Source organism: Heloderma suspectum, chromosome 11 (assembly GCF_057233095.1).
Source record: "Heloderma suspectum isolate Gila_16-S chromosome 11, 16-S_ref, whole genome shotgun sequence".
Lineage (NCBI taxonomy): Eukaryota > Metazoa > Chordata > Lepidosauria > Squamata > Helodermatidae > Heloderma > Heloderma suspectum.
The window spans coordinates 26,851,544-26,923,632 of NC_139468.1; the positions used below are offsets into that span (position 1 = coordinate 26,851,544).

At 44.7% G+C, this 72,089-nt stretch overlaps 1 protein-coding gene across 1 annotated transcript; it reads right to left on the minus strand.

The window, feature by feature from the left end:
* Positions 1–10,463: 10,463 nt before the first annotated feature.
* On the minus strand, positions 10,464–37,246 carry MINAR1 (membrane integral NOTCH2 associated receptor 1). Its single transcript, XM_084816440.1, has 4 exons — positions 36,935–37,246; positions 25,635–27,983; positions 19,533–19,787; positions 10,464–12,149 (listed from the first exon to the last, which is right to left on the minus strand). The coding sequence occupies exons 2-4, from the start codon at positions 27,930–27,932 to the stop codon at positions 11,952–11,954; spliced, it is 2,751 nt and encodes a 916-aa protein (XP_084672566.1). The 5' UTR covers positions 27,933–27,983; positions 36,935–37,246; the 3' UTR covers positions 10,464–11,951.
* Positions 37,247–72,089: the final 34,843 nt, after the last annotated feature.

Sequence of the window (72,089 nt, forward strand, 5' to 3'; positions counted from 1 at the left end):
CCTGAACATAGGAAATAGAGAGAAAGATTACAGAGTCACAAGTGAGGGGTTAAATGCACAGAGTATCAGTAAAGAAACTGATTTGATAGCAGATATGTGGGCATCTTCTTCATGCTTATCTGACACATAGGCTGGAAAACCAAAAAGGGGTGGGGGGAAGGGAAAGAAATTTGACAACTCATAGTCAAGAATGCCCACCCGCACATATATCAAATGCACACCAGTGAAAACAATGTAAACTGTCAGTACTGAAGACTAGTGATGGGTGAATCTGTCTGTTTTGTTTTCTATATCATTAATATTTTTTCAAGGATGAGTTCATTCCATCCCATTTCTGCATCAGTTTGCAAATGCTTTTATTTTTAAAAGTCTGCACCAAAATTTGTATGCGTAGATATTTTTGTATGCAATTTTCCCTAATGTATGTCTTTTAGTATGCAATTTTCCCTAATGCACATATTTCTGCATGCGAAATGTATACATTTTTTTGATTGGAGAACTGCATTGCAAGTGCAAAGGAAGTGCAAAATCCTAGGTGTAATTGTCGTTCAGGTTTGCATCTTCATTGAGGAAGCCCAAATTAGGTCGGCTTATATTAAAATGTGAACCAAACAAATTTCATCCCCCTTCCCTATTGAAGATGGTCTCAAAAAGCAATAGAGAATGCATGAGAACCTCTACATCATCAAGCACATTGGATATGTCCAAACAATATTAATAACATCCAGAATGAATTGATGTTTCTGTAGACAGATGAAATGCAGATTCCATACCCAATGAACTGGGCCTCAGCAGGATCATAGGCAATACTGCTCAAACAAGGAGGCTTCACAACTGTTGATAATCCTTATCTGGCATGGAATCAATATGAATATTTTATGTTAGATCTTACTGTTGTGATATATTTTGGGATGGACTTTCTTGCCTATTTATCTGATACATAGAGAAGAAGATGTCTGAAGGACCATACACTAGGACTGTGAATACTGCCCATATCATGACATAACCCAATGACAAAGTCACCCATCAACTGAAATATTCTGATAAGAATCCAAGAGGCAATCTCTCCCGGAGGCCTGCAAATCCCTTGGCAAGCTCCTATTATTCTAAATTCATTTTTCATCAGCTTCAGCTATGTCATTACTTCCCTGACGCCAGTCCCATTAAAAGCCTTGCCAAGGCAAGATGGGTCATTATCCAACCTTCCACCATTCATGCTACAGCACCACCTTGATGTCCCTGGGAACAGGAAATGTGACAGAGTGATAAATTAATATTTCTGTTTCATTAGGCGGACTTTAAAGGATGTGTACAATTTTACAAATTTATTTGATGTCATATTTTAATGAACTAAAAGGCCACGTTGTACAATAACTTTATAAAAGAAAGGCATCATTACATCTGATGGTGACCAAATGCCCCAGTTAAATATTTAAAAAGCAAAAGAAAAAAATAAATAAAAATAAAATAAAACAAACTAAAGACCTAGGAAGGATCAACCCATCCTTCTTTCCTTAGCCTTGTAAGCAAACTAGCAAAATGAAATTTGAGGGCATTGAGCCAACTGAGTTTTATGTGACTCATGTCCCATGAAAAGCAATGGGGCTGAATTGGTAATGGCTCATTTCTCACATTAGTTTCAATGTGACCAACTAAATCAGGTGCAACCCCTTGAACTCAGTAAGAGAAGTACAATTGGTTCTACATGGTCATTTGACTATTAATTTTTCGTGGTACCCTTTTATTGTGTACACAGCCATTATATTTATAAGGCATAAATACAAAAGGAAATATCAATATGCTCATCATTATTATTCTGAGTCACACTGTCTAGTACATTTTTCTCAGTCACACTAAGGATTATAATGTACCTATAGCTGCATCATCATTATTATTATAATTATTATTATTATCCCCATACAAAAGTCTATAATGTAGAATTATATATATATATATATATATATATATATATATATATCAGTTTTAATAACTGGTACACAAGATTGAACACAATATAGTTGCAGGCTACTGCTGCCAGATATTTCTGCTATACAAAATAATAATAAGGATCCACCTTCCCTGAATTTCAACACTCACAGTGAGGTTGAATCCTGCTACAACCCACTGCACTGGGTGGACTCTTTATATATCATCACCCTGATCCAGCGAGGGAGATCTGCACATGTATGCAGACATCCACACACACAGGCAATATGAACGCGCACCCCCCTACCTCCATCACGATGTTCATATGGGCCCTATTGAAGTAGCTGAATGCATCTGAGTGAAGATGCACATCACCAATTGGAGCCACCAGTTGTTATGCTCCTTGCCTGTACTTGATCCAGGCACCACTAGATTAGAGCCTGTAACTTTTGGGGAGATAGGGGAGAGATCAAAATATTGCTTAATAGTACCAGAGAAGTACTCTGGAATTCTCTGCATATATGAACTGGAAGCCTGTTAACAGGGTTTAGAGATAAGATGGAATGTTAGAGACAAGGTGGAAGCAACCAGATGAAGGTCGTTGCAAGATTATGGTGTCCAAAATATTAGGTCTATTTTCCCCTCCTTCTTCCAAGGCATTAATCATATTTGAGCTAACCCACAAACAAGGACAGCTCTGGCATCTTGGGAGCCTTGAACAACTTGCCATAGGAAGACCTCTCTATTTCTGGGGGATGTAAAGGCATGGCCAATGAGGTGGAGCACTGAAAAAACCATCCCAGAGACCCCTGCACTGTTGCACTGGAATTCTGGGGCATATACTTACACCACAAACGTGTACATCAGAGGTGGGCAGAAGGTAGATCTCCAGATGTTTCAGACTTCAACTCCTGTAAGCCCCAGCCAGCATGGCCAATGGTCAGGAATGGTGGGAGCTGAAATCTAAAACATCTGGAGATCTATCTTGTGCCCAGCCCTGCGATACATCCCTACTCATGAGTTCAATGGGGCTTACTCCCAGGAAAGTGGATACAGGGATAAATTGGCTAATTCACTTGAGAATTATGTGAACTGCCCCAAATTTGGCTAGACACTGAAGCAGGTGGGAGCCAAGAAGACCAGGAGTTGCCCAGTTGACTCCTTAATGGATTTCAGGCCTAGCAATTGCCCAACCCCACATCATCTAAGCCATGACAATCAGGGAACGTTCAAGCTAAAGTGATGATAGCTAAGCCCCCACCCCACCCCTCACCTAAACAAAGCTATTGTTTCAAATCTGATGAGGGTGAGGAAGACCTGACCTGACATTCTGAGGGCTTCTTCTTTATCTCAGCTAAACTACCATGTTCTCTCTTTCTTCACCTTGCAATTTGCATTCATTTCACTAGTGGTCAGCAACTGGTGCCACAGGGCTAAATCCAACCCCAAGGGAGTTTAACCTGTCTCCTCAGTTGCCTCAAGCCAAAAGAAGGATGTCAGATGTGGCTATGAGACTCTTTTTTGAGTGGCAAATGTGGAGGGCAGAACCTTGGCTTTTACTCATCACTCTTTTCAAACAAAAGTAGTTTCCAACCAAGGATCTGTGCCCATCATGGAGCCTTCATACAACCCTTTCACCACAAGCCTTTGCAACCCTTTTGAAACATGAAACATAAACCATCTTCCCAGACATGCTGCACCATAATCCAAGTACTTAGAACTGGGGTGTTGAACCTCTTTCAGCCCAAGGGCCAAATTCTATTTCAGAGAGGCTCTCAGGGGCTTCGTTCCAGTGGTGGGTGGAGCTGAAGGCAAAAGGGGCAAGGTAAATATACCAAAAATGCCAACATATTTTAGCTTGAAGCACTGACTTAGGAGAGGCATTTCAACCTTTTAGAATGGAGAAAAGCCTGTGCAAAAGTGAGGAAACCACAAATCGGTGAGGAAACCACAAATCATCAGGGGGTGTGGCCAGTGGAAGGGGGCATGGCCAGTGGAAGGGGTGTGGCCAGTGGAAGGGCGTAGCCCTTTGGGGAACCTCAGATGTGGCCCATGGGGTTGAGGTTCATCATCCCTTTAGAATGTACCAGGACAGCATCACAAAATGTGAGAATTTTCCCCAGTATGGCTGCATTGTAACAGTGATGCACATGGTCACAATAGTGGCACCATGGTTCTCAGCACCATGGGCTGACCAAACAATCCCTTGCTGTGTCCATCACTTACCATGCTCCAGTTCACACAACTTGACAGGCCATCCCATGGTAGATGACCAGAACATCTTCTTCCTGCCCACTGGGCAAATTGACATAATGTATGAGCCAGGCACTCTGTGATGGTGTTCGATCCTCTCCCCTATTTTCTGGGGTGAGGGGAGAGAAACTGCAATCAGGACCGTCCACATGACTGGACATCACCACAGAATGACCAGTTTCTATATCATCTGTGTAGCAGAGCAGGAAAGAGGAGTGTCATGCATCCACTATAGAAAGGCTTGCTAAGTTGTATGAACCTAGGCAACATATATTACTTATATTAGGTCACAGTTCCTTACGAAGTGTGTATTGCATGAGTATCAATGTTTACCATTTGTTCTTGAAAAATGGGACCTTAATATAAGCACCCAGTAACTGACTCATCATTCTTGCTATCTGGAAAACATTATTTAAAAAAAAAACTTGGCAAAATGTGCAGGTTTTAGGATACTTACTCTGGAGGAATGCAAGAATAATGCAAGGAGTTTTCATGGAAAGCAAATGTCCAGCTCCCTGCTTGTCTCTCCAGCCAATCTGCCTGACCCAGCCTTTCCCCAACCTGGTACCCTCTGGATGTGTTGGACTACAACTCCCAGCATCTGTTAGCTGGGGGATGGTGGCAGTTGTAGTCCAACTCATCCAGAGGGCCATAGTTGGGGAAGCTGGACCCCAGTTAGGGAAGCTCTCTGCCCATGAACAAGACTGTCAGGAATGACGGTGGGGCAGAACTCAGGTGAAACTGTTGAAGTCAAGTGGCAGTCTGCTCTACTGACAATCAACACTGTCTTAATCAATCTTTCTCCTTTGTCCTGAGCAAGGGCAGGTTCCAGCACAGACACCGTCTGCCAAGCGGGTTGCTGAGGTTTTATTTTGTTTTTTTTGCAATGGCATTCCACATATGGAATGTCACCTTTGAAACCCAAATGCATGTGGCATTTTCAGATAAGGATGTATAGATTTTGCAAAATCTGTTCCATCTGTATTTTATGTATTGTCAGGTGCCTTTCACTCCATCACCCACTCGTTGGTGGAAATGGATTTTTTCGCACTTGCGAAAATGCACAAATCCCCCTAAAATGTGCGAATCCCCCCCCCCCATGTGCATTTTCATGCTTTAGCCTATGGGGAAAATGCACATTTTTGACTGGTGTTTTTTTTTTACAACTTTTTCTACAACTAACTTTGCATAAAATTTTGGAAAGTAAAAAAAATAATAATCTGCAAGTCCACAGAATCCATGCAACCTGGGAAAAGCCAGTTCACTGCAGAATCTGAACTCATTTGATTCTGTTGCAGAGTTCTCCTACATCCCTACCCAGAGGCCACTAGGGTGTGCTGACCCAGACAGGGGCTGAGCGGACCCATCTGAGAAGAGATTTTATGATGTGACAGGTGCTGCATGCACATCCCAATGGAGAATAATAATAATAATAATAATAATAATAATAATAATAATAGCCATCTGCACATGAGGTCTATCACCTATCAATTGGACTTTTCAAAAGAAGAAGTGGAATCACCAACATGGGAATGCAGTCATTCCAAACTGAGAAATGAAGTGATGCCATGCCATGTGCAGGTGCTAATGCCGCCTCTGAATGGCCCCTGGGAGCATGCTGGGGATTGCAGAGTTCTACAGCGAGGCCTCGGCACTTAGTTTCATGTCAGCATTATGAAGTGAAAGGAACAGTAAAAAAAAAAAAATTGCCCACAGATCTGATCTCATCTAGGCACAACTTCAGAGCTCGTTGTATGTGGATACTGTCAGACAAGCCAGTTTGGCATTTGGTGAGTTTGCTTTTCGTTCATTATTGTCCTGTCCTTCTCAAGCATCTGCATTCTGCATGTCAGAGAGAGGCTCCAACCCTTCTGGCAAGAGGTGTGCAAGCTGTGGAAGAGGCAGGGTATGTTACAGCCAGGTCTGGGGCTGTGAGTGGCTGCACCCAAATCCAGTCCCTAACACCCTATAAATAACGGGCCCATAAAGGGGGGTGTCACAGAGCCACACAGAGGGGGCCACAGAGCTGCAGAACCTAGTCCTGCCCAAGACTAGAAATGTGCATTGCCTCCCTTCTCCATTACATGTTTGTCAAGGTGGGGGGGGGATGGTACACAGTTCTGGCAGCAGGCAGGTTAGCTTTTATTGTCCCCACTGCATGACCCCCTCTTCACAGGCCCACATTCCACACTCCCACTCCCTTCTGCACCTGAAGAGGAGTCCTAAATTCAAAAGTAGCTATTTTGTTTCCGGTCTAACTTGAGGCTGATTCACACATTACACCACAGAGGAACACCGTACACATGGAGGAGGGGGCAGGACTGTACCTGCTGCCCCACCCCATCATCCACATGCTTTCTGGCTCTGACATCCATATATTCAAAATAGGCAGGGTTCTTACCATAGACAAGGCATCTACTCAGCTAGAAGGAATATCTAAGTGTGCTGAGGCCTGAGTTCACAGTTCACCAGTTCATCATTCACCAGTTCACAGTAGCTACCAGGCTAGGCCCCAGGCCCTGATCCTGCAGTTCACCAGCATGAGCCTGTAACATGGTGGTAGAATGCATGCTTTGCACGCAGAAGGTCTCAGGTTTGACCCCTGGCATCTCCAGGTAAGGCAGGAAAAGCTCTTGCTAGAAACCCTGGAGAACAGCTGCCCATCAGTGTTGACAATACTGGGCAAGATGGCCCAAGGGCCTGACTCTGGAAAAGGCAGCTTCCTATATTTATATGTCTCCATGCTCCAGTTGCAGCATCCCACAAGAAATTCTCAAAGTCTGAACATATAAATGCATAGGAAGCTTCCTTATAGTCAGGCTGTTGGTCCATTGAGACCTGTATTGTTGACACTGACTGGCAGCAGCTCCCTGCGGCTTCAGGAAGGTGTTTTTCTCGCCCCACCTGGAGATGCTGGGGATCAAACTTGGGGCCTTCCGCATGCAAAGAATGCACCCTACCACTGAGCCATGGCCTCTCCGTATAAGCTCACTCCTTCTCTCTCACTTTTCAGCCATTATGGAAGAGGCCCTGCAGGAGAGCTTGGTGCAGCTTTTCCTCCCAGCGCACAGCCTCTTGTCACAACATCTGAAATCATGTTTAGTTAACTAATGTCATGTCATGAAAAGAGAAAGCAGCAAATGGATGAAATGCCAGGTAAGATACTGGCCAGTACCAAAGCAAGTAAGCAGAGCAAACTTCATACACGTTTCAAGCCAGATATTGGTTGAGTCACAGTAGCCTGACAGGAGTCATAAACTCAAAAGTAGCTATTTTATTCCCTGTCTAACTTGAGGCTGATTCACACATTATACCACAGAGGAACACCGTACACATGGAGAGTGCATCTGCTGCCCCGCCCTGTCATCCACATGCCCTCTGGTCCTGACATCCACAAATTCAAAATAGGGGGAGTACTTACCATAGGCAAGAAATCTACTCAGCTAGAAGGAATAAAGTAAAAGGTAAAGGTGTCCCCAACCAGTCGTGTCCGACTCTAGGGTGCTGTGCTCATCCCCGTTTCTAAGCCGAAGAGCCAGCGCTGTCCGAAGACGCTTCCGTGGTCATGTGGCCGGCATGACTGAACACCGAGGTGCATGGAACGCTGTTACCTTTCCCGCCGAAGCGGTTCCTATTTATCTACTTGCAATTTCTTGCTTTCGAACTGCTAGGTTGGCAGAAGCTGGGACTGAAGACGGGAGCTCACTCCGTCACGCAGCACTTGGGTCTCGAACTGCTGTCCTGCCGACCTTCCAGTCTGCAGTTCAGCGTCTTAACCACTAAGCCACCGCGGCTTAGAAGGTATACCTAACCCTAAACATGACTTTCTGTTGGAAGAAGTCGTTCCCTTTCTAACCAAAGTAGACTCTATGGAGTGAAAATACATCTGTCCAGATACATTTTGGTTGATCATCCCCTAGTATTGAGACTCATTTTCCCTATATTAAAAGCATTGCTTCTGTACCTAATATTTGGATATGCGTCTAGCTCTTTATCACCTAAGCCAGCCCTCTTTTGTTCTGTTTTGCTTGTTTTTAGTTGTTTAGTTCTATATTCCATGTAAATGCTTGTGTTAATTATGGAATATTGTATTGTTTTGTATCACTTATTATTTCATTATTTTATACTACTTGTGTCCCGCTTGGTATCCTAAAATATCTATGCTATTCACAATACATCTATAATACCATATACAACCAATATCAAACCAGTGTATGAAAAAAATAATAAATATTTAAAACCACTACAGCAAAGACAACAGTGAAACAATCCTAAAATGGAGCAGTGTCATAATCATTACAAGTCAGGGGAAGCCTGTGTAATATCCTTGGCTCATTATGGATTATGACACTACATTTTATTATTGCTTCATTATTGCCTTTACTGTAATGTTTTTAATTATGTATTATTTTATTTTACATTGTTTTGATGCTGTATTATATAGGTATTTAAACTACTTAGAGATTTATCTATTTCTATACATTAGTCTTAAAATAAAGAATGTTGTTGTTGTTCAGTCGTTAAGTCGTTTCCGACTCTTCGTGACCCCATGGACCAGAGCACGCCAGGCCTTCCTGTCCTCCGCTCTCTCCCGGAGCGTGCTCAAGTTCATATTCATTGCATCGGTGATGCTATCTAGCCATCTCATCCTTTGCTGTCCCCTTCTCCTTTTGCCTTCAATCTTTCCCAGCATCAGGGTCTTTTCCAGTGGCTTTTCTCTTCGCATTAGGTGGCCAAAATATTTGAGCTTCAGCTTCAGTATCTGTCCTTCCAATGAGCAGTCAGGGTTGATTTCCTTTAGGATGGACTGATTTGACCTCCTTGCAGTCCAGGGGACTCGTAAGAGTCTTCTCCAGCACCACTGTTTGAAAGCATCAATTCTTCGGTGCTCAGCCTTCCTTATAGTCCAGCTCTCACAGCCATACGTTGTTACTGGAAAAACCATAGCTTTGATTATATGAATTTTTGTCGGCAAGGTGATGTCTCTGCTTCTTACTATGTTGTCTAGGTTTGTCATAGCTTTCCTCCCAGTGAGCAAGCGTCCTTTAATTTCATGGCTACAGTCACCATCTGCGGTGATCTTGGAGCCCAAGAAAATAAAATCTGTCACTGCTTCCATTTCTTCCCCTTCTATATGCCAGGAAGTGATGGGGCCAGATGCCATGATCTTATATATACATATATATATATATGGAGTTCATGCATGTGTGGCCATGGCTCTCCTTTCAATAGTCCACTGGGGATATGGATGTCAAAGGCAGGGTATGTGTAGATGTCAGGGGTGGGGCCAGTGGGGCCTCCCTCCCGCTCCATGAGTACACGGTACAGGTGTAATGTGTGAACACTCTTCAGGAATTCAGTCCCACTGAGAGACACTCTGCAACATTTTCCCTATCCAGGTGTCATGGGTGAATGGGGAAAATATTATGAATAGATCTGCCTCATCATGTGTGCTGTACCCATTTGACATGCAGCAAAACAGACACTACTGTGATTTTTTCACACATGGTGCTGTACGTGTTTTTGATCCTACACCCAGGTATAAACAACGTCATATGTGAAATGGCTCTGGGCAGTATCCAATGTGACATTACTGCTAGTGTCCATTACATTGTGCCAGCACAAATAAGCACCAGTAGCAATTTTGGTGCAACAGCTTTCCCCAAACAACCTGTTGCACCAGCAAACGCTATTGGCGTTGCAATAGAAGTTGTTTATGCTCACGCAACATAATTTACGTTAATGGTAGTGTTGCATTGGATACTGCTGCCTGATTGCAGTGGTGGTACTCTGGAATAAAGGGGTACCAGGATTCCAACTCTAGGCTGTAATCTGTGAACCATGAAGCTGCTGTTACATGCAAGCTAAGCCCATTGCTTCCCATTGACAACAGTCCAGACAATTTACACAACCAGCTCTGTAAACCCTGCAGGGTGTTTGATGTGTGTCACTCATCCTACTGTATGGCAAAGCATTTGTGAAACCCAAGTGCCCTAATCCAGCTAATGGTTGTCTTGACTAAACCCAACTGGAGCCAAAGGAACATGTTATTCATGACTAACCTTAGCTGGATTGGAGAAAGTAAATTTTCACAAACAGCTTTGTTCGACAGCATGAAAGTCTGCTGTAGTTCTGATTGAAGACACTGGGTTGTATTCCATAAGTCTTCATCGAACTGGAAATAAACTGGCTTACCTGAGGACCAGCTCACACCATACTCAAGAGCAAACCCAGGTTTGCAACCAAATTCATACTCAACAAAGAACCAGCAGCCAGACCTGTCTGCCCGACAAGGACACTTCTACAATACTCTTTCCAAAACTCTTGGATATACATTGCATATTTAGGTGTGCATTTCAACCAAAAATCTTAACTGAAAAGCATAACATGTGAGCTGACCTCACATGTGGGTTACACTGTTGGTCTGATGCAGTGTTTTGTTATGAATTGAAAATCAGGGGGTGGAGTGGAACAATAGTCTTATTTGTTTGTATCCTAAAAGGCACAAAATGCTTGTTGCAAAAGAGGGGTTGATGAACTTCCCTCACATGTTTGAAGAACACATGTTTGAGACCCTGCTGATGCATGAACAAGCCATCCCCTCCACACATTTGCCACACCTGAGGCAGCTCTATATGCATACTACTCACAGGATTCGTCCAAGATTGGCCCTTGGGTAGAGGAAACTCAGTGCACATATGTCAGTATATGTGCCAGGCCCCCTCTCACATCCACCAAATGTGCAGATGGCAGATGTATAATGGCCAGCATGCACATCAGTGTGTGTGTGTGTGTGTGGGGGGGTGGCCTCTAGACATGACCCTGATCTCCACTATCCCAATACATAAAGGGTGTTGGTGTGAACGTCCATCAATTTGTAATTATTCTGGTTATATTTCCAAGGATCAGATCAACTGGTACCTTAAACAACTGAATTTGTTCAATTTCCTCCAGCCAAAAGAGAGGGAAACTGTGATGTGTTTCATACCATTTGGGGAGGTCAAAATAATTTTTGGATTGGAGCACATCAGCTTTTTTGGAAATATGGTATTAATGCAAGCAACCAACAAACTCTTTTGGGGACTGCTTTTTCAACAGAATCTTTTTGGTCTATAGCAGATGGCACTTCACCTATTTACTCCAGGATAACAAAGAAGGTCTTAGGGCAAGACCAGGTTACAAAGAGCCCTTATCAATTCCAAATGCAGGAACACACCCATCCCATGGCGACACAATCTGCTTTCAAAAATCAGACAAACAAGGTATATGTAACACAACAAAAAAAACACAATACATTCAAATGTTTCACATTTTGGAGAGTGATATCGCTGCTCTGATGAAATGCGTTTTCTACAGGAGTTACCAGTCATCTATATAACATCAGTATAAAATTTCTCTTAGTACAGGGGCAGGCAGGGAGACACCTCTCTCTTCATCCATTTCCAATCTTGTAAAATATTGTGTCTTTTCTTCAAAGGGTGAAAAAAAATCCTCTTGTAGTAACATGTAAAAATGCAAACCAAGTTACCATTAGGTCTGTCAGGTGCTCTTGCTATTCTAAAAGGAGACTCGAAGGAGCAGGAAGAGGAGGAGGAGGAGGGAGGAAATGAACCCAAATTTTCTTTACTTGTTCATTTGCTGGGAACTCTCAGTACACCCTTCCAAGAGACTGGTTACCATTTTTACCATAAGGTAGGTACTTAAAATATTGAATGGGATATCTGGAGCAATGGTATATACAAGGCTGGGATTTATTCCTCCATAACTGGAATTCATGATTTCATAGTACATATGGGAACTACGATGACCAAGATAACCGTACAGGCAGCTGCTGCAATCAATGCAGCTATTTTGCAAACTTTTGCTCTTCTGAATTCAGCTTCTTTGCGCTTCAGTAATGAATCGTAGCCCGGCGTATAGATGTCCTCCATCCAGTATTCTAAATTGTTGGGATTTAAAGATTCTTGGGTCTGGAAATATATATATAAAGAAAGAAAACCATTAAGTTTCTCTCTCTCTCTCTCTCTCTCTCTCTCTCTCAGGTTTCCAGTTCTAAATAAGAACACTTACAATATTAATATTAAGGACAGGACCTAGCCAAAGCGAAGCACTTCCTTTGCTTTGTCCCATTGTCTTAGATGGTAATATGTGTTACTTCGCTGACTCCAAAATGTGTTAAGCCAGAATGAACTGGAGGGCCCGTAAACGCAGCAGGACAGGCTAAACACATTCTGAAGTGAGTGAAGTAATATCCCGTCCCATCTAAAGAATGGGGAATTCCCCACAAGACCATTACATTCAGTGCCTCTAATCATCTAACAACAATCATCTAACTGCACCACAGCATTGAATCCCTAGCCCAACCACTGTACATCTTACTTAACATCCCCCCTCCCCTCCCCACCCCACCCCACACAAACTGCAACAGCTTCTAGGGTGGCCACTTACACATCATCCAAAAAGAGAAAATGCATCACCAAAAAAGAGGATATCAATTTGCGTAACGTTTCCCTGTGCAAATGTATATGTATAGGTGGACATTTAGAAATGATAACTATTCTTTAAAGAGAAATACAAGACATCTCACTGCAGCAGTGAAAAGACTGACTAGGTGACTTGTGCCTCGATTCAGTCGGCTGTCCAGGTGGTAAGCGTTGATGGGCAACTTCAAGGCCCGCTGACCTTCCTTCTGATGGTCCTTTATCTTTAAACAGGACTTGGACTGGACAGCCCTTCGAAGAGGGGACACCCTCAAATGCAGGACTGCCCTCTGCCAGCTCTACAAAATAGAGGACTGTCCTCTGTAAAGCAGGATAGCTGGCCACCCTACTAACATAGGAGATTAAAGCAGCCATTGCCCACATACTTATAAGCATATCTCTGCAACTGGAAGGATTAGAAACTTTGTCTTTAAAAAGAAAAAGGGAAAGAAAAGGGAGAAGGGAGAAGAAGAAGAAGAAGAAGAAGAAGAAGAAGAAGAAGAAGAAGAAGAAGAAGAAGAAGAAGGGGAAGAAGGGGAAAAAAGAGAAAAAGAAAAAGAAAAGAAAAAGGAAGCTGAGTTCCTTGGAAAGCTAACAGTACAATCCTATACTCACCTGGGAGTACATCCCATTGAACTTATTGGGCTTACTTCTGAGTAGACATGTATAGGTTAACACTGTAAATTTTAGTACCACATTCTCTCTGCTCCCCTCGCCTCCCCTGGATAGAATAGTCCAGTCTAGGCAAGCAGAACAGGACCTGCCATGAGTAGGGTGGCCACTTGCAGACTGCCTCCCCCACAAAAGGAAATGCATCACCAAATAAACAGGACAAAAGAGGATACCAATTTGCATAACATTTCCATATGCTAATTTCTATGTATAGATGCAAATGTATAGATAATAACTGTAACTTAAATAGAAATACAATGCATCTCACCATAGTGGGGAAGACTGACCAGGTGGCCTGTGTTCAGGTGCTAGTTGCTGATGGGCAACATGCTTTCCCTTGTTGTGGTCCTTTTTCTTTTAACTGGACATAGAATGGATAGCCCTTCAAACAGAGGACACCTTCAAATTGAGGACTGCCCTCTGATGGTTCTTCAAATAGAGGACAGTCCTCTGTAAAGTGGGACACCTGGCCACCCTAGTCCATGAGGGTGAGTGAATTGGCTGCCTCTGGCAGCTGATTTTGGGTGTCATAAAAGGACAAAAGAACTGTGGTGCTGGAGAAGACTCTTACGAGTCCCCTGGACTGCAAGGAGGTCAAATCAGTCCATCCTAAAGGAAATCAACCCTGACTGCTCATTGGAAGGACAGATAATGAAGCTGAAGCTCCAATATTTTGGCCACCTAATGTGAAGAGAAAACTCCCTGGAAAAGACCCTGATGCTGGGAAAGACTGAAGGCCAAAGGAGAAGGGGACGGCAGAGGATGAGATGGCTAGATAGCATCACCGATGCAATGAATATGAACTTGAGCACGCTCCGGGAGAGAGCGCAGGACAGGAAGGCCTGGCGTGCTATGGTCCATGGGGTCACGAAGAGTCGGACACGACTGAACAACTGAACAACAAAAGGACAACAAGTTATTACTTATTTAATTTATTATTATTGTATTTTCATGCCCAGGAAGAGGTGCTTGTGGGATTTCCTGCCCCAGGTGCCAAAGTAATTTGTCAAGGCTTGAGTACTATGCACCTTGACTATGGATGGGGGTGGGTGGGGTTTGCTCTGCCTCGGGCAGCAAAATGTCTTGGGCCAGCCATGGGAAAAGGTGACAATCAAGGGACAGAGGTGAAAGCCATTATACTTGGAAACATTCAAATGTATTGATTGGTTTTAAAAAGAGAGAGCAGATTGGGCGTGCTGAAAAATTCAGGCATGCAGGCAGTGTACCAAAGATGGCTCCTTCTATCTTTGTCCTCAGATTCTCAACAACAACAAAACAGCTTATTATAAAGCTATTGCCTCACACATTCCCCTGTTGCGACGCTTCCCGTTTTTACTTAGGCAGCCTCACTAAAAACAGACTCCAAGATGTCCTCGAGTCAAGTCATAGCAACACCTTATGACTGAAAACTTCTGCCGCTAAAGTCTCTTGGGCTTCAGGATGGCTGATTAATCCTCAGCCTTGCCACCTGTGTGACAGAAGCTGCAAAAAGCATCTTGTCTATGGGGAATGGGGCGATTACAATTTCAAATACAACTCTTGTGCGAGTTTGGATGACGGCACGACTGAGCAAAGGGCTGGATGCGCCCAATCTCATCTGATCTCGGATGCTAAGTAGGGTCAGCCCTGGTTAGTACTTGGATGGGAGACCACCTGGGAATCAGGCTTCCTGCACTCAGCAGGGGGTTGGACTCAATGGTCTTGTAGCCCCTTTCCAACCCTATGATTCTATGTCTATGAATACAGCAAGGGTGGCCACTTTTGAATTGCCCCCAAAGAGGACAGATCGCCAAAGACAAAAACAGGAAATGTGTCATCAAAAAAGAGGACACTGATTTGCATACAATTTCCATATCCCAATTTACATGTAGAAATATTTCTTATACTTTTAATAGAAATGCAGAACAAACAAGACAATCTGATAAGACTAAAATAAAAATAACTTGCCCAAGAACCTAATAAAGGCAGAGGTGGGGTCTGAGTTCCAAAACATAAAACCACTCTTTTGAACCCAAATACAGATGGTGCTGGAGGGCCTCACTGCTTTGCAGCCTCCCCATTTTAAAAAAAGGGTTTTAATTTAAAACATTCTTAAGAAATAAAATAAGAACCAGGAGAGACAGGGAGCCTGGTGGGCTCCAAGAGAGATGTTTGCCCACAGACACCATGTTGGAGACTCCAGCACCAGAGCAAAGCTACATTGAGGCTGGGCATTGTGGGAAATTAAAATGGTGGCCAGTGCAGATTCTGAAAGAGGCTGCTGCAGTTTCCCCCCATTCTAAAACACTGAAATGCTTCTTCCAAGGATCGGTTACTGGCAGTTAGAGCTTTGAGCTACAATATGCTGGTATTTTGGATTGCCCCCCTTTTTCCTTCGGCCCTGCCCCCATAGGAATGTGGCCCCCAAAAGCTTCTCTGAAATTGACTTCAGCCTTCAGGCTGAAAGAGGTTCCCCACCTCTACACATGAATAGTGGACTTATTCTCCAAGTGTCTTACGTAGCCAAAACAGCACCACCCCTGCACAAAAGGGAGATTTAAGCAGGCAAACTCCCTAAGTTTGCAGAAGTGCAAACAACAACAACAACTAAGGGGGAAAAATACAACCCAGTGAGGACTGAGCACGCTCAGTGGACATAGAAAACTGCCTAGCTGTTGGAGAGAGAAAAATAATGGAAAACAGGAGGTGGGGGAGTGGAATGGAGTGGAACATCCTGAAATAGGGCACTGGCTAGATGGAGCCCTGAACAGGAGCATTTCACACTGCAACACTTTGTTGCCGGTCTCCACTTGTTATAAATAATTAACATAACCCCCCCCTGCTACCTGATTTTTTGACAGCATGTTTTTAATTGCACTTTAAAAAAAAGGATTAATCTAATTAATTGACAAAATATTGCAGCCCTAGGTATACTGGGTTGGGATGGCTAACTTCATGACTAGTCCCTTTGGTATCAGTGCGTTTACTCTAAGTGGGACATACATTTGCATACAACCCAGTGTAGTGCTTTGAATATCTTAAATATTCTAAGTATTATTTCTATTCCGCTTCTTTCTGAGCAACCACAGTTGAAAGGGGGAAAATAAATTAAAACAATACATCCAATTGAATGCATATATACTAAATACAGAAATCAAAATGACCCCACACCTATTTAATCCTCATGTTTAAAAATCAAAGTCAGTTTAGATAAAAACAGTCTCACATTTCTCTTGCACCTGTCAGATTTTCTGTTTCTCCTCACAGCAGGTAGGGGAGCTGGGGGCCACGGACCACACAGAGGGAGGCTGAGGGCTGCATGCAGCCCACAGATGGCAGGTTGCCCACCTCTGCTCTAGGGGAAAGGAGTTCTGCTACTGAGGAGCAACCACCAAGAACACCTCTCTAAGTGCCCACTTTTTAATATCTTTTTTTTTTTTCATATACACACATTTGTGTATATATAAAATAGGGCCATTAATGTCCCATATACACAAGATTACAGGCAAGCAAATGCCTGTAATCTTGCTTATATGGGCTGTTATATGGCCCCATTTTGCGTATACATGAATATGCACTTTTTCATGACCACCATTTCCCTCCCACCAAAAAAATGGTGATTGCAGAGCTCACCACCGCCGCCTGGGTGAGCGTGGACAGCTCAGTGAGTGCAGGCAGGGGGCAAGTGGGGGCAGGAGCTCAGTGAGCACAGCTCGGGGGTGTAGGGGGGGTCCGCCAGATTCCCAGACAGAATCAGGCACCCGCACCATCCCTACCATTCAGCTTCTGATGAAATACCTCCTGTGAAGGAGAACCCACCACCTCCAGAGACAGACTGTTCTGTTGTTGAAGAGCTCTTACTTTTAGGAAGTGGCTCCAAATGTTTAGCTGAAATCTGCTTGCTTACCCTATGGTCTGATCTAGCATGGCTCTTGTTACGTTCTTTACAATCCTGCCTTATGAAGGAACAGAGAACTGCCCTGCTCCATCTTATGCATGACAGCCTTTCAGATATTTGAAGGTAGTACAGAGCAGGGATTCTAACAACCTAATGAAGCGGAAAAGGCTGTTTAGTTGTTGCTATTGTCAAATATTGGGAAACAGAAACTCTTGCAGATCTTTTGTGAATCATCCAATGAGCGAGTAGTAGCTCCAGATCTATTATCTCCCCATCCCTGCTTTAGATCAAGTGGGAAACAGGGAAATAAAATATACCCTGTCCATAAAAGCATCCTAGAATCCTATTGCACCTTTCAATGTGATGCACGGGGCAGTGGGATACCACACACATCAACTGAGAGGCAGTGTGGTATAGGACAGCCAGTGTAGTGTAGTGGTTAGAGTCTTAGATGGATGAGTCCTGGGTTCGAATCTTTGCTCAGCCAGAAAGATCACTGGATGACATTGGGCAGTCACCATCATTCACTCTATCTGACCTCACAGGTTTGTTGTGAGGACAAAATCAGGAAAACCTACGGTGGCCAAGTGTCCTATTTTACAGTGTTCTATTTGAAGGGCTGCCAGAGGACTGCCCTCTGTTTTGAAAACATCCCATATTTGAAGGGGTGTCCAGTCCAAGTCTGATTTAAAGATAAAGAACCATCAGAAGGGAGACCTGGGCCTTGAAGCTGCCCATCAACAGCACCTGGACAGCAGACTGAACAAGGTACACAGGCCACCTGGTCATAGTCTGCCACACTATGTACTGTACTAGTGAATGTACTGTATTTCTATTCAAATTATAATAATCATTTTCTAAATTTGCCTATTTACACAATGTGGGCACAATTTCCCATTTGATCTTATTCAATTTGGGCACTTTTCATGTTCATGCAAATCAAACAGTGATTGCACGTGCTCATGAAAAGCAAAAAAGAAATGAGCAGCAGGTTAATGCTTGGAGAATCTGGGCAAACATAAACATCACCCTAAGCTCAGCAATCCAACCGAGCCTGGTTAGTGCCTCAGTGTAAGACCACCTGAAACTGCATGTATGCCAGCTTGAGTTCCATGATGGAAGATAAGCAGGAGGATATAAATTAGAGCTGTGCGCAAATGGCCTCTTGAAATTCTCCACCTTACTTAAGGGCAGAAAAATTTGGGAGACAATTTCACTGAATTTCTCCAGGGGGAGGAGAAATTCTCAGCAGTTTCTCCCAGGTACGACTCCCCATTGGCAAGGCTTGTAGCACAGCTGCTTTCTTTTGGGGTAAGGGTTTTGAGGGGTTTGGTGCTGCGACAGCATCAACTGTCTTGGTAGGCCAGGCCCCAGTTTGCATCAACCTCAATGCAGGTGGGGACAGTGTTGTGTCCAGCTCCAGGGATGAGGTTCTCTGCCAAAATCTGTCCTCCAATTTCTTGAAAGTTTTCTCCCCCATGAAAGAGACTTCCATTGTTCTGCCACATTCAGGTTGTTTTATCATTTATTTTTGTGGTGTTTTTGAGCTTAACTAATCACAGCTAGCCTCCCAGGCTGCCAGCATGTCCTTTTCCAGATAAGCCCTATGGGAGGAGTTACCTCATGGTGCTTTAAACTGGGCTTCAACTGAAGTGTAGGGAGCTGAGGGAGCTCCAGGTGGCCAGAGAGATGATTGTACAGTGAAAAACAGGACACTTGGGCTCACTCCTTGGCCACCTCCTAAGGAAGGTAAACCCAAGAAGCCCAAACCCAGCCCATGAGAATTCTCTGACATTTCTTCACCACTTAATTTCTTTTGGAAGCAATTTCTCTTCTATCAGATTGAATGAGAATGGTCGAAAAAAATGTGGGAGAAATTCTCAGCACAGCACTAATATAAATAAAAACAAATACATGAGCAAGATCGCATGCTTTGTGTGTTTTGGAAAAGTGTGTGATGCCTTGTTATTTTAGGGCAAGGCTGAGGAAACTTTCAGCCTGAGGCACAAATTCAATTCTGGAGAAGCTCTCAGGGGCCACATTTCAGTGGTGGGTGGGGCCAAAGGAAAAATGGGTGGGGCTAAAATGCAAAAACAACAACAAAAAACAGGGGTCCAAACATGCTATACTATATATGTCTACGCAGAAGTTATTTCCATTGAATTCATGGGACTTCCTGCCAGATAAGTGAGCATAGGATCACAACCTAAATGTATCATTGCTAACATCGTTGTTATACCACTCATTATGTATGTTCATGCTCCCCTTCTTCTCAGCAGATTCCACTTAGGCCCAATCACCAGTAGTGAAAAAAGGCAACTCACTTGTAGATCTAAGGAGGCCAGCTTCCCTTTCTCGCCTGAGTTCCTTGTGTATTCTTCAATGGTCCAGGACGGTTGCACTCGCTTCACTTCTGCCAGTTCCGTCAGCCGCATGTCTGTGTACAGAGGGTTGGTCTTCATGTGCGACTTGAGTGATGCAGGATAAGGATGGGGGCTAAAGACTTGCTCAATCAAAAAAGTGTCTTTGGGTGGTTTGGAGTGTCTGTGCGGCTGTGGGATTTCGTATTGCCTGTCTGCCTGCAATGAATTTCAGAAGTTCAGAGAAGGAAAGGGGACAGACTTGTATTTAATAACTTGCCTGGTCACCAGAAGCAACCAGGAATTCCATGCAAGTGAGCAAACCCAATTGGTTTCCATGCTAGCTGCAGAGGAAGGAAGGTCTCCTCTTCCACAACCATTGGGCTTCCTTTCCTCTGCACCGGCATGGAAATGCAGTGTATTACACACTTTTCAGCTGGCAAAAATGTTGCAGCCTAATAACTCTTGTGGGCTTATTTACAATGCTGATTGTAGGTTTTCATAGGATGGGTTCAACACAAGTATCTAATGTACATCCCTCTGATGGTTGCAGCATCCAATGGTGGCTTCCCTGTGCAAAGGAAACGTGGTACAACAAACTAACAGGAAAAATGTTTGTGTCACCTTTTTAAAAGAAGAATCTATTTAGCCATTTATACCCATTTAAAAAAAATATTACACATTTCTTAAGACAGGTTACATAATGAAAACAATTACTGTAACTCAAAATGGTGGTGGTGGGGAACATGGCATAATAACATATACAAGAGTCAGTGGAAAACCATTGATAAAAAGCTTTGTGGGTTTGTTTGGTTTTAATTCTTCAATTCTTCCCCCTCCCTTTAGCGGCTTAAAATTTTTGTGAACTGCCCAGAGAGCTTCAGCTATTGGGCAGTATAGAAATAAATAAATAAATAAATAAATAAAATAAAAGCAGCCAAGGGAGGGGGTTAGTGGTGCTCCACTAGAAGGGAAATCTACAGTTATGGAGCCATCACTTAAAAGGCCACATTTCTGGTTCCAACCAACTGGATGTTTCCAGATAATGGGCCAGGGATCAGGGCCTTCGAAGCTGATCCTAAGGCTCAGGTAAGTTCATGTGGGCCCAGGCAGCCTTTCATATAACCTTGCCCTAAAGGCTAAAACCAGCACTTCACACTGAACTTGGAAACGAATTGGTAACCAATATAATGGGTACATAACTGGTGTCATAATAGCTGACTGCCTTACTCTTACCAGCAATGTGGTGGCCACATTTTGAACCAATGGCAGCTTCTTAACTTGAAAAGCAGACCCACCTGAAATGTAATGGAGTCTGTCCATTCATCTGATGGCATGCAAATAGGCCTGAGATGAAGATGGGGATTGGTATAATAGCTGCTGATGTCACAAAGGTAGTAATAGCTTCCTGAAGCAGTGATATTCCCCTATGGACTATCCTGCACCTCAGCTTCTACCTCTCGCACCCCCAAAGAATTGCCCTGTTAAAGAGACAAAAGGGAGCCCTGCAACAAAATGTTGCAGAGCATCCTCACCTCCTAACAGGAATGCTCCTGTTCAGGGTTCCAGACAACCAGTGAGCCATGTCCTTTTCAAAAATGCTCCAGTCCGTCTCTCCCAATTTTTTGGTCTCCCCCTTTCAACTGACCCTCAGCATTCAGTGGCCACTGAGGGGGCTATTTCTATAGAACTTTTGTATTGCAAACCTGCGAGTTCCCCCAGACATACAGATACATCCCTCTTGTTTTTTGTTTGTTTGTTTTGACATTTTGGCTATGTAGCCATAGGCATGTGAGGTCAGCATTAGACAGCAGAAGCTGAGGCCTCCAATTTTGTTGGGGCTGTAATTCCATTCTGGGTTTCTGCCAGAACCAGCCAGCACACTAAAGGAGCTATCCAAGGTGCTGAACCCTATCCCCAAAATAGGTTAAGTACCTTGGATAGCTCCCTGAGAGTTCGGGCTGGTTACGACTGACACCTAGAATGGATTCACAGCCCCACCGAAATCGGAGCCACCAGCCTCCATTGGCATTAGAGGGAGTGATGGGGGAATCATCCAGTGTTTCATCTAATTTATTACTCAGAGTTTTGGTGTTTCAGTCTAACAGAACATGACAGAGAGAGAGAGAGAGAGAGAGAGAGAAGATGAGACAATAGCTTTTGGAGAAAATTTATAAAAAACTTGCTACCTTTCTTCCCCAGCGGTAGTGGAGCAGAAGAAAAACAAACCTCTTTCAAGACTGAAAACATTCATAGCCCCAAACCATCAAAATTTCTGCAGAATATATCAGCCAGTTCATTTCTTGTATCTCTCTTAGATACATGGGAGGGGGGGTATATAAGAAGCAATGAAGAAGACCTCTTTGAAGACACGGATTATAGCACCTCTGTCTTTCTCAGCACTTTCTGTCTTATCAACTTACATACAAGACATCCATTCTAATACAAGGTTTATTAAATGTCATTTGCACGGGGAATGTACTTTTATGCATCCACTTTGGTACATATGATCAAAACACAGTTCTTTAAGGCACAATCCTATGCATATTTAGACAAAAAAAATGTCCTACAACTCCTAGCATGGCTGGCTGGGGAATGCTGGGAATTGTAGAACTTATTTCTGTCTAAATGTGCACAGCATTGTGCCCTTATTCAGTGATTAAAAAAACAACAACTGCCAGGTTAAGACCAGAGTTAAGGCTATCTCATGTTGGCTTAAGTGCCACATAGCCAGGAAACTGGTGGACGCTAAGGCTGATACCCGAGTTGATATGCCCCGTGATCAGTGATGATAACGTGCAATGTCACAAATTGTGCTTGTTTACAACTCACCCATCATGTCACTCCAGAGAATTTGGAACATTTCAGATCGTGGCCAGAGTTCTAGCTTGTTAAGCTCCCCACTAACCTGGAGCCAGCATCCCTCCGCCCCATTTCAGAACGAGAGGGAGCGATATCACATTGCTAATGACCAAGCATGTGTTACAAAAGAGATCCATTATAAGATCTTCCAATTTCTTTATGGCTAAAAGGCAGCCGTGGCGTTCTCTGATTTGGATTGGCACCATGACATTGGGAGGGGGCAGTTTAACCTACTCCCCCAAGCAAAATGGCCTCCCTGAAGTTGTTATTAGCCACAGTGATGGTAGTGGGGAACACATACCTGTTTAGTATAGGTCTAAGAATCTTTCTAATACATCCTGTAAAATAGCTGTACAAGCACAGGTTTGTCTCCTCTTAAAATTAGGGCTTCTAGCTTGAACCTGTCTAACTGGTGGATTAACAAACTAATGTTTTAGATGATTCATCAGTGGGGAACCCATTTAAATCAGTGGGATTGAGAATTAACACCATACGTGTTTGTTTTTGAAGCAGTTATAGCTTTGATATGGTCATTGCTATAGGGCAGACTTCCCCAACCTAGTGCCCTCCAGTTTTGGACTTCAACTTCCATCAGCACCAGCCAGCATGGCCAATGGTTAAGAACACTGGGAGTTGTAGTTGAACAGGGCACCAGGTTGGGGAAAGCTGAAATAGGGAATGAAAAAGAAATATTGAAGGCAACCTTTTCTTCTAACAATAAGTGGTACCTTTTCTTTATTAGACTGGATGTTATCTCAGAGCCCCATCAAAATCTCTAAAAGGCAAGGTTGTTTTAATTGGCACACTTGTTAAATCTTAAAGGGCAATGATTAGCCAATTAAAAACTCAGAACTGTTGCAGGAGCAATTCTATGCTCCCTGAGAGGTCGGGTGGCCATGTGTCCTACTTTACGGAGGACAGCCATCTCTTCGAAGGGCTGTCCAGTCCAAGCCCTCTTTAAAGATAAAGATATCATAAGGAGGGAGAGCAGCAGAAGCCTTGAGGCTGCCCATCCACAGTTAGCAACTGGACAGCAGACTGAGCAGGCAGGTACACAAGTCACCTGATCCCAGTCTTCTCCACTATGTGTGATGTATGACATTTCTGTTTAAATGATCGTACTGATTTCTAAATTTTCATCTGTAAATGAACCTATGCAAATGGGACGCAAATTTGTTTCCCCTTTGTTTGGTGATGTGTAGGGCTGTGTACAATCCACTCCGTCTGTGTGTTGCGGATTGTCAGGTGCCTTTTGTTCCATTGTCCGCTCACAGGTAGTTGCAAAAAAAAAAAAAATTGTTGTGCAGAAAAATGCACAAATAAACTTAAGTATTTACATAATTTACCTTAGTACGTAATAATTAGCGAATTCTCCCCCATTCCATTCAACATTTCCTCAGCAGAAACTTAAGTATTTTCCTACAAATTTATATGTATAAATTTTGGGAAAGTAAAAAAATCATCCGGAAGTCCATGGACTCCACGCGGCCTGAGGGGGTCACTCCACAGCGGATTCCTCAGGTCAGATTCTTAGAAATCTGAGCCCATTTCAGTCTGTCTTGAATTTCTCTGGAATTCCTAGTGATATGTAAGCAGCCACCCTACAGGGAGGTCAGTTTAGGGCTATTTGGATGCAGAAGTGCAGTTCAGCCAGCTGAGAGGGAGGCCCAGTGGAGGTTGGCAGCTCCGATGTCAGTGGTGGAGTGAATCCACCCCAGGTTTCAGTCAGAACTCTAAAGGAGCTATCCAAGGTGCAGAGGAGAGCACCTTGTCTAGCTCCTTTAGAGTTCTGACTGAAACCGGGAGCGGATTCACCGCACCATTGACATCAGAGCCACCAGCCTCCACTAGGGAGGCTCACTGGCACATCTTTATTGGAGGTTCCCCCGGTGCAGTGGCAGAAAGTTCTGCCAGCATTGCTCCCCCCCTGGCTGTTGTCTGCTGGTGGGAGAGAGGCAAAACAGGGCATTCCAAGGGTGTATCCAGGGTAACCATAGATCCACAGGACCTTAAGCCCCTCCTTGCTTCCCTGACCCATCCTCACGCAGGCCCCAAAACTACACCAGCCCTGGAGCTAGCCTAGTACCTTCCCACTGCAGTCGGGGGGGGGGAGAAATTGATGAGCAGGGGGGAATACCCCCACCTCCTGCTGGGATTGTTTAGCAATCCCAGCTCTGATGGTTTAGCTTAGAAAAGGGTGAGTAAGAGGAGACATGATAGAAGTGTACGAAATTATGCCTGGTGTGGAGAAAGTGGATAGGGGGACATTTTTCTCCCTCTCTCAGAATACTGGAACCCAGTGGGGTCATCCCATGAAGCTGATTCATGGGAGGGTCAGGACAGATAAGAGGAAGGAAGCACATAGTTAAACCATGGAACTCACTTCCACAAGATGTAGTGATGGTGACCAGTTTGGATAGCTTTAAAAGGGGGTTAGACAAATTCATGGAGGAGAAGGTTATCAATGGCTACTAGCCCTGATGGCTCTGTGCTCCCTCCAGTATCAGAGGCAGTATGCCTTTGTACACCACTTGCTGGAGAACGTGGGTGGGATGGTGCTGTTGCACTCATGTCCTGCTTCTGGGTTTCCTATGGACTGCTAGTTGGCCATTGTGTGTCCAACAGAATGATGGACTAGATGGACCTGTGGTCTGATCCAGCGTGGCTCTTCTTATGTTCTTATGCCCTGCCTGCAGTGAGTAAGGAACACAAGGCAGCTTACATGGTCCTCCTTCTCTCCCTTTTTATCCTCACAATATCCCTGTGAGGTAGGTTAGGCTGAGAGTCAGTGACTGGCCCACCCAGTGAGCTTCATGGCCAAGTGCAGACTAGAACCTGGATCTCCCAAGTCCCAGCCCAACATTCTAACCATACCACTGCACTGGCTATATTCTGGGTATTGCCAAAAGGGGGAAACAGACAGGTTAAGAAAATGGTCAATATGCCATTAAAATGACAGTAATTGTAATGCAGTAGACCAGCCTTCCCCAACCTCCAGATCTTTTAGATTTCAACTTCCATCAGCCGCATCCAGGATGGTCAATGGTCAGAAATGCCGGGAGTTGAAGTTAAAACATCTGGAGGACAACAGGCTGGGGAAGGCTGCAGTAGGCAGATGCTGTGATCCTGTGAGTCTTTCAACTGGCCCAGATCTTTTTGTGGATTAAAAAATAGAATTGACTGAACTGAAAATTGAAAAGCTACCTCTTTGGATTTCCGATGCCAGTCTTGGTTCTCACCCCCACCTCGGTCTTTCATCTCTTCCTCTGTGATGCCAGCTTGGTTGGTATACGTGATTGCTCGCCAGTCTCTAGGGGAGTTAGAAATGCTTGCGATCTTGGATTCGGTGGCACTATTCTCTTCTGTCAATGACCGCGAGGACCTCCTGGTGAATAAGCTTTTTTTTAAGGCTTTGACCCGAAGGCTTTCACTGTTACTGCCGCTGGCATCTGAACAGCACCAGTCCGGATTATTCTCCAACTTGCCGCCATGTGAAGAATTATGGCACGAAAAGAGCCTAGGGGAGGTGCTTTCTTCTGACTGAACCTCGCTTGTCAAGGAATTAAGATCTAACTGGATGCTTACTTTCTCTGGCTGCTGGAACTTTTGATCCAATTTGTTTAGCTTCCCCAGGACCTGGGAAATTTCATCCCTGACACTTGAGAGGGACTCCAGCTTCTTTTCGATTTCCCCAATCCTTAGAACTAGTTTGCAGACACTGGTTTTCAGTTCATCGTCTGTGCTGCTGATCTCCAACCGAGACACTTTGTCGAGCTTGCTATTGGTATTCCCATTGGAAATTTTTGCTAAGTGGTGTTCTGGGGAACTTTCACAGTCTGATTTATGTATCTGAGAAAGTGAGCCAGTACTGTTGTAACAAGAGGACTGTATCACTCCAGTAGACCCACAGATGCTCATGTCATCGAGAAACCTGAAGATATCACTGATATCATCGCTTACAATTTCAGAGTCATCATCTGATTGCTTAAGAGAATGCCGCTCACCATATTTGTTTTGATTTGGGTGGCCCATCTCTTTGCCCTTTTTGTGTTCCAACCCTTGTTGGTCTGTCTGTGTCCCAACACTGTTGGTTTTGTCAATGCTTAGAAGCTGAACGGAAGTGCAGTTAATACTTTTGTCTTTAAATTTTTTGATGGGTTCATGCTTCTCCACTTCTAAAATGGAGGGGATGTCTTTGGGTTTATGCCCATTTGGTTTCACAGCGTAGTTGGACTGCATCATTGGTTGTTGATCCTTTGGGTTGAGATAAGGTTGAAGCCTCTCAGCAGCTGGAAAATTGGAAGGCTGGCTGTTCGAAGTCTGGTATCGAGGCTTCTCTTCTGACTGTTTCCTGTTAAAAAAGGATCTTTCAAAATCAGGTACTTCTTCAGTATTCAAACTCCAGCTCTTGACTGGCCACGGGGTTTGTTTGCTTGGCTTTCCTAACCACCGTTTGGTATCTTGTGGTCCAAGAATGGTTGTTGGGCCAAAGTAAGTTGAAGCCTGGAGATCATCTAAGCTTTCATGCTTGACCCGTCTTTTATCTGGTAAAGGGGAATAAACTGAGTTCAAGTATTGGCTGCTGTATGGCATTTCAAAACTTTGGTTGAAGAAAGCTGGCTTGGGAACCTCTTTCCTGCTTGGGGGTTCAACCAGTTCATCTTCTGCTTTGCTAGTGGCCGATATCAAGTTGGGTGAGATGGTGATGAGATTGTGGAAGTCTTCCTTGAAGATGTTCCGCTTCTGCACACACGACTGCATCACAAAGGGCTCCTCATTTGACATGAAGGTCTCCTTAATGCTAGCACTGATGGGCAAGGAGTCCTGGTCTGAGATAGACTCAGTCTCTATGTTCATGGGGAAATAGGTGCTCTGCATTTCACAGGGGGGAGAGCTGGCGATGGTATACGATGCCAGGGCCTGCAACCGATCCAGAGAAGCCGCTCGGCCTTTCATTTCCTTATTGACCCCAAGCAAAAAGTTTGGCTCGGAAGCGGGGACAAATTGCGGACAGTCTTTGCAATCCCGCTTCCTGCACTTGGAAGACCTCCTGCTCGAATACCCCCGGCTAAATTCCCCATCTCTCAAGTCGCAGTTCAGAACGCAGTCCACCACATTGCACACTTCTGTATCAGATCGGCAGGACTCCAGAGATTCTTTCTTCCGCACCTTCTCTTGTGCCACGGGAAGCTTTTCCTTTGCCACACCCCCATTCATCTGGATGAGGTTAAATATCGTTACGATATCCGCCGCAACCATGATCTTCTTCGACTGCTGGTTGTTTACAGTGCACCTCATTTTGTCCTTGAACAAGGTCGCAGGGAAATTAGGATCTAGGCAGGCAGTGTAGAAAAGTACACTCCTTAACTTGGCCAGCTGGGACAAATCAAACCGGGCACATAAGGATTTGCAGAGATCCTGATAAGAAACCCTGTTTTGCTTGGTATCGAGTTCCTCCAAAATATTCACCAGGAACAGAGAAGAGTCCTGACTGGTCTCCATAGCTGATGGATATCAAGCGTCGTAGTTTATCCCAAATGTTTTATTCCAGTTCTAAATTAATAAATAACAGAAAAACAAAAACAAAGCAAAGATATTTATCCTAAGCCACTTCAAATATATAAAACAAAATATTTACTTTAACAAAAAATCAATTGTTACTCTCCCTATATCAGGGGTGTTGAACCTCTTTCAGCCCAAGAACCAAACTCTATTTGGGCGAAGCTCTTGGGGGCTGCATTCCAGTCATGGGCAAGGCCAAAGGCAAAAGGGGCAGGACCAAAATAGCCCGCATATTGTAGCTTAAAGCTCTTACTGCCCTTATGCTTTAGGAGAGGCATCTCAACCTTTTAGAATGGCAAAAAAACCTGCACAAAAGCCAAGAAACCACCAAACAATCAATAGTTGAAAGAAAAGTGGATGGGGCATCTGGGGAACCATGAGGGCTGGATCAGGACCCCAGGATGGCCGAATTTGGCCTCCGTGCTTTATCCCTTTGTTGTCCAACAGTGTGTTGGGCTACAACTCTGAGAATCCACCAGCCAGCATAATAGAGCTGTCTGGGGGGATTGTGGGAGTTGTAGTCCAGCCCATTTGGAGGGCACCAGGTTGGGGAAAGGTTGTGCTAAGAGTATGGCAAGAAAGCTGGAAAACTAGCATCCAGGAAGAGGAAAGAGATTGCTTGCCCCGTTTTTGTTTTGTTTTTTTCAAATCTACTTGCAGGCTTGGCAGGGGACCCATTTAGTGTGGGGGGGGGCTGCTCAGCACAAAACATAGGGTTGAACCCAGACTGAGTCAGGCTTTGAGCAGACCCACTGAAATCAATTGGACTTCAGTAAGTCATGAGTAACTTGTGCATCGATTTCAGTGAATCTACTCTAAGCATTATGAAGTCTGGATCCAACCCAGCGTCTGGCAGAGACATAGCTGGGGCAACAGGAAGGGCTGTATCAAGGGTAATGAGTAGAAGGGGACTGGCAAGAAAAAGAAGGGATAGTCCTCTTACCTTCCATCCCTGACAGTCTCACTACCCACTTGTGAAATTTTACTGCCCATTTCCTAAGTATTAAACAAGTCTATTACAAGTGTATTACACAATTAAACAAGTGTTTACACTTTTGCTGTACTGAGTCCCTGATAATCCTTATTGCATTCATCCATCTTCATAGCATCCATGGAGATGGACTGCTCTAGAATGGTCCAGAATTTTAGGGACTGGATGCTTTGGGTTGTACATTAAATTCTAGGTTACCCTACCCCAGTTTTCCTTTGTTGACCTTTCTGAACTATTCAAGAGTGGATGGGACTTGCTGAGAGAAGTGAGTCTGGTAATAGCACAGTATTGAAAGAAATGTTACCTTGACTAGAAGGTTGATTGCACAGATCATGGGATATGCTCCTTAGGACTGTGCTCTATATCCATTCACAAAAGTATTCAAGGTAAAAGGCAAAGTTTCAGCTGGTGGAAGGTTTCATGAAAAGCACCCTGCTTACCTATTTCACGTGCCATTCACTGCTTGTTCACAACTGCTGCTTCCTCCCCCTCCCCCATTTTAGAAAACAGAACCAAAAGCAGGGGCTTTTTCCTGATCAGGGATCATGCAGGCAGTGTGATGACATCACATCATCATGCAGCCAATCAGAATTAGCTACATGAGGATACTACAAAGTCGAATCAGAGCAATGGCAGAAAGTGTTGCCTTCACTCTGAAAAAGCTTCTTGATCGTGCCAATCAGATTTGGCTACATAATGACACCACAAAGCCGCTGAATTAATAAACATTTTTGTCTTGCTTTGCAGGGTTGTTCTGTGGAGGTCAAAGGTTTCATTTTTATTTGCAAAATCCCCCCCCCCCCGCTTTCAGCTCAGCCCTGATTCTCAGACATAGTTAAGCTTGTGTTAGAGGACCAATTTTGAGAATTAAAAACTCATGACCACACTATTCATCTGCTTCATCTATACCCCACCCATCCTCTCAAGAGCTCAGAACAGTTTATATATGGTTCCCAGAGGGATGTCCTATCCATGAGGCATGCAAGACCAATCGTCCTTATCTTTACCAGTGAAACTGTATCAGTAGAATAGTACAGCCAGGGCTCGCAGGGTCAAAGCCCCGAGACTTTTTATTAGCAGGGATGATGAAATAATATGTCACTGTCCTTAGAGTCCCCTGTTCCTTCTAAGCTTAGCTGCAATTTGTTGGGAGAAAATGGATTTTCCCAGCAAAGAAATGTATATATACTTGCAGTAGGGTAGCATGTGTCTCTATCTGTGTGTGTATATATACACGTACACATATCACCCACCAATATACATACACAGACAGACAGATGTGGATCAACAAAACTGCCTGCATTTTTGGACTCTCCTTGGTGGCATGGCTCTGTAGACTGACATGAGCTCTTGCGCTTCAAAATTTACCAGGACACCACTGAACTGCATGATGTGCACTCAAAAAAATCCTCTGGGATCACAGTTAAGCATGGCTCTCCATGAGGCTGAAGCAAGCTGATTCCTTGGGCAATTCGCTGCAGCAAAGTTGGAGAAGGGTGACCCTCTCCTGAGAACAGTGACTATCAACCCATTAGCTCTTCCCAGATCAAATTCAGTTTTCAGCTCTTTTGTACCTCCCTCCCCACATTACAAAAGCGTCCACGTGCATTAATAAAACATTACGAAAACGCAATGCTAGGAAATTGCAACCCTGATCATGCATACGATTGCACCAAGATCCTTTTTGTGTTTTAATCATGTGTGTGTGTGTGTGTGGGGGGGTGTCTGTGTGTGGATGTGTGTATCAGCAAAATAATTGTGATATAATCATACTTCAGATGAAGATGGGGTTTTGTTGTTTTTTTGCAGTGCTTTATAGGGATGTACAGACTGTGTAAAATCCATTCTGTGTTGTGTGGATCATCAGGTGCCTTTTGTTCTGTTGCCTGCCCATCAACAGAATTGGATTTTTTTTGGTTTCTGGATTTGCACAAATTCACATTTGTGCAAAATGTGCATTTGCGCAAATTAGTACATGTGAAAATGTGAAAATACCCCCCAAATGTGCATTTTCACACTTTAGCCTATGGAGAAAATGTGCATTTTTGGCCAGTTTTTAATTTTACATATTTTTCAACAACAAAATTTGCAGAAAAATTTGAGGAAGTTAGAAAACCGCTCTGCAAGTCTGCAGAATCTCTCCAACAGGGGAAAAGCCCCTCCGCTGCGGAATCTACAGGTTGGATTCATGAAAATCCGAAACTCATTTGGTTCCATTGAGGATTTCTCCGACATCCCTAGTGATTTATCAATGCAATTGGGAACACTTGGAGGGGCGGGGAGGAGTAACGCAAATGAAATGAAGTAGCTGATAGCTGTATCCTATTGCACATGCCCAAGTTCTAAAATTAATGTTAGAAATTCTCCTGGTTAAAGCCAGAATTCAGGAAAGGTGGAACTTAGAGCACAGCAGGAAAAGCAGGTGTAGGGGAGTCAAGGATCCCTTAAAATCCTCTGATGGGGAGCTGAGGGCCCCATTGGTTGATGAGAAATCATAACCTGAAATAAAGCACCACCACTAAGCTACCATACCACACTGGCAGATCCCTGTAGAACACAGACCTGCAGATATTTATTTATTTATTTTCATTTATATCCCATCTTTTTTCCTCCTTAAGGAACCCAAGGCGGTTTACACAATCCCCCTCCTCCATTTTATCCTCACAACAACAACCCTGTGAGGTGGGTTGGGCTGAGAGTCTGTGACTGGCCCAAAGTCACCCAGTGAGCTTCCATGGCCAAGTGGGGACTAGAACCTGGATCTCCTGGCTCCCAGTCCAACACTCTCGCCACTACACACCACTCTGGCTCTCAATAGCTTAAGCAAATGAGCCAAGCCACATACTGTATTAAAAAAAAGGGGGGGAATCAGGAAGGCTCAGTATGAGGCAGTGAATGCTGGGCGGATACCTCCAAAATAGCATATATGTACAAGATGCTAGTTTTCCATTATTTGCATTGGGATTAACAATGTATTAAAAACAACAACAGGGAAGTAAATACTTCCCAATTCTACCTGCTGAGAAGTTCTGTGTTAACTCAAAAGCTTGCAGCATCTTAGTTGATCTGACAAAGGAAATGGCCCTGTCTGCTCCATACCATCTTTGACATGAAGCACCTAATAGGGCTACCCAATTAGCAATACAGGAAATACTTTGTCTTTGAAGAGAGATTTGTCTCTCCTAGATTCAGTTTTCCGCAACTGAAACAAAGCAATCACACTGCCGTGAAAACACACCAAAAGAGTCTCACTTTACAATTTGCCAGTCTCAAGGTTTGGGTCTTTTGAATGAGCTACAGCCTTACTATAGATCAGTCCTTTCAGAATGATAAATCCAGATTGATCGATTGATCAGTCAATTGATCAATCAATCATGATCAATTGAACAATCAATCAATCCAGATTGATCAATTTCAGATTAATCCTTTCAGATCCTTTCATCAATCCTTTTCAGATCAGTCCTACAGATCAATCCTTTGGGTCTTTTGGATGAACTACAGGCTTAATACAGATCAATCCTTTCATGACCTCTACTAAATTATGTTGAATATATCCCATATTCCCTGTGTTAAGGTGGAAAAAGCCTTAGCCCAGCATTTCATCTGTTGGAAGGGCAGACAGCAGCATTAATCATTCTATTTTACCTTCCCATTACTACCTTCTCCTAGGCAATGAGATTATTTTGCTTTCCCAGTTACTCTCCAAAGACAAAGAGAGAGAGAGAGAAAAGGTGGGGGTTTTTTGGTGTTTTTTTAAGAGGAACATAACATTCTCTAAAACCCCCGCCAGAACTGTATAACTATGTGAAGCATGCAGATCAAGCAAAATTTAGCCAATATGCATCATTTTCCCAATTGCCGAACCTGGGATTTATTACAAGAAGAATGTAGGGGTTTATTGCGCAATTCCAGAGCTACAACACAATCACATACAAAGAAGTAAAGACTAAGAGCTAATATCACAGTATTGGAGAAACTTAACAGAGCAGCATCTCATATATTCAATTAATTTTATCTAAGCATGCTAGGATAGTCACGTTTCAACCCTGGTACTCATACAGAGCAATCCAATCCACATCTACTCAGAAGTTAGTCCCATGGAAGTCAACAGGCCTTGCATCTGAGTAGACATAGGATTGCACTATTAGAGACAGGGTTAAAAGTCACATATCTAAAGAAGGCCGCTTAAGTCTGTCTCTCTCTCTCACACACACACACACACAAACACTTGACATCAGTTTTGTAATTGCATAATATTAATCACTCATTCTTCATGGGAAAAAGGCTCTCCAGTGTCCTGACTATAACCCTTCCAGGACTGAGTTTTAGATTGGGGGTGCGGGGTGAACGTAGTCTATCTACAAAAATAGTTCAATCCTGCATTCTTGGATTTCAGACAATTCCGCCCCATTCATGGTAATGCAGAATCAGATTTCACAGAAATCAACGGGACTTACTTCCAAGTAACATGTGGAATTTGGGGAGGAAGAGTTAGGTTTCCAACAACCCTAATTTTCCAAAATTGAGGGAGGGGGTAGCTGTGTTTGTTGTTCTTGTTGTAGCAGACTACGCATCTTGTCACCCCTTAAAGACTACCAGAGCAACCTGAAACGTGATAGCTCAGAAGTAACTCCCACTGAGTTTGCTGGGTCTTACTTAGGGTGGCCACTTATGCATCACCAAAACAAAAAGATGAAATCCATTACCAAAAAAGAAAAAGAAAAAAAGAGGATGCATATGTGCATACGCTAATTTAGATGAAAAATTATAAATAATGACTGCAGTTTAAATAGAAACACTGCACATCTCACCATAGCAGAGAAGTCTGTGCCAAGTGACCTGTGTCCTAACATTGTTAGTGGCCAACTTCCAGCTCCCTGCTACTCTCCCTACTTAGGTTCCTTTATCTTTAAACTGGACTTAGACAGTCCTCTGTAAAGCAGGACACACAGCCCCTCCCCATAAGTGCATGTAGGATTACAGTGCAACAGATTCATTGAGGACCACAGCCCACAGTAAGCTTTTGTGGACTACAACTTGCTCTATCCCACGCGTAGAGTATTCTACAGAGTAAGCAGATACACACACAGAGAGAAAGATCTGGGGTGGGGGGTGGGGGGTGGGGGGTGGGGGGTGGGAGTGAAAACAGTAGGGTGACCAGTAGGGTAAGAGGAATCCCTGCTGAACCATTTTTAATTCTATGACCTTTTGGCCCTTCAGTTTACATCCCCATGCATGCATATGTATATATCAGCCAACTGAGGAGAACACTCTGCCACACATCTGACAAAATGAGCCCTAAGTACATCAAAACTTATGCCACAATAAATCTCTCAGTCTTTTAAGGTGTCACGGAAAAACTCTGCTGTTCTCCCAAATGCAATCCAATTAAAAACAGCCAAGGTGGTTCTGCTCAGAAATAGCCTCCAGTAAAAATCTTTGGCTATTAGGCGGCATAGAAATGAAATAAATAAATAAATCAGTGTAACAATTCTCTGACCTGGCACCGTCCAGATGTGTGAGGACTACAGCTCCCATAATTCCCAGCAAGTATGGCCATTGTAGTCCCCACACATCTGGAGGGTGCCAGGTTGGGGAAGACTGAATTGGAGCAACCCTACACACAGGATGAGGCTGTAAGCCAGTCCTCAGACTCAAACTTAGACTTAACAAGCTCGGAGACAGGAATGGTGAGGAAACATTGCAATGTCTTGACAGGGGTTCCCTTAGAAGGGTGCTTAGAAGGGCTTTGAAGAGCCCCACCCATGCTATTCCATCCCCTCCCCAGTCCCTTACAAGCTTTTAAAGAGAGGACTGTGGGGGGGGGGGAGTTTTGATTCCAACCAGCCGGTGACACAATGGCATATGAGCTGGGCGATTGGCTTGTGCTTTCAGCATCTCTGTAAATCCCCACCCCCTGGGGCAGGTATGAAATCCTTTGCTGGCAAGGTGCCTTCTTAATGTGATTTTTATTCACTCTTCTCAAGCCAATGGGGAAGTGGAGGGAGGGAGGCAATATCAAACAGTGTGGGAACGAAAGCAATATAATTTGCTCGCGGCTTATTCATCAGCTCAAGCAAACACTTCACTGCAAGTCTGCATTCTCTGCATTAAAAAGGGGGGAAACTGGAAAAGCAAGCGTCACACAGACAATGCTCTGTATATCCTCTCCTCAATTCCTCCAAACACCAACCCAAATCGGTAGGTTGATTCATTTCATGGAAGTTTGTTTGGGGGCTGGGAAGGGGGGTTGCCTCTAGTATAGGGAATGTTGGAGGGGTGATCAACTCTATGCCTAGCTTCCTACAAGGAGGTTGTGCTGGATTGCCATGTTGTACAACACACCGCCTGTGTGTGTGTGCGCGCACACACACACAGACCCCGCTTCACCCACACATACAATTGAGCATCCGCCTTCAGAGGAGAAATGTATTGCTAGCACTCAACATTTCCTGATGGGCGCGTTTCTAACCAAGTTACAGAAAAGCTTGCTGCTGGAGTAACAATTTTCCCTTGCAGAATAGCACTTTAAATAAAATAATACTCATTTGTTACGCAAGTAAAACCTGGCATTAGGTAAATGATCTGCATGTAAGGATGGGTAGGGGTGGGGGAGTGCAAATTATAATGGTAAAAAACATCTCCTCCAGATTGTCAATTGATTTGTGACTGCATCATACACACTTGGAACTAATCGTTCCACAGTCACTGCCAGAGAAACACACAGCTTCACTAAAGGAAGGGCTCTCCTGTCCACAAGATATTCAGACATGCCCAAGTTAATTTTTAATTGTAGGGGGGGGGGGAACCCTGAGGATGCAATAAATGCAACAACAACAACAACAGCAAAAAACACCAATCACTCTGGATTGATGACATTTCAAACCTTTTGTCCCCTCCCAAAAGCCTGCTTCTGTGTTTCTGTTCTAACAGGGCAAAACAAACAAAGATGACTTTGCCAGAACTGAGTATCCCATCCAACACAGGCTTTATTTGTTTGTTTGTAATCCCTGCAGCCAGAATGGCTTGCGGAATTGTTCCCTCCATATGCCCCAGACTCCATCATTTCCACATTTCCACCAAAATAAGCTTGATTTCGGGTACTGCTGGTATCCCTTTGAAGAAGAAAAACAAAAACCAAATGGCGGAAACCAAATAAGAAAAAACAAAGAAAAAAGCCAGCCCCACCTGCCATCAATTTATCATTACTGGGATTGTGTGGAAGTCAGGCAGGCAGGAAAGTATCACCCCAACATAAGTTAGTGCAACAAATTTCTCTCACTCGCGCTGTTTGCCTCCCTAGAAGCCTTAAGGTAAGAGAAAAAGAAAGAGTAGAAGCCCACTTTAGTGTCCCTGGGAGCGAGAAGCGGGTCGTGTGGATGGGGGGGGGGGGTCAGGACATGGCAGGACCAGCTGATTATACCCCCTCTCCAAATCTATTTAGTGCCAATTGTAAGGTCTCTCCCTCTCTCAGCTCCCTGACCTGGCTCCTTTAGCCATGAGATGACATAATAAGCGAAGGGTCAAGCTAGGGCGGCTGAAGGCAAAGGGCTCCTGTCCCTTTAAGAGTGGGGTACAAGAAGAGGATTTTCAGCAGCTTTTCTCCAAGGTGCTTTTCTCCCAAATTCGCAGAACTATTAAAGATACAGGATCCCACTCTCGATCTCTCCCCTAAAAAAGGCTGCACCTCCACCCCAATCTGGGGAAGAGGGGAAGTGACCTACCTCCCCTTTTTTACCCGACACATTGGCCTTTCCAAGCTCTCCCCCCGCCCATTTTCTCCCCCATTTTGCAAATAAGCAGGGGGTAGGGAGAGAAGCCCCAGGGTGGGGAAAGATAACACCACCCAGTGCTATCTTTCCTAAGCCAAGTGGGCTTTTTTTTTTTGCTTTGGGTTGTTGTTTGTTTGTGTGGGGGGGTTGCTGTGGTTTTCCCCCGGAGTCTCTCTTACCTCGAATTCGCCTTTTGCAAGGCAGGGGAGAGGCGATCCGAGCTTGCGCTGGATTGTTCGCTCGCTCGCTCGCTCTCACGTCAGGATCTGCTGCTGCTCTTCCAGCCGGGACTTGGCGAGGAGGAGAAGGAGAAGGAAGAAGAAGAAGAAAAGGAGCCCCCAGCGGAGTCTCCCCATGGCGCCAAGGGTCGATTTGCAGAAGAAAAAAAGGGGGGACAGCGGGGAGGGGGGGACAGCCGGCTGCCACCGAAGCTGGGGCGGGGGGCCGCGATGCGATGGCCAAGCCGGCCCGGTGCATTAGCGACAAAGCACACTGCGGGCGGCTGGCCAAGTGTGCCGGCCGCCGGTGCGCGGTGCTGCTTCCTGGATGCTGTGCGCTCGCCTTTGTGTGCGTCTCTGTGGCTCTCGCCAGCCGCCCGAAGACGTCAGCGGTTCAGGACCCCCATCAGCCAGGAAGGAGAGAAAGACCGAGGATGCTCCACGCAGGCTCGCTCTATTTCTCTCTCTCTCTCTCTCTCTCTCTCTCATTCCAGGGCCTTTCCCGTCTCCAAAGCTACCCCTGCAAGAGCTTGCGCGTAAAGCATTGGCCGAACCCAGTATTTGGGGAGCGGGAGAGAGAGCGGGATCAGGGGAGAAGAGGGGGGGGGTGTCAAAAACTCGCCCTGGAGCAGCTGAAAACTCTCTGCCTTACCTCTCCTATGTAAGCCCCAGCTGTATTTACTCGCAAGTAAAACTCAGCGAGTTCGATGGGACCTCTTGGAGGGTAGGGGGATGGGTGGATTGGATTGAAGGCAGTGGAGGCTGGTGGCTCCGATTTCAGTGGGGCCTGTGAATCCATTCTGGGTTTTGGCCAGAACCAGCCAGAACTCTAAGGGAGCTATCCAAGGTGCTGAACCTATTTGGGGGTTAGGGGTTAGCATCTTGGATCGCTCCTTTAGAGTTCTGGCTGGTTTTGACTGAAACCCAGATGGATTCAGAGCCCCACCGAAATCAGAGCCACCAGCCTCCACTGATTGAAGGCAAATTCTTTTCTTTCTCTCAGCCTTAGAATCCCCCCCCCACACACACACACACACCTCTGCCACCGCCACCCATCCACAATATAGGGGATCATTCATACAGGCCTACCTTGCAGGGTTGTTGTTGTCAGAGTTACAACACAGTAACTTGGGTGAAGAGCTCTGGAAGCTTGGAAGTCCTTGACAAATGTTAAGGGTGATAGCAAGGAGCCTTCTGTCCTGACTCCTCTGGAAATTCCAAGGTGGTGAAGGACAAAAAGATGATACCAAACAAACAAATCAGTCAAAGTCAGCATCAAGAAGGGGCCTCCTGTCTCCCAACTTGGGACCAGGATACCTGAGAGAGTGCCTTCTCCCTTACCAGCCCACCCAGTCACTGAGGTCATCAGAAGGCATGTTCCTGGTAGTTCCACATGGACCTATGGCCCAAGTAGAATCCACCAGGAGAAGAGCCTTCAGTGTGGTGGCCCCCTTCCTTTGGAACTCCCTGCCTCTGGAGGTCAGGCAGGCACCAACACCAGGTTGTTTTCAGGACCTCCTGAAAGCAACTGTTTTCCAGGAAGACTTCCTTGGTTAACCAGCCTGAGTTTTATGGACACTGTTTTTTTTTAAAGAATAATCTTAATTTCATGTTGCTTCTTTTTATCTTTTGTTCATTTTATCTCCTGTTGTTCACCACTCCAGAATCTGTTTAGATGTGGAGCAGTATACAAATGTTGTAAGTAAGTAAGTAAGTAAATAAATAAATACATGAGCCTGCCCTGGTATTAAGATCTGCAGGAGAGGCCCTAATTGCAGTGGTGGCGGGCACACTTGAAAGGGCTGTGGCCACCACTCTCTTGGTTCTTAGAAAGGCTGTGAAGCATGGCTGGCTGGGGAATGCTGGGAGTTGTCAGACTTTTTTCTGCCTTAACATGCATAGAATTGCACCCTTAGCCTTTTAAAATGCACAGTTTAAATATTTTAATGTTTTTACTTTTTAATATTTTTTATTGGCTTAAGGTTTTATTTTTTGAAATTGTTGTACAATTTAAAAGTGCTTGATAGTTTTTTAGCAGCTAAGGCAGTACATAAATGTTAATCATAAATAAACAAATAAATAAATAAGAAAGCAAGAAGGTGGGTGGGGGTGGGGGTGGGGAAGCCAGCAGATATATCAATTAAAAACAAGCAGCAACAGTTTTTTTTTAATGTTTTATTATTTATTATTACATTGATATCCTGCCTTTTTCCTCCTCTTGCAAGGAACCCAAGGCAGCTCACATGGTCCTCCCCCTCCCCATTTTATCCTCACAACAACTCTGTGAGGTAGGTTAGGCTGAGAGTCAGTGACTGGCCCAAAGTCACCCAATGAACTTCATGGCTGAGTGGGGACTAGAACCCAGATCCAAGAAATCGAGAGCTAGAGCATCTCCAACAGGCATCTAGAGTGTCTTCCTTTGGTTGAAGACCACCAGCAAAAGAGAGACCACCACCACCTCTCTAGGTAATTGGTTCCATTGTTGAACTGCCCTCACCATGTGCAGTTTTGTGCAGTTTTTCCCCCATTCTAAAAGGTTGAGAAGCCTCTCTGAGGGCTTAGTGACTGGCAGGAAGGGCTTCAAGCTACCCTATGCTGGTCTTTTGCTCCCTTGGCTTTGGCCACACCCCTTTCACCTGCAGCCCCACCTACTACTGGAATGTGGCCCACTAGGGATGTCAGAAAAAACTGCAGTGGATCAAAACGATTCTGGATTTCTCTGAATCCACAGATTACCGGCTTTTCAGAGGTGCTCAGTTTCTACCAAGTTGCAGACCGTATACACACACACACACACGCATGCGCACGCACGCATGCGCACACACACACACACATATATATATACACCTTCCAGATGTTGTACACAACTTTTGTTATACAAAACTAAAGAATTAGCATTAGAAAAATAGCAATGTATACACCATTTTTTTAAAAACAGCAACAGGATGTTTTACACACCTCTGATCTTCAGCCTCTGCAGTACAGCAATCTTTTTTGTTTTTGTTTTTTGATGCTCATTGATTTTACACTGACCTACGAAAAGTACACAAAATGTTCCATGCCAGCAAAAGTTCCAGAAATTCTGATGGATATTTTTATGTACTTTGCCAGAGGGGTGAAACAAATCAACAACTGTCAAAGAGCGGACCAGGGAGCGGATGACGCCTGACAACCCACAAAACACAAACAGAGTAGGCTATATGAGATCTTTATATCCACATGGCCCACAAAAGCGTCTCTGAAATGGAATTTGGCCCTTGCTTGGGCTGAAAGAGGTTCTGAAACCCTGCTGTATGGGAATGTTCCTTATTGCGGAATATTCATTCAGTGACCTTCTAGTACATTTCCAAGTTCCAAGGCTAGCCCTGAGGGGTCCAGGGCAAAGTATGGTAGCACTAGCAGCAGGCAGAAGCAGTAGTACTGTCAGAGTCACCGCCAGCTGCTATTTTAACTTCTCACCATGCCCCACCTCTGATGTAGCTTTGTTCTGAAGTGGCCACTTGCGTGTTGCCAGAAAACAGGGAATGCATTGCCCCAAAAGAAGACAGAACAAGATTCAGGTTTGCACAACATTTGCATGTGCCAATGTATAGGTATAAATACTAATAAAGTCCACTTCGAGTCCACATCAAAGAGAACTCTTAAGAAATTAGAGCAACAACCTTGAAGTTGCCCATCTACAGTTATATCAGCTGGGCAGCAGTTTGAGCAGGCAGGGACACGGGCCATCCAGTTACAGTCTTTCCCATGATGGTGACACGGATTGTATTTCTATTTAAGGGCACCATCCTATGCATGATGTGGAGAAAGTGGATAGGTAGACATTTTTTTTTCTCCCTCTCTCATAATCCTAGAACCCAATAGGGTCATCCCATGAAGCTGATTGGTGGGAGACTCAGGACAGACAAAAAGGAAGGACTGCTTGACACAGCACACAGTTACCCTATGAAATTTGTGTCCACAAGATGTCATGATGGCCACCGATTTGGATGGCTTTAAAAGGGGGTTAGACAAATTCCTGGAGGACAAGACTTATTGATGGCTACTAGTCCTGATGGTTACATGCTACCTCCCATATCAGAGCGCAGTATGCCTATGTACACCAGTTGCTGGGGGACACGGGAGGGAGAGTGCTCTTGCACTCATCTCCTGCTTGTGGGTTTCTGGTTAGCCACTGCATGAACAGAATGTTGGACTAGATGGACCTTTGGTCTGATCCGGCATGGCTCTTCTTATGTTTGTATACATGGTTAGATATAAAAAAGTCCTACAACTCCCAGCATTTCCCAGCCAACCCTGACAAATGGCCATCCATCCCCTGCTTAAATACCACCATTGAAGGAGAGGCCACCATCTCCAGAAGCAGCTTGTTGCACTGTCAAACAGCTGTTACTGTGGATCTAAGATCAGAGACAGTGCTCCCAGGTCAGAGCCAGGAATCCAAGCTCTCCTCCCCCTCCCCCTCCCCCTCCCAGCTGGTGGGGAGAGAACCTTGCCTGCTGCCTCTCCGAGGTTGCAAACGCAAATTTGGAGAGGAGGGAAAGGGGCCATGCCTGTGGGTGGGGAGGGGACTGAGGAGACTGGCTTAGGTCATATCCCCAGGCCTCCCCAGCCTCCTTCTCTCCCACTCTGCAGAGCCCCAGCTAGTATGGGTGAGAAAGTCCATCTAGCCAAAATGCAGAGCAGGAGAAGTGTGGAGGCAAAAATCATCTCCACCGCTCCCTCTTCGCTGCATTAGATGGCTGTAAGCCTCTGAGTTCAGAGGCTTATGGCCATCCTGATAGGATTGTGCCCTAATTAAAAGTCTGGGTATACCAAAAGGTTTTGAGCTTTCAACCCCAAAATTGCAGTGCAGGTGCCCGTTGCACCACCATGGAGAGAGAATTGGGGTGACACAACTGAGAAGGCTCTGTCCTTTGTTGGCACAGAACGTATCTGAGGTGTTTGGAGAAATGCTTCCTATGGCAGATGTGCTGCACATCAGCAACACAAAGTGTGTGTGTGTGTGTGTTGGGGGGTGGGGTGTCGGAAGATACAAAAGAAAGCCATGGCAAACTGCGCATGTGTCAATTCCATAGTTAATTGTAGCAATTCTTCAAGTTAAAGTGGAACTCAAGGGAGAGCAAGAAACAATTAAGGTGACTGGAAGGTGGGGGGAGATCCAGTCATCCCTAGTCAAGCCACACTCCATGTTGCTCTCTGCCATCTTTATCAATCCTTTCATATTTGCACTCCCTCCGAAATCTATTTCCTTTGGGTATCAATATAGTTAAGTATGCTCTTGCAGCCAGTATGCATGAGTGCTGTGCCTAGAAAGATGTGCCTTTGAGCTGGCAGTGGCAATCAGCAAATGACTAATGATGGGCACAAATTCTTGTTCAGCTAAAGGCTTTTTGGCACAGGGTTGCCTGGGAGAAATCAATCCATCCCTACCAGATGTACTGATGAAAAATACGCCAAATTAATGAAAGTTATAGGACTTGATGCCAGTGCAAGGCAGAAATGAATGAGTTTTTGAGCCTGATTTATGAATAACACAGGAGTCGCAACTCCAGTTGGGCAGGAATTGTAAAGAGGTGAGGAAATTTCTCTTGTGAATGCTGATTTTTGTTGTTGTTTTGGTTTCACATACATATCCTAGTGCTGTGCTGGTTTGGCATTGACTTCTCAACACAAAGAAGCATACAGTGGTGTAGTGGGACCAGGGCTCACAGGGACATAGCACCTGGACTCTTTTATTAGCAAGGATGCTGACATCACCTGCTGTCTCCCCTCAGAATTCCCCATTCCCTGTGAGCTTAACTGCAGTCCTCAAGAGCACTGGAGGGAAATGAATTTTCCCAGCAACACTATGTTGTTCCGTGTTGTCATGCAAAGGATTTTGGGGTTGGCTTGGTCTTGAATGAGCAATTCAGACCCATTCACTTTGCAAAAGATCTGCTCCTACCAGATGGAAATTCCTAGAACTGGTTTGTTGATATGGATAAACACTGCTGCCTGCATTTTTGGACTCCTTGTTGGGGGCATGGCAATGGGTGCAGTAATGTTGAGTGCCTGCCCTTCAAAATTTACCACTGCACCACTGGAAGCATAGGATGCATGTGTGCTGTCAGAGTATAATGTACCTCTCTTCTGAGCTGAGTTGCCCTTCTGCCTTGCTGCTGATGAAGGGAAAGATACACCAGGGAACTCTAGAAAGATGCAGGGCCATGAGTGGATTTTCTTTCTTCAGCAATAGGGATGGGTGAGGATTTCATTTCAGTTTGGTTTTGATATGAATTTAACAAAATTCAGAACACTCTCCATATTTGGGACAAAAAGAAAGTGAGATTTAAAAAAAAAAAATGAATGGAGGAGAAACCAGAACTGACTGATTCATCCATCCAGGACCAGGGCTTTGCTTAGCTCTTACACGTCCTTTCTTCTGCCCCTGAATAATTCAAAAATTGCTGCCCTTACAGGATGGGATAAGTATCTGTTGAAATCTGATGGGCCTGCTGAAAACAACTTGACTGATTTGCCCATCCCTGTTTTAGACCATTGCCCACATCACCCTGTTCTGGGGACGACTGACTATTTCTGGATCAGGGCTATGATGTCTAAAATTGCATGTGGTGCAGGAAGAACTAGATAAATGGGAAACAGGATAAGCTCTGTAGGGACCTCAGAATATCTGCCCTCAAGATCAAAGCAAACCCATATTTCCCTTTCCATCAGCATTTCTTTGTTTGCTTGCACATTCTTTTCTCAAATAATGGTGACAATATGGAGTTGCTTAGAAAACATATCACAAAATCCATCAAGATGTCAGTCTATATATTTTGCACAGCTTGCCTGTGTTCTCTTCGTCCAGTTCACAGCATGGAAAGTACCAACTTCCAGAAATCTACATCAGGAACCAATATGTCTGTAGCAATTGCCTTACAAAAATGCTGACACTAATTGAGGTGCTGTGGCCAATGGAATGTTGCCAAGTAAGCAAAAGATCATCTGTCACTGAATCACTGATCTTATAGAGGTTGGCCTTTTGGTGGCTGGAGGTTTGACATTTGTAGCTGAGCCCATGAGGATGGGAAAGTACTTGATGGATGCCACACTTTAGCTCTTTAGTAGCTGCCATCACCATGCAATGAATGAAACCACCCCGAAGTCAGTGATTAGGGATGTTGCGGGTGTCCAGCTGGGGCTTGAAGCCCAGCAAGAAATCACTGGCTTGGCCCCCTGGATGCAAGTCTGCAAATCCCCTCACTTGCCTGGCTTGGCACACACTGAGTCCAGCAGGTTTGCAACTGCCCACTTGCTCACTGAGCTGCCATTTTGTGGGGGAAATGGTAGCTTGTCCTTGTTCTTAAATGTCCATTTGTGCAAATGGCAGCTGTAAAGGGTCCATTTACACAAGGTTAAAGGCATAAATGGTCCATTTATTCCATTAATATTGTGTAAATGGCCACTTTACGGCTGCCATTTGCACAAATGGGCATTTACGAACAAGGATGAGCCACCATTTTTGGCAAAATGGCAGCTCAGCAAGGAAGCCGGCAGCCACGTACCCCTCTCTGGGCACTGGTGGACCTCCTGGCAGCTTGCACAGCACAGCAAATGGGCAGGCGGCCAGCAGGGGTCCAGCGAGCAGCATGCAACCAGGTCTGCGGTGAGTTCGCCCATCCCTATCAGTGATGCCCTGCTACCATTTCAGGCCATGGATCCTGTTGAGTACAAGAGTAAGTCCAGCAGCAAAGTCCAACAAAAACCTAGTCACAGAGAGCTCCAGGTGGGAGCCAGCCAAGCTGCGTTGCTCCAACAACTGGAAGACTCAGGTTGAGCCTTAAATAGGACTTTAGTTTCCTAGAGGCTGCTAGCTCCTCTAACACTGCATGAGTCCTTCTCCCTAAAAGGGGCTGAGCTCTCTTGTGAAGATTTTGGCTGGAACAGCTTGGGAGCACCTGGGGTGTGGTGGCAGCTTCAGAACCAGTGTCCTTGGGATCTGCGGGTGGCAGTGCAACCTCCTGTGGAAGCAGGGCAACTGGTCACAGGAACTCTTCTGGGCTTGAGGACACCGAGGTGAGAGGGGCACCAATGGGTGTTTCCATGACCAAAGTCACTTCTTCATCAGAGGCTTCTCCTCGTGAGGAGGGGAGATTTTATTTATTTATTTATTACATTTCTTAATTTCTTAAAAAATTGAAACTCTGGGTCATGATGATGCTTCACGACAAGTGATGGAAATCTTCCTGAAGGCTGTGATGGACTCTGGATCAAAAGCCTTTTGGACAGGCGCATCCACACCTTATTTGATGACTGTCATCATGTCAGGGCTACATATATGCTATGATTATACCATAAGGAGGGAAAATGCTGAATGTACTAGTGGCTAGGGATGTGTGAGAAATGTGTTCCAGTTCCAGTGTCTTTTTGATCAGGATTTGCCCGGTTCACCCCATCTAGAACAAGCACAGAGTCAAATGCAATCTGCAGTCAAAGCTCATACATTTCTGAGCTTGTAATGTGAACCACACATGCGCGCACACACACACACACATATCATTCGACAGCATATGTACATTTTAAAAATATACATGAAAAAAATGTGCTTTTGAAAATGCATACAAACATGCTTTAATCAATGGGAGAAGAATGCATACATCTCAAAGACGCACACAACTGATGCATACAATACACACAAATTCTCATGCGAAAAGTAAATAACAAAGGTTGCCATCTGATATGGACATGAGAATTAATAAGCTTCAAGGTGGAATTTGGAGAACTTCAAGTTTTGCTTGTATGTACATCCATAGTAATGGCTCTAGAATTCAACTTCCTAAGAATTTCGGGTGCTCATAACTGGTCCATCAGCCACCAACTGCCCTGTGGAAAAGATTCTGATTGCCTAGGTTTTAATATTTTTATTCTGATTTTATTAATGTAATTTTATTGGTATTACTTGAAACCTGTCTTGGAAGGATTTGTATATCTTGAAGGGGGAGGGGGAGTTATAAATAAAACATGTTATGGAAAAAACACCAAACTTTCTAGCTAGTGAATGTTTTTGGTTCAAAAGTGAGCAGGGGAGAAATTAAGTCCTCCCCCCTGGTCAGGGCTCCTCCTGACCTTTGCCTTTTGGTGTTGGTAGTAGCCAGGCTCTCCCTTACAGATGGGTACCTTTTTATAATCTTTTTTTCCCCCCTCTTAACCCAAAAAATGTCAGAGAAAGAGAGGGCAGGAAGCATTGCCTTCATTCTATTTTGGCTTAAAGTCTATGCAGTGCAGCCAATGAGATTTAGCTATGTGATCATGTCTGAAGTCAAATCAGAGGTAGGTCAGTGTTTCCTACCCTCACTCCAGCATCTTCTCAAATGGATTAAAAAAAATGGTGCCCAGCAGCAATGGGAAGCATAATCACCACCTCCATAAGTGGAGGGCCAACAATCTGCCCCTGTTCAACACCCCACCACCATCACCACCCAGTTCTCTGTCTCCCAAACTATAATGCCTGGGGTTTCTGGTACAAGTGTGCTCTTTCTCTCTCTTTCAATCTCTTCAACAATGGGTCTGCACCAGCAGGATCTCTGCACCCTATATAGCAGGGGTAGGCAACCAACTACTCTCCTGATGTTTTGGACTACCACTCCCATAATCCATCCATTGGCTGGTATATATGGGAGTTGCAGTCCAAAATATCTGGAGGCCACCAGATTGCCTCTCCCTGAGCTACAGGAAAATGAGTTATTATGAACATCCTCTGCCATGATCTACAATAATCCCCCCCCCCCAGTGTAATGCACTTGCAGCTCAGGCTAAACACACACACCCCAACTTCCAGGCCTGGGTAAAGTGACCCCTTCATTCCACCCATCCACCTCTGTGCATGCATAGCCCCTCACCTAGTGCTAATGGTAAGCATTAGTATAAAGGAATTTCAACTTGGGGTGGTGGTGGTGATTCACCAGAGGTCCAGAATAAAGAAATTCAAGCCCATCCCTTGCCTCTTGTCATAATAGCCAGCCCTTTAATGGAGCTAAGTAGTTCTAAAAGGCTTGGTGGTCGACAAGAACCATTTCAAATGTATTGACTGCCAAGTGCCCTTTTAAATTATGTATTGGAGTAGGCTTTTTCTGGATTCACCTTAGAATTCCTGTCAACTGCATTGCTTGCTTACAAACCTATTCCAAGTCATTTATGGGCCAAACCCAGACAAAAACCCATTGATTCTTAAATGTTGGGGCCCTGCAGAATTAAAGGGCAGCATCTTGGAAGACTTCAGAAAGGGTCGAGTTGCTATATTCAGGGTATGGGGCCACCTCTTTTCTGGTCACAGCCAGTTGCAGTGGAAGAAGGAAAAAGATATCCAATATGTATCTCTGATTTCATAACTTGTCATGGACAGTTTTAGACATATCTGAATGACACACCTAAACTGGTCTTCTCTCTTCACAAGAAATTGTAATTCTGTGGGAGATGGGGTGGGACCTGTAATAAAGACTTCTCAGCACTTCATGAAATGATAATTCCCAGAATTCTTGGGAGGGAGCCATGCCAGTTCAAGTGCAATATCAAGGATATATCAAGGATGCATAACATATGCAGGGGCCAGATCCATCCCTCTGGGGTGTCCCAGGAGGCCATGCCCTCTTCCCCTGGCCTCACCCCCTTTCCCCCTCACCCCTCTCACCCCCTTTCCCACAACCACTAATCATTTGGTGGTTTTCTGGCTTTCATGCAATCCCCCCCCACACACACATTCTAAAAGGTAGAAATGCCTCTCCTAAGCTCAGTTATGGGCAGGAAGAGATCTAAGCTAAAATATGCAGCATTTTTTGTTTTGTATTTTGTATTTGGGACCCTAACCCTTTTTGCTTTTGACCCTGACCCTTTTGCCTTTTGCCTGGAATATGCCCCATGAAACCTCTCCAAAATGCAGTTTGGCCCTCAGGATGAAAGAGGTTCTGCACCTCTTCACTATATAATCTATATTCTAGTGCTGTGCTGGAAATTTCTCCCACATTTTTTCAACCATTCTCATTCAGTTTGATAGAAGAGAAATTTCTTCCAAAAAGAAATTCAATGGTGAAGAAATTTCAGAGAAATTCTCATGGGCTGGGTTTGGGTTTCTTGGGCTTACCTTCTTTAGGAGGTGGCTGAGGAATGAGTACAAGTGTCCTGTTTTTCACTGTACGATCATCTCTCTGGTTGCCTGTGGCCACCTCAGCTTCCTGTACTTCAGTTAAAGCCCCATTTAAGGCACCATGAGGTAATTCCTCCTATACAGCTTTTTCAGATCGGGACATGCAGGCAGCCTGGGAGGCTAGTTGTGATAGGTAAGTTCAAAAAACACCACAAACATAAATGATAGAACATCTGAATAAGGCAGAACAATGGAAGCCTGGGGGGGGGAGAAAACTTGGAGGACAGATTTTGGCAGAGCACTAACCCCATCTCATCCCTGAAGGTAGACACCACACTGCCCCCACCTGCATTGTAGTGGATGCAAATCTGCCTGCCAGAACAGCTGGCGCTGTTGCAGCATGAAAAACCCAGAAACACTTACCAAAAAAGAAAGAAGCTGTGCTACAAGCCCTGCCAATGGGGAGCCCTGCCTGGGAGAAACTGTTGAGGATTTCTCCTCCCTCTGGAGAAATTCGGTGAAATTGGCTCCCAAATTTCTCTGCCCACAGGTAAGGTGGAGAATTTCAAGAGGCCATTTGTGCACAGCTCTACTAAATTCCATTTGAGATTGTGCTGATGTTAGGGTGGCCATGTGTCCTACTTTACAGAGGACGGTCCTCTACTTGAAAGCATCCTCTATTTGAAGGGCTGTCTGGTCTAAATCCAGTTTAAAAATAAAGAACCATTAGAAGGGAGAACAGGGGTGTTGAAGTTAGTAGCAGCTGGACAGCAGGCTGAGCCAGGGTGGTGGAGTCGTTAGAGTGTTAGACTGGGACTCGGGAAATCTGGGTTCGAGTCCCCATTCAGCCACAAAGCTCACTGAGTCAGTTTGGGCCAGTCAATGGCTTTCAGCCTAGCCTACCTTGCAGGGTTGCTGTGAGGATAAAACAGCCTTGTGCTCACTTTCTACTCTCTCCACTCAGGTTTATAGAATTCTGTCATGTGCCTCTTTACATTCCCCTCCCTCCTAATCTAAAATGTCCCCAAAGTTGTCAAACACATTTGGAGAAGCTTGAGATTCTCAGAATCTTATCCAGGGTTGCTTGGTGGGAAATATGTCATGAGCTAGTTAGTTTATTTTTTATCCCAGCCTTCCTCCCAGGGCAGGCATGATCGGACACATACCAAGGTCCCACACCCCTGTAGGGGCCCACTGACAAGAGCCCTGTTCCAAGACATCCTCAATAGGCCCCCTCCCTCAGTGACTCTACCTTCTCATCGCCATTGTCACCAGCCACAATTGCTCCTTGACAAGGAGCAACTGTGGCTGGTGACAATGGTGGTGAGAAGGTAGACTCACTGGGGGAGGAAGCCCATTGGAAGTGTCACTTGCTTGACAGGGAGAGAGCTGGTGAGCAAGTAGGCAGCAGCATCTGCTGCTCCTCCTTCTCACCACAACCATTGTGAGAGAGTGAGAGGCAGGCTGCAGGCAAGCAAGCAGATTAAGAGGAGGAGCAACTCCAGGGATTCTTGTCAGTGGGCCCCTGCTGAGGTATGGACCCTCAACAGGGGCCTGATCATGCCTACCCATGACGCTGGCCCTGTCAACGATTCTGAAATGCTTTGGACTGCTGGGTGAAATTAGTGGACTAAGTGACTGAGAGCTCATTTCCATTGCCACCTACAGGGTGCCTTGGATTCCTGAGGTGGTGGGTCTAGGGATAATCAGCTAATAGATCCCATAGAGCAAAAGCAGCCACTAGCCGGAGGGAATGCATGCAGAGGCAAGCGGCGCTAAGGAAGTCAGTTTTACACATTCGCAGTCTCATTGCTGCGATGGGATGCTACTCTGTGGCTGAGGCCCAAATAGACCAAAGTAAAGACAATGACAGAGTAACAACAGCAGCCTCTATGTCATCGTCTCCTTTAATTACATCTTCCATCTAATTATATTCCATAAATTGCTTGGGAAAAGTATCGCCTATTGATCTACATCCATTTTTAAAGGAAGCAAAGCTACCAGAGCAACAGAAGGCCTGATATGGCAACACAGTCAGGGAGAACTAATTAACATAGGCTTCTGGCAGCTCACCTTGTCATGATCTGGGAAGTGGGAAGTTCTTAGGTGAGATGGATTGATATTTGGGTCCATAGAGCCAAGGCAAGCAATACTTGGCATCACTGTATGCAAAAGGCCATCAAACCCCAGGAAACTAGAGGGGCCAAGTTGCTAACTGTCCTTGCTCCTGTGCTGTGAGAGGCAGCTTGGCAAGCAGAAAGAAAGTCAGTGAAGAATGTCCTGATATTGGTGAAAAATAAATAGAATCATAGCATGGGGGGGTTGACTGGGGAGGATTTGCTCAGATTCCCACTTGTGCTAATACACATTAGTGCTGATGTGCAAGTGGAATGACATTCTCCTACTCCCCTTAAAAAAAATCTGATTCCATCAATGAATGGACGACAAAATGAAAGGCGCTGGACAATCCGCAAAACACCAATGGAATCGATTTAACCAAATCTATACATCGCTACTTGGTGCTATTATATTTACATCTTTCTTTCATTGCATGTTCATTTTTTTTCACACAATGAACTGTGGTGTCTAGTATGGCTCCAAGTAGCAGCCGCTCTCCAGGGTTTCAAGCAGAGATCTTTCCCAATCCTGCTATGTCAGATTCTTTAAACTGGAGATGCTGGGGATTAGGAGCATAGGAAGCTGCCTTATACTAAGTTAAACCATTGGTTCTAACCTTAACCATTGGTCCATCTAGCCCAGTACTGTTGACACTGACTGGCAGTGGCTCTCCAGAGTTCCAGGTAGGATCCTCTGCTGGCTCTACCTGGAAATGCCGGGAACTGAACCTGGGACCGTCTGCATGCAAACCATCTGCTCTGTCACACTGAGCTATGGTCCCTCCCAATGTTTCCTCTTCTCATAACACCCGCAAGGCCAGTAATTAAAGCAGATCAGCCCATATGCACACACAGGCCTTTGCCATTTGTCAAAAAGGCTGCAAGCCAACCAAGGCGTTGCAAAACTGGCATGATGGATGAGGCCATTGTAATTGAATTAGTCGAGAGGCATTGACCTTTCTGATGTATCATGCCCCAGAAAGTGAACAACAAACCCAAAGTAATGTTTATGAATGCATTGGGTGAGGCAGTCATCACTTGGCTCATGATAAATAAGATGGCACACATTTCACAAGGAACTAAGTGTAATACACCAGCTGCTGGTTTAACCGAAAGTTTTCTACCTTGCATTGAATCAGAAATTCAGCTACAGAAATGTTTTCTTTTAGTGGGTGGACTTTATCTAGGGCTGGGTCAGTCGATTCAAGAATTTGTAGCTGCTTAGATGCCTTCCTGTTTTTTAATCAAGCAATTGATTGATGCTGATGATTCTTTCTTAGCTAAACTTGATGAACACTGATCAAGTTTGACAGATCAGAAGGATGGAGAATTTCAGGCATAAAAAAAGAATATTTCTTCTAGATCAGACCAAAGCATCACTGAGACTCAATATCAGTCCCTTCAGATGTTCTGTCCTACAACTTCCATCATCCCTGATGATTGAGTATGCTGGCTGTGACATCTGGAGGGATCCATGTTGTGGAAGCCTGAGCTAGTCCAGCATCCCTTTTTCCAACAGTGGCAAAACAGCAGGGCTGACACCAGACGTTAGTGGACCCTCAGTACGGTGCTGCAGTTGGACACAACTGTGCCACAACCTGGGCCCCCTCCTCCTGTTTCTGCTGCTGTCACCATTGGAATATTATCTAGCATTGTTCCTTTAGATCATGAGTGGGCAAACTTGGGAGGTCTGGGGGCCATGGGAGGGGCCCTGGACCCCACCACAGGCTGCCTCCTCATGCGTGCCAAAAGTGGGTGGAGGTGTATGTGAAAGAAAGGGCATCCAGAGCTGGTCCAGAGCAACAAAATGGCTAACATTAGCATGTCTGCAAGCTAATTTTGACCCTTTTGGGAAATTGGGCAGTGCTGAAAAGTGAGAAGCACCTCCCCTTTTAATGTATTTTTTAAGTCATCATTTCTATAATTCTCCTCAAAATAAATGAAGATGCTGTGAACATAATACTCCAGGCCTTTCTTGCCTCCATTCCCTTCAGATCCATTGCCAAACCCAGTTGAAAGTCCTAGTTTTCAGTTTAACCTATAAAGCCCTGCATGGGACCTCAGTATCACTAAAGCAGGCAAGGGGGACCAGAGGCCCTCTAGTTGTTGTGGGACTCAAACACCCCTCAGCCTCAGCCAGCATTGTCAATGTTCAAGTATGATGGAAACTTTAGTTTGGGATGTCAGAGAAATCTGCAAAGGAACCAAGTGAGTTTGGATTTTCATGAATCCAACCTGCTGATTCCACAGCAGAACTATGGGGCAGATTCTGCAGACTTGTGGACCAATTTTCCAACTTTCCTGAATTTTCCACAAATAGTTTTCATAGAAAAATACACAAGATTAAAAATCACAGCCGAAAATGCGCATTTCCCCCATACGCTAAAGCATGAAAAACCGCATTTGGGGGGAATTTGTGCACTTTTTCATTGCACATTAGGAAGCAAAAAATCAAAAGGTGCTTGACAATCTGCAAAACACAGACAGAATGGAATTTATTTTACACATTCTGTACATCCCTAGCTGTAGTCCAGGGGTGGGAAACCTCAGGCCCATGGACCAAATCCAGAGTTCCTGGGGTCCTAATCCAGCCCTCCAAGATTCTTCATATGGCCACACCTCCTCCCCCTGTCCCAACCTCTTTCTCCCAACCACTGATCATTTGGTGGTTTCCTGGCTTTTGTGCTGTTTTTTCCCCATTTCAAAAAGGTTGGAATGCCTCTCCTAAGGCTTACTTACTGGCATTAAGAACTTTGATCTAAAATATGGTAGCATTTTTGGTAATTTGGCTCTGCCCCTTTTGCCTTTGGCCCCACCCATCACTACTGGAATCTAGCCCCTCAGAGCTTCTCCAGAATTGGGCCCTCAGGTTGAAAGAGGTCTGAAATACCTGCTGTAATGGCTGGTCATAGAAGCCACCTTGAGAGATTCTAATCTAAGGCCTCAACTCAATTGAAGGGAAGCTCTCTATCCTGATTCTGCCCTTGGCTGAACACAGACATCCTACTCCCCATACACCAGTTGAAGGCACACTTATCCATATTATTCAACCCAGTGTTGAGACAAAAGTGTTCTAGTAAAAATGTTTAGCTCATATTTTGGAGAGGTAGAGGATTTGGAGAGATAAGCAAAATTCTGCCCAAAGTTTGTGGCTCCTTACTAGGCATATATGATATTTTGTTTTTGCTTGCAAAACATGCTAGCATGCCCTGTTCAAAGCCACAAATGTGATTGCAAGTGTGAGCATGCATTCACCAAAAGTATTTGTAAATTAATTGCTGAACATGTGCTCATGTTTGATTTGGGCCACTTTCCCAGTTTGATTTGCGCAGCCTTCCCCATAGATTGGATCAGCCCGCCTTAGTCTATGGAAGAAAGTTGCACAAATTTCACATTCAATCGCAGCTCAATTTGTGCAATTTTCCTGTTCGTGCAGAGAGAGCAGCATTCCAAAGCATGAATGGGAATTGGGCACAGGACAAGCCACTAGGGATGCTGGAGAAATTTGAGATGAGCTAAAATGAGCTCGGATTCCTAAGAATCCAACCTGTGAAATCCGCTGTGGACCGAGTGGACTTTTGGAACTTAAAAAAAAATCCCTAAATTCATGCATATTAATTAATAGGAAAATATGCAAGTTTCTGCTGAGAAAAAGTTGAATTGAATGGGAGATAATATGCTAAATGTTATCAATGGCTATTAGTCTTGATGGCTATTTGCTACCTCCAGTACCAGAGGAAGTGAGCCTATGTACACCAGTTGCTGGGGAACATGGGTGGGAGGGTGCTATTGCGCTCATGCCCTGCTGATAGGTTCCTGGTCAACAGCTGGTTGGCCACTGTGTGAACAGAATGCTGGACTAGATGGACCCTTGGTCTGATCCAGCAGGGCTCTTCTGATGTTCTTATGTACTAAGGTAAAGTATGTAAACTGTTTCAAACCCTCTTATTTGCATACTTTTCTGCATGATGGGGAAAAAAATCTGCATCCGTCTGTGAGCAGACAACGGAATAAAAGGCACCTGACAATCCATGAAACACAGACAGAGCTAGGGATGTCAGAGAAATCTGCCACAGATTCAAATGAGTTAGATTCTTTGGAATCCAGCCTCCGGAATCCATGGTGGATTGGCCCCACTTACCTCCGTTCCAGGAGGATTCTGTGCGGAACGGCTCTGGCTGCTTGCTCCATAGTCCATAGATTTATATGCAAGATTCACAGCTCCAGTTTGCATATAAGTCTATGGGCACATCCTGCCGATCGCCTTAAAAAAAAAAAAGTGATCGGCTCGGAGAACGGGATGGGTCCAGCAGGTAAGTGGCCCTCAAGCTGGGCAGCTCTGCAGAATCCTCATGGAGCAGAGCCACTCCAGAGGATTCGGAGGGGGGAACGTAGGGATGGCGGAGAATTTCTCCCCAAATCTCTGGGAGGCCGAATGCCAATGCATTCGGCCCCCCGAAATTGTTGGTGAAATTCTCCGCCACCCCCCTGCCACCCCCCCAGGATGGGACTTACCTCCTGTGAATGTCCCTCCCAGCAGCGTTTCGGCGGCGTTTCGGCGGGGGCGGGGGCAGCGGCGGCGGTGGGTCTTCCGACCAGCTGCTGCCGCCGCCATTACAAAATAAAGTAAAAAAAAAAAAAAACGTGATAGGCTACGTAACAATTAATGTAGCCTATCACGGCTAGATTTCCAAAGTCAGCCATGATAGGCTACGTTAATCATTACGTAGCCTATCACGGGTGACTTTGAAAAAGAAAAAAAAAGCGTGTATGCAAATAGCGTTGCCCTTATTTTTGCCGTAGTCTACGTAAATCTTTATGTAGACTACCAGGGACCAAATAAGGAACGCAAATGGCGGTGCCCATGGGCGCCGCCATTTGCGTACGCACTTTTTTTTTTTTTCCAAAGTCACCCGTGATAGGCTACGTAACGATTTACGTAGCCTATCATGGCTGACTTTGGAAATCTAGCTGTGATACACTGCGTAAATCGTTACGTAGCCTATCACGGGTGTTTGTTTTTTTTTCACTTTGTATTTCGCGGCTGGGGAGATGGGGCGCTTCTCCCCGGCCTGAATTTCGGCTGGGCGAGGCGGGGCGCCTCCCCCCCCGGCCTGAATTTCAGCCGGGCGAGGTGGGGTGCCTCCCCCCCTGGCCTGAACTTCGGGGGGAGAACTGAAGCGCCTCCCCCCCACCGCGAAGCAAGCTGAGGGACCAGGTAAGTGACTTTCCTACATCCCTAGGGGAACGGATCTCCTCCCCCCGCCCAGGTGGATTCCCCAAATGGTGGGGAAACCACATATGGTGGGGAAACCATACACCCCTAGACAGAGCAGATTTACATCCCTATGTGTTGTGGGATGATGTTCAGAGAATCCTAGCGGTCTCAAAACATCACTCGTTCGCCCATCCCTATTCCTTCACCTGTTGTGGCTGGATGGTGCTCTCTTTTTTGTTAAGGTTTTCTACTGCTGCAAAGCCACTCTTGTCTTCCATCAGTAAGCAGTTATCACCCCCTCCAAGAAAGTCACAGTACTCTCCCCAGAGGTCCCCTTGGGATGACACTACATCATAATGTAGTGTTGCTCCCTGGGTCACTTTGGGGTAAAAACAAAATGGAAGGCACCAAAAGGAGTTCTGATGCTTCAGGTGGCAGCACAATTAAAAAAAAAAAAATAAAGAAGAAAAGAGAAAACTGTCCCACTGCTGCCAGAACAAGTTCAGGAGGTCTGAGCCTTGGAGCAAATTTCACCCACCCCCTCTAAAGTGGCCGAAATACTCAAAAGGCCATTAGTTCAAACCACATCTCAAAAGGACCGGACTAATTTATGGATGAGAGGTTTATCATTCCTTCTCATCACAAATTCAGGTAGTGAACGCCAGCAGAAATGAAGCCAAAACAGGGCCACCAGGAAACAATGGATCAGATGGAGTGTGCCTTGAAGCATCATGATGAACAACTTCATATTCAGAGGTTGTGAGTTTCCGAAGGAAACTGGCCAGCTGCTTTTAGAAACACGTTGGAAAAGATCAGTTCTTGGTCTAATGTAGGGCAAGGCAACTTGGCACTGTCCAGATGTTTGGGACTACAAGCCTCATAATCTTGGACCATTTGCCAGGCTGGCTGGGGCTGTTGGGAATTGTAATCCAAAACATCAGGTGGGCATCAGGTTGCCTACTCCGTCTATTGAGGCAGTTCTTCATCTCCTTTCAGTGTATCTCCATGTTAGAAAAGGGGGACCAGGTGATCTTCTGCTTGTCATGTAGGTATCGATTCCAAATGATTAGCACTTTGGGACTAAGCAACCACCATTCCTGTGGCACCCACGACTCTGAAAAATGCTATTTCAGATTAAGTGGATTTAAACTGTATCTCTCAAATGTATGATATGACCTAACATTTCAGAAAGTTGGTAGCATTATCTGTACACAGTAGCTTTTCAGCTGAACTGTTATTATTTTTATTCTTTAAAAAAACAAGCAAACAAACATACATTTATGGGATTATGACCTAAGTAGCTTTTTGAAAAGCATCCAACAGCACTAATGGAGACCACATTTCCTGTCTCAGACTCCTCCTTACTCTGCCCATTAGACTATCTTCTCTCTGTCTGGTTAACCAAAGCAATCTGGAAATCTATCTACTGAGTGATTGTTATTTTTAAAGAATACAATCATTCTAAAGATCTCACCAAGGTATCTTAGTAAAATTGTTTCCTCGTACACATACTCCTGGATTTTCTTTGAATGATGTGCAGTATAATCTTAACTGCTGCAGAAGGCTGAGGGGGGAGGGGAAGGGGTTAGGTTGGAGCAGAAGAGTCCCCCCCACACACACACCAGTAGAGTCCACTAGCAAGTCAGTCCATCCATCCCAGAGGCCCCCCATACATCTGCTGGCACACTGGCTTTTTTGTTTGGCAAAGGAACAAGTGGTAACCATCTCCAGGTGGAGAAGATTGTCACGATGTCAGAGAGGAAAGGGCTTGCATGTCGAAATATGGAATACCCACTGAGGATGTCTTTCCTCTAAAACCTGGAGCCAGCTAAGGCTTAACTTATCAGATCTACTGCAACATAATAATGCAGGCCTAGCTAGCAGTAAACAAATCAGGTGACTGGGACAGTGCCGACTGGAGGTTTTGAATTGCCCTTGGGCAAGCCACCCTCCATGGGCCTCCTCCCTCAAAGAATCTACCTTCTCACTGCCATGGTCACCAGCTGCTATTGCTCCTCATCCTCTTTCTCATCATTGCTACCGCTTCCCTGCTTGACAAGCAGAGAGCCAGGGAGCAAGGAGGCAGGGGCATCTTCTGCTCTTCCTTCTCACCACCACCGTTGTCTGGGCCAGAGCGAGAGGCAGGGGAACAAGCCGGTTGCAATGGTGCAGAGGAGGAGCAAGTCCAGGGGGCTCTTGGCAGTGGGACCGGACCATTTCTGCCCTTAACACTGGCCCTGGCCTAGGGTCATAAATATAATCCCAAATTTAAAAACTCCCAGACTGGCACATCCACACATTTTCAGGAATGCCAAATGCTGCCAGAAATGGAGGCTTGCTGGTGGTGTCAAGTGCCTGGAACAAAGGCAGTAAGCGTCACAGTTTGGAAAAGGCTGTTCTTACACTCTGCATGCTTTTATTCAAGCACATTTTCTGCTTTTCAACAACATTACCCCATTCTCCTCTGTGAAGGAAAAAAATTTTTTGAATTAATCCACAACACTAGGAGATCGAAACTACTGCTTTGTAGTGTACCCTGTTTGCGAGCTGTTGATATAATCCACAATGAGTTTTCAGTTACTTGGTGTGTTTACTCTCTTCTCTTATGCTGTCTTATTGCTTAGATGACAAACGGTCATGTCTACCTGAACCTACACACACACACACACACAGGTATTTGTTCTTGCTATCCAAATGGCACATTACCCTTTGGACACTTTTTTCAACCATGTGATACATGCATTTCAAAAGCAAAACATCTCAAACATATTGCAAATACAGCTAAATCCTCCAATGTATTTTCCATATTGTCCCATTCCTTGAAGTAGAGGAGCTGTTTCTTCATCCATTCCATGCAAAATGTTACGCCACTGCAAGAAGCTTTCTCATTTAGTGTTAGTTGATATATCATGGTGACACTGGAAAAGGATGAATAAACTAGGGAAGGGGGAGAAATTCATTCTGGCCAAATTTTTAGATGAACTTACCTAATTCACACTTCCCAAACCAATGACCAAACCCAGATGCTCTGAAATTCACACATTACCTATTTTTTCAATGCAGTTCTCCATCTCCCCCCCCCCAAAAAAATGCACACAAAAATGCATACGTTGTGGGAAACCGCACAGAAAAATACATCCATTAGTGGAAATTACATGCAAAAAAAATTCTACTTGAGAAACTTGCTGCATTTTCATACGGACTTTGAAAAAGATCATACCCTTGATCATATCATACAGCACTGCACCACTTCTAGCCCCTGCAAAAACATCTGGACAAGTAGAGGCACAGAGCCATTGCAGGGCTGTGAGCAACATGTGGTCCACAAAGGTGTATAAATCTGCCAGTCTTTCAGCTGCCTCAAGTCTCTTCGTTGCAACCACAGAACCACCAGATAAGGGGTGTTTTGTACTCATGGGAAAAGGGGCTATGGGGCCCTTTAATTTATTTATTAATTTGCTGTACTTTTAAACAGCCCAGTAATTGAAGTTCTCTTGGCTGCATACAATACATTAAAAGCATACAGTAGAAGTGTTAAAACAATTAAAAACATAAAAATAAAACCAGCATCAGAATAGAATACTGAAACAACTAAAAACTATTCTTAAAAGGCCTGGGAGAATAAAAAGGTATTCCTCTGGCACCAGAAAGACTATAGCATCAGTGTCAGATGAGCGTCTCTGGGAAAACATTCCAGAAATAGGGTGCCACCACTGAGAAGGCCCTCTGTCTTGTAGCAACCCACTTCACCTCATTTGGCAGGGACACCAAGGATGGCCCCAGGTGATGGTCTTAATTTCCAGGAAAGGTAAATAGGGGAGGAGATATTCCTTCACGTAACTTGGCCTTGAGCCATTTAGGGCTTTAAAGGTTAAAACTAGGGCTGTGAACCACTTCCCAAACTCCGAGTCGAACCAGGGTGCATCAGGCCACTTTGGGTTGCCTCCGAATTGAGGCAGAGGGGGCACAAAGCAGCACAAAGCAGATCGGGTTGCTTCAAAGCGCTTCAGTGCACTACAGAAAATCTGGAGGCCCAGCTGCCATGCCACTGCCATTGCTGAAAATACAGGGAGTTGCCATTTCAAAAATGGCTCCCCCCATTCCATGGAACAAGATGGCTGCTGGAGCACATCCAGAGGTCCTAGGTGCTGGCAGCGGCGGCAGCTCCCCGGTGGCAACAGCGGCAGCCTATCCCCATTGGAAGCTGCCGCCGCTGCCCTCACTCAAGCCTTCACAGGCTCCTTGTAAGCAAGGAGCCTGTGAAGGCCTGAGCAGAGGCAGGGGTCGTCCTCCAACTGGGTACCTTCCCCTCCGTGCAAGGAAGGGAGAGAGCGCAGTTGGAGGGCAACTCCTGCCCTCCTGCCTGTCCAATCTGCGTGGCCTCTTTCCATGCAAGGAAGGAGGCCGTACACGCTTGACAGGCGGCTGGCGCCTCCTGCCAATCGCCCGTTCTTCCCTCCTCGCAAAGAGGGCAGAACAGGCGGTTTGCAGGCTGCAATGGGCAGCAGTTTCCCCAGCGGCACCAGCGGCAGCGCCCCTGGCAGTGGCTCCCCTGGTGATAGTGGTGCCCCCCCCCAAAGGAACAAGGCCCAGGTAAAGAGCTGGGGGCTGGGCAGCATGTGTGTGTGTGGGGGGCAAAGCGGGTTGAGGGCCCCTTGAATCAGCCCGAGCCAAATCGGGCCCACCTCAGAAGCCCCAAAGTGGCTTCTGAGTCAGATCAGGGGGTCCATGCACAGCCCTAGTTAAAACCAGCACTTTGAGTTTGGCCTGGAAATGAACCGACAGCCAGTGCAGATGTCCAAATACAGTCATTCTATGATCACACCAGCCAGTCCCAGTTAGCAGCCTTGCTGCCCTATTTTGAACTGACTGAAGTTTCCAGACCATTTTCAAAGGTGGCCCCACATAACGCATTGCAATCATCCAAATGGGAGTTTACCAGACCATGAGTAACTGTCATAAGGCTATCTCTGTCCAGGTAGGGGCATAGTTGGTAAATGAACCAAAGCTGGAAAAAGGCCCTTCAGATTCAGAAGGTGGCAGTTACAAGTGAATTTATGACCCTAAGGGTGTGGAGGTGAGAGTAGTGAAGGCTGGTGGATCCCATTTCAGTGGAGCTGTGAATTCATCCTGGGCTTCAGTCAATACCAGCCAGAACTCTAATGGAGCTATCCAAGGTGCTGAGCCCTATCCCCAATATAGGCTCAGCACCTTGGATAGCTCCTTTAAAGGTCTGGCTGGCTCTGACTGAAAGCCAAAGTGGATTTCCAGCCCCACAAAAATTGGGGCCACCAACCTCCACTGAGAGAAGACCTTTTTCCCCTGGCCAACTCCAGTTGAATCATGTTGGAGAGGGGTGGCATTTGCCAGTCCCTAGGTATTTGCTGCTCTCAACTAACTGATGCTTTTGTGTGTTCATCATGATACAGCATTAACTGAAAAGTTCATTCTTGGGAAACACACTCAGAACTCCTGTTACAGGCACATTTGCAAACTCATTCATTGGGCCCCAGTTTGCAGTTATCTTCCAGTCCTGTCAAAGCCTTCTCAGCGATGCCATTCTTGGCCTTTAATTGATTTGGTGAGATGCTATTAATCCTGGCCCACATTCTGCCTACAAGAAATTTCCCTTGAATTTCACTTTAGGCAGAATTCAGTTGCAACCCAGAAAGATACCGCAACTCCCCAGAGAAATTTCAGCAGACTCATGAATTTATTATAGCTCCTCTCTGAAATCTCCTTGGATATTTTACCTCTAGAATTGTCTGAATTTCATTCAAGCCAGATTTCAGAGGCCGCTCAAGTAAAAGTGACTGCGAGTGGAAAGTATCTTTAACTGTTACAGCCAGCTTTCAGCAACTTTCTCACATATCTTTAATGATGGGGATGGCGAATGCATGACTGTCCAGAAGTTGTGGGAATGCAACTCCCATCATCCCTCACCATTCATTATGATGACTAAGACTGATGGGAGTTGCTGCCCAACAGCATTTGGAGGGCCACACATTCCTCACCCTCGCTTAAGGTTGTAGGTGTAGCTCAGGTCAGCCTGGTTCTGCGCAGTCAATATGGCCATTCAAATGAATGCAAATTAGGGATGGGCATACCCCCTGGCATCCAGTCTAGGGGGGGAGGGTCTGCTGCAGGGAAATCCAGGCCGCTTAGGGCCCTGCAGATTTCCCCAGAGTTCTGGCACTTCAGCCATAGTTTGCGGGGTGGCTCTTTGGCTGTCTAAAAGGTGCAATGGGCTAATGGCAGCTGCTGTCAGCCTATCATGGGGAAATGATGGCTGTAAATTTCGTAGTTTAGTAAAGTACTTCCTTCAATGTAAACTGCAGCCTTTTATGCCACAATTTACATAGAAGGAAATGCTTTATGGTTGCTAATGACATAAACTATGCAATTTACAGCTGTACTTTTCCTGTGATAGGCTAATGGCAGCCACCATCAACCTAGCGTGCCTTTTGGACAGTCAGACAGCCACCCTGCGAACTACAGTGGACATGCCAGGTAACAGGCTGCCGGTCCACTGCAGACTCCAGAGGTTGGATTCCTGGGAATTCAGTCTCATTTGGGTCCATACTGGATTAGCATCCCTAATACAAATACTTTCAAGTCCTTAAAAGAAGAAGAAAATCATCAATAGCTGATGTGACTCACCACCTTCCCTCTCAGCCAAATTATTTTTGTATTTATTGATTTCAAAATTTGTATGCTACCTTTCAGGACAAAACTTTCCCATAGCGGCTCATATTAAAACACACACACACACACACCACTATGCCTCATAATTCACAATGTATCAGCAGAACCATAGACCAAAACAAAACAGTTAAAACAATACAGAGCACCACTCCCATTAATTAAAAGTCACTTGAAATAAAAGTCTTCAGGGACTGTGTTAAAAGCCAGAAATGTAGGGCCCATACATTTCCATAGGGAGGAAATTTCACAAATATGGGGCCACCACCAATAAGGCATCCAGTGCATCTAACTGAGGAACTGTATGATTCATCCATTAATTGCAGGTTAAATACATAGTTTGAAAATTAATTTTAAGTGGAGATGGGCCCCAGGGAAGTGGAGAGCATGCTAATGGTAGTGTTCAAAACAGCCTATGTTTGTCTTTTGTTTCAAAAGCCATGCATTTCATGGAGCCATGTATTCCTATTCCTCTCAGTAGGCTGGCACATCTTCCAATATCTCAGTCAGGGGACCTATTTTAGGATGGCCACCTATGGATCACCAAGAAAGAGGAAATGCATTATGAAAAAAGCTGGGAAAAGAAGACATAGATTTGCAAACATTTGTATGTGTAGATACAAATTTCGAAATAATGACTATAATTCAAATAGAAGCACAATGCATCTCACCATAGTGGGGAAGACTGTGACCAGGATACATGTGTGTATGTGCTTGGTCTACTGTTGATGGGCAACTAGTTCAAAGCCCCTGCTCTCCCAGCTTCTTAGGGCTCTTTATCTTTAGACAGGATTGCCCTTCCAATAGAGGGTGCCTTCAAATAGAGTACTGTCCTCTGACAGCTTTTCAGATAGAGAGCTATCCTTTGCAAAATAGGACACATGACCACCTTAGCCTATTTACAGAAGATAAGGAGGCAATCCCCCACCACACATGTTTCAGAACCCATGTAATTATTCATCAGGAGCACCTATATATAGCGTGCTAGGTGGTTCTATGCATTGGGTGACACTAGACCTTTGAAAGCTGCAATGACCATTTACCATAGAATAGTTGAGCTGGAGGGGGACTTGCAGTCCAGTCCCCTACCCAATGCAGGAAAACCACCATCCCTAACTGATGTCTGTCCCATTTCTGCCTGAAGAACTCCAGCAAGGGAGAGCCCAGCAAGGGAGAACCCACCACCCTTCTAGGTAATGGGTTCCATGGTCAAACTGCCCTTCCTTTCAAGACGTTTTTCCTGATGTTCAACTGAAATCTAACCTCCTGTAACTTAAGCCCATTAGATCTAGTCCTTAATAGGCATATGTGGATTTTGTTAAATCCATTCTGTCTGTGTTTCATGGATTGTCAGGTGTCTTTCATTCCATCATCCGCTCATTGACGGGATCTGATTTTTTTTTTACCAGAATGTTGTTCTACTTGCGCTAATTTGCATTAGTGTATTAGCACAAGTCCCCTTCATGGATCACTGCCTTGTTGTGGTGAAGGGGCTTGCGTTACTCAGTGAAGCCATAAGCTATGTCGTGCAGGGTCACCCAAGACGGGCAGGTCATGGTGGAGAGTTCTGACAAAACGTGGTCCGCTGGAGAAGGAAATGGCAACCCACTCCAGTATTCTTGCCAAGAAAACCCCATGGAACATATCACAAGGCTAAAAGAGATGACGCCGGAAGATGAGCCCCTCGGATCGGGGATCGGAAAGTGTCCAATATACTACTGGGGAAGAGCAGAGGGAATTTACAAGTAGCACCAGAAAGAGTGAAGCGGCTGGGCCAAAGCCGAAAGGACACCCAGCTGTGGATGTGTCTGGTGGTGAAAAGAAAATCCGATGCTGTAAAGAACAATATTGTTTAGGAACCTGGAATGTAAGATCAATGAATCAAGGTAAGTGGAGGTGGTCAAACATGAGATGGCAAGACTAAACATTGACATCTTGGGAATCAGCGAACTAAAATGGACAAGCATGGGCAAATTTAATTCAGGTGACCATCATATCTACTATTGTGGGCAAGAATCCCTTAGAAGAAATGGAGTAGCACTCATAGTCAACAAAAGGGTGAGAAAAGCAGTACTGGGGTACAATCTCAAAAATGATAGAATGATCTCAGTATGAATCCAAGGCAAACCATTCAACATCACAGTAATTCAAGTCTATGCCCCAACCACTGAGGCCGAAGAAGCTGAGGTTGATCGGTTCTATGAAGACCTACAACACCTTCTAGAACTAACACCAAAAAAAAATGTCCTTTTCATCATAGGGGATTGGAATACCAAAGCAGGAAGTCAAGAAGTCACCGGGATAACAGGCAAGCATGGCCTTGGTGTACAAAATGAAGCTGGGCAAAGGCTAATAGAGTTTTGCCAAGAGAACACACTGATCATAGCAAACACGCTTTTCCAACAGCACAAGAGGCAACTCTACACATGGACATCACCAGATGGTCAATATCGAAATCAGATTGATTATGTCCTTTGCAGCCAAAGATGGAGAAGCTCTATACAGTCAGTAAAAACAAGACCTGGAGCTGACTGTGGCTCAGATCATGAGCTGCTTCTTGCAAAATTTCAGCTTAAATTGAAGAACGTAGGGAAAACCACTAAACCATTCAGTATGACCTAAATCACATCCCTTATGAATACACAGTGGAGGTGAGGAATAGATTTCAGGGATTAGACCTGATAGACAGAGTGCCTGAGGAACTATGGACGGAGATCTGTAACATTGTTCAGGAGGCAGCAACAAAATCCATCTCAAAGAAAAAGAAATGCAAGAAAGCCAAGTGGCTGTCTGATGAGGCTTTACAAGTAGCTGAGGAAAGAAGGGAAGCGAAAAGCAAGGGAGAAAGGGGAAGATATAGCCAACTGAATGCAGAGTTCCAGAGAATAGCAAGGAGACACAAGAAGGCCTTCTTAAATGAACAGTGCAAAGAAATCGAAGAAAACAATAGAATGGGAAAGACTAGAGATCTTTTCAAGAAAATCGGAGATATCAAGGGAACGTTTTCTGCAAAGATGGGCATGATAAAGGACAAAGAAGGCAAGGACCTAACAGAAGCAGATGAGATTAAGAAGAGGTGGAAAGAATACACAGAAGAACTGTACAGGAAAGATCTTAATGTCCCTGATAGCCATGATAGTGTGGTCACTGAACTTGAGCCGGACATCCTCGAGAGTGAAGTCAAGTGGGCCTTAGGAAGCATTACTAACAACAAAGCTAGCGGAGATGACAGTATTCCAGCCAAGCTATTTCAAATCCTAAAAGATGATGCTGTTAAAGTGCTGCACTCAATATACCAACAAATTTGGAACACTCAGCAGTGGCCACAAGACTGGAAAAGGTCAGTTTACATTCCAGTTCCAAAGAAGGACAATGCCAAAGAGTAGTCAAACTACCGCACAATTGCACTCATTTCACATGCCAGCAAGGTGATGCTCAAAATCCTACAAGCTAGGCTTCAGCAGTATGTGAACCGAGAACTACCGGAAGTACAAGCTGGTTTCTGAAGAGGCAGAGGAACTATAGATCAAATCGCCAACATTCGCTGGATCATGGAGAAAGCAAGAGAATTCCAGAAAAATGTCTATTTCTGCTTCATTGGCTACGCTAAAGCCTTTGATTGTGTGGATCACAACAAACTCTGGCAAATTCTTAAAGAGATTGGAGTACCAGACCACCTTACCTGTCTCCTGAGAAACCTGTACGAGGGTCAAGAAGCAACAATAAGAACCAGACATGGAACAACCGATTGGTTCAAAATTGGGAAAGGAGTACAACAAGGCTGTATATTGTCACCCTGCTTATTTAACTTATATGCCGAGTACATCATGAGAAATGCCAGGTTGGATGAATCACAGTTCAGAATTAAGATTGCTGGGAGAATTATCAGCAACCTCAGATATGCAGATGATACCACCCTAATGGCAGAAAGCGAAGAGGATCTCAAGAGCCTCTTGTTGACGGTGAAAGAGGAGAGTGCAAAAGCTGGTTTGAAACTCAACATTAAAAAAATGAAGATCATGGCATCTGGCCCCATCACTTCCTGGCATATAGAAGGGGAAGAAAAGGAAGCAGTGACAGATTTTATTTTCTTGGGCTCCAAGATCACCACAGACGGTGACTGTAGCCATGAAATTAAAAGACACTTGCTCCTTGGGAGGAAAGCTATGGCAAACCTAGACAGCGTAGTAAGAAGCAGAGACATCACCTTGCCAACAAAGGTCCGTCTAATCCAAGCTATGGTTTTCCCAGTAGTAATGTATGGCTGTGAGAGCTGGACTATAAGGAAGGCTGAGCACCGAAGAATTGATGCCTTTGAACTGTGGTGCTGGAGAAGACTCTTACGAGTCTCCTGGACTGCAAGGAGGTCAAATCAGTCAATCCTAAAGGAAATCACTCCTGACTGCTCATTGAAAGGACAGATACTGAAACTGAAGCTGAAATATTTTGACCACCTAATGCGAAGAGAAAACTCCCTGAAAAAGACCTTGATGCTGGGAAAGATTGATGGCAAAAGGAGAAGGGGACGGCAGAGGATGAGATGGCTAGATAGCCTCACCGATGCAATGAATATGAACTTGAGCATGCTCTGGGAGAGAGCGCAGGACAGGAAGGCCTGGTGTGCTATGGTCCATGGGGTCACAAAGAGTTGGACACGACTTAACGACTGAATAACAATTAGCACAAATGTGTGTTAGCCCCTCCACTATACATGGACAGGGTTCCACCTTTTCTCCTTTGTATATAGTGTTTTCCCTCCATTTAGGTGTACAGCATCACTATTTTAATGGATGTATCCCCTCTCCCAGGTGTTTAATGGCTGTAGAAATCAAATCTTCTTTCATCCCCAGAAAATCTGGAAAGTTTCAATTTAAATGTATTGGATTTTCTAAAGCATGGTTAGCTTGCTTCTGCATAGAAATGCATCGAGAAAGATCACAATCTGCATAAAACCGTATACTGCTAGAAATGTCAGAAGCAGGGTTCACTGAGTAGCAAAAAAAGTGTAACTTTATTCCTGCAATGAGATTAACAAAAATCATTTGTCTGATCCTCCGGAAATGGAATGGCTCCAGCTGATGCAAACACAAACAATAAACTTAATGGAATAAATGGAACATTTCAGCCCAAACTATAGTCTAAACGCTAGGTAAGTGATATGAAATCAACATTTAATGTTTAGACAAGGATTCATTTCCTATATGTCATTTGGATAGGAGTTCTTGAATAGCAGGCAAAGAAAAACCAACAATTATCATGTTGCTGTTAATCCCTGAATTTATGGTGAAATGCTGCTGATTGGTAAGAGTGGGCCTTCTTTGTAATCTATAGGATTGCCATCTTTTCTTTTCTTTCTACCTTCCCAGGCCTTTATCAATAACCTGATCCACAGGATTACTTATTTATTCCATTTCTATACCAGCTAATAGGTGATGCTTTCTGGGTGGTGCACAATAATTAAAACTAATTAATATACAATATAAACATTTAAAAATACAGTATAAAATAAAAATAAACACCAAAATAAAATCCGGCAGCAATGCAAAGGTTTAAAATACAGTAATGGATTTAAAACAACAGAAACTGGAAGACTAAAATGCCTAGGAAAATAAGAAGGACTTCACCTGGTGCCCAAAAGAGCCCAGGAGAGCCTTTCTGGGAAGCTCATTGCACCACTGGGGTGCCATAGCAGAGTAGACCCTCGTCTTAGTAGCCACCTACTTAGTAGCCACTCACTTCCTTTGGAGGGGGCTCCCAGAGAAGAACCGCTGAAGATGATCTTAGGGTCTGGGCAGGTGTATATGGGAGGAGACAATCCTTTAGCAGGTTTAGCTCTTCCCATCATTTTATGTTCTGCAAAAAGCTTTAGCTGTTTAATCTGTGTGTGTTAGGATGCTGTTTAAATGCACAGAAGTCAGACTGGTAATTAAATTAAATTTAAATACAATTAAATTTGTATGTTTAATTGGTATCCTGCCTTTCCCCTAATGGTGCTCCTATGTTTTATATGCTTGTTGTAACCATTGGTTGAAATAATAAAACTCTGTCTGTCTATCCTAAGGGTGTTCATTAATGATGCTTAACCTGCCTTCTCATGAACATACGAAGCTGCCTTACAGGAGAGTTATATTGTTTGTCTATCTAGCCCACTCCTGTCTCCTCTGGTTGAGTTTGCTTTCCCCAGCTCTGCTCCCTAAGATCCTTTAGATCAGGGGTGGGAAACCTCAGGCCCAGGAGCCAAATCTGGCCCACCTAGGGTTCACTGGATGGACATGCCCCCTTCCCCTAGCCACTTTTCCTCAGCCACCAATCAATTGATGGTTTCCCATTCTAAAAGGCTGAAATGACTCTCCTAAAGCTTAGTTACTGGCAGTCAGAGCTTTAAGCTAGAATATGCTGGTCTCTTTTGTTGTTGTTGTATTTTTGATCCCCCTCCCTTTGCTTTTGGCTCCACCTCCTTGGAATGCAGCCCATGAGAGCTTCTCTGAAACTGAATTTGGCCCTTGGGCTGAAAGAAGTTCCCCACCACTGCCTTAGATGGATGGAGTTGCCATGACCTTCTGCATGCAAAGCTTGTGCTCCCCTACTGAGCAATGGACCTTTCCAACATACCTGCTTATCTAATCTTCTGCATGGTAGTTAACCTTCTGATAACTGTAGTAAACTTCTGTCAAGTTAGTCCAGCCTTCCCCAACTTGGGCTTCTGCAGATGTGTTGGACTACAACTCCCATAATTCCCAGTCAGCATGGCCATGGAATTATGGAAGCCCAACACATCTGGAGGACACCTACTGTGGGAACACTGTGTTAGTCCCATCAAAGAAAAGTATCAGTGTGATCTGGGAAATATTATCCAGATACTCATTTCCTTATCATCATTGCCATCACCATCATTCTCACCATATTTTACTAATACCACTACCACTACCACTACCAGTATCTGTCTGTCTGTCTGTCTGTCTGTTTGTCTATCAATCATCTGTCTATCATCATCATCTATCTATTTCTTTTAAAAACTAAACCACACCTTCATCCAGACATGGAGCCCATACACAAAGGCTGTCTCACCAGCTGCAGCAGTAGAGCTCCTATTTACTTCCAGGCTCAATACCATATGCAAAAGTCTTCCTTTGTGAACTTGGGAGAGTGTGTCACCTTCACTAGCTCTGACCTGTATCTCATTCAAACACAGAATGAGTGCAAGACTTATCTCCTTATCTCCCCTCCAGATGTTTTAGACTATAACTTCTGTTAGTAAACCTCTATGCTTTGACTTATTTTCTGGATTCTGGGGTAGGGATGTTGTGAGAAGGGGGGTGGAGTCTGAAGGACACCCCCTCACTCACCTTCCTGGACCCTGCTCATGTCCAGGAGCCACGGGGCACTCATGAACTCACTCACTGAGCACCCTGCAGCTTGGCACGCACCCGGAAGCCATCCACCCTCATAGCGAGTTGCCATTTTGTATAACAATGGTGGCTCGAGCTCTTCCGGGAAGATAATGTTGTGTAATTGGCCCCTTTGTGGACACCAATTACTCAACATTACCTTCCCAGAAGAGCCTGAGTCACCATCATTACACAAAATGGTAGCTCACTATGAGGGCGGATGGCCCGGCAGCTCTGTCAGGCTCTCACTGGGCTGTCCAGAAGCCCGTGAGGTGCTGCGAATGGGGCAAGTGGCGGCAGCAGCTTGGCAAGCACCTGACAAAGCCTGGTGTGGGTGAGTCTGTCCATCCTTATTCTGGGATACTGTGGACAAGGGGAAGGCCCACCAAGCCTGGACTCCCTGTGAGCTAAATCATTGGCTCACAAACCCCACGCTGGTTTTCCTCTGCTTTGCTGGAAAAAAAGAGAGATGGAAAAAAGCTGAGAGTGCAACCTTGACAATGGTATGCAAGAGATCAACATGGAGCCAAATGTCAGGGCAAGATACAAACAGAAATAACCACCACTACAACTTACTATCATCATCATCATCAACAACAACAACACAATAATGGGTTGGGTTGGATCCTGAGTAGCCATACTTAGAGTACATCGCTGGAAATCAATGGGACTTAAGTTAGTCCCAGGGACCCCCACCCTTCTAATCCTCTTGTGAACAGGCTCGCTGACTGCATAGGGCTGTTGTGTTGTGAGAGTTGGACAGAAGAGAACAAATGGATCTTGAGGTAATGCTCGAGACTCCCTTGAGAATCTGGGCAAAGTTGCCAAGTACCTTTCTTTTCGTTAGACAGATTACTGGTTGCATGGCTGGGAAATACTTGAAAGGGGACACACCTTTCTCTCCCATTCCTCATTAAAGCTGATGTGATCTTGGTGCCCTCAGTTTTTATTTGCTTTCATTTTGTGTTGTACACAGACTAAGGCATCTTTCTCCCAGCTGGTTGTCCTCCAGATGTGTTGGATGCAACTCCCAGCATTCCTTGGCAGCATGGCCAATGCTAAGAGTTGTAGTCCAACAGATCTGGATGGGACTGGGATGGGGAAGATTAGACTAAGAGATAGGGAGCAGAGTTTGGACTTTGTAAGCCAGGCATGGGCAACTTGTGGCCCTCCAAATGTTTTGGCTCACAACACCCATAATCCCTCACCATTGGCTATGCTGGCTATGGTTGATGGCACTTGTAGGCCAAAACATCTGGAGGGCCACAAGTTGCCCACCCCTGCTATAAACCAACAAATTTTGGGGGTGCTGGGTGTACCTGTCTAGAGATCTACCCTTCACTGCCCTATGTATGTTGCCTTGAACGTCCTGGGGGAGAAGTGGCATATACATGTAGGGAAAACATTCTCAGGTGCATGAAAACATGTTTATTATGCCCCACACATTTCAGAAAGGACTTTCCTTCCTCAGGGACCACTTATCTTTCTCCAAAAATCTGTCACAAAGAATCTTTCCAATGCTTTTTCTGTCTTAAAAAAGGAGCATCTTAAGACAAACAAAGCATTGGAATGATTCTTTGCAACACATCTGGAGAAAGATAAGCAGCCCCTGAGGATGGAGCGTCCTTTCCGAAACATGTTAGGCATAATAAACATTTTTGCAGGCATCTGAGAATATTTTCTCTTCTGTTTTGCGACACATAAGTGTCTTTGTCTCTTCCTGTTCCCTTGGCTTATACATGTAACCAATTATAACAATGCCATCAAATCTAACTTCTTACAAAGCCCTCTGATCCTCTGCTTCACCCTCCTTTTCTTTTTAATTGTGTATCTCCCAATTATCTCCTCTTCGAACAATCTTAACCTCATTATCTCCTGCAAAGTGGATGTTTTCTGTGATTCCCCCAGCCAAAAACCATAGAAGTCATTGATCTTGGCTCAAACTGCTGTGTTTCTTTTTTGGATCACCACTATCCTGGCACCAAAGTACTTAGATTTAGCATCCAAAGAACTTATATCATCATGTGGCTACTCTGTCAAAGAGGTATTGGGTTTTGAGGATTAAGGATCATCTTTAATGGGGTATGTAGAGCTTTGAAAACTACAACCCTCTAGCCCTCCAGAAAATGGGCATTTAGAGGAATGGGAAGTGGGCATTTTGAACTGCGGGCTGCAAATGCCTAAGTTCCACTTTGGAAACAAAGACTACCAGGCACTTTGGGTCCCCATAATACACAGAGAAATTACAATGTAAGAATTTTAGAAGCCCACCTAACAGATTGGGTACAAGTGAGCTGCAGGAACAGAAAGGCTCACCTTGTTTAGTACATAACAATTCATCACTGTAAACAGTGAGCTGGAACCAGATTCAGTTAGAATAGACCCATTGAAACCAATGGGTCTTATATTAATCATGACTAACTTAAGTCCCCTTTATTTCAGTGGGTCTACTCTAAGTATGACTAAGTATGGATTCAGCCCAGTGATTTCAAATATATTTCACTGCCATTGATGTTGCTTTGTAACAGATGTGCTGTGAATACTCCAGAACTGCAAAAGAAATACA

Coding starts and splice junctions, on each gene's coding strand:
- MINAR1 (XM_084816440.1), bottom strand. CDS start 27,932: ATGGAGACCAGTCAGGACTCTTCTCTGTTCCTGGTGAATATTTTGGAG. Junction 19,788..25,634: donor GGCATCGGAAATCCAAAGAG/GTAGCTTTTCAA, acceptor AATTCATTGCAG/GCAGACAGGCAATACGAAAT. Junction 12,150..19,532: donor TGGCCTCCTTAGATCTACAA/GTGAGTTGCCTT, acceptor ATATATTTCCAG/ACCCAAGAATCTTTAAATCC.